This window comes from Wolffia australiana, chromosome 12, assembly GCF_029677425.1.
Source record: "Wolffia australiana isolate 7733 chromosome 12, ASM2967742v1".
Taxonomy (NCBI): domain Eukaryota; kingdom Viridiplantae; phylum Streptophyta; class Magnoliopsida; order Alismatales; family Araceae; genus Wolffia; species Wolffia australiana.
Window position 1 is genome coordinate 10,249,760 of NC_135846.1, and position 72,089 is coordinate 10,321,848.

General features: G+C 42.9%; 4 protein-coding genes and 1 non-coding gene across 5 annotated transcripts; 3 read left to right on the plus strand and 2 right to left on the minus strand.

The window, feature by feature from the left end:
* Positions 1 to 16,659: 16,659 nt before the first annotated feature.
* LOC144710758 (U6 spliceosomal RNA) lies at positions 16,660 to 16,759 on the plus strand. The gene has a single exon (XR_013583402.1). It is a non-coding gene; the product is annotated as a U6 spliceosomal RNA (small nuclear RNA).
* Positions 16,760 to 17,109: 350 nt separating this feature from the next.
* On the minus strand, positions 17,110 to 20,848 carry LOC144710289 (alpha/beta-Hydrolases superfamily protein). Its single transcript, XM_078584015.1, has 9 exons — positions 20,542 to 20,848; positions 19,986 to 20,222; positions 19,500 to 19,546; positions 19,204 to 19,322; positions 18,976 to 19,133; positions 18,641 to 18,750; positions 18,266 to 18,365; positions 18,043 to 18,166; positions 17,110 to 17,294 (listed from the first exon to the last, which is right to left on the minus strand). The coding sequence occupies exons 1-9, from the start codon at positions 20,775 to 20,777 to the stop codon at positions 17,169 to 17,171; spliced, it is 1,257 nt and encodes a 418-aa protein (XP_078440141.1). The 5' UTR covers positions 20,778 to 20,848; the 3' UTR covers positions 17,110 to 17,168.
* A 120-nt stretch (positions 20,849 to 20,968) lies between these two features.
* LOC144710080 (arginine decarboxylase-like) lies at positions 20,969 to 23,615 on the minus strand. The gene is given in 2 exon segments (XM_078583742.1): positions 20,969 to 22,724; positions 22,726 to 23,615. Coding segments are annotated over 2 exon segments (2,019 nt in total). The 5' UTR covers positions 22,989 to 23,615.
* Positions 23,616 to 52,549: 28,934 nt separating this feature from the next.
* On the plus strand, positions 52,550 to 55,545 carry LOC144710213 (arginine decarboxylase-like). Its single transcript, XM_078583917.1, has one exon. It carries the CDS (start codon positions 52,908 to 52,910, stop codon positions 54,930 to 54,932), a length of 2,025 nt encoding a protein of 674 aa, XP_078440043.1. The 5' UTR covers positions 52,550 to 52,907; the 3' UTR covers positions 54,933 to 55,545.
* On the plus strand, positions 55,218 to 59,300 carry LOC144710081 (uncharacterized). The gene is made up of 2 exons (XM_078583744.1): positions 55,218 to 55,359; positions 57,208 to 59,300. The coding sequence occupies exon 2, from the start codon at positions 57,687 to 57,689 to the stop codon at positions 59,298 to 59,300; it is 1,614 nt and encodes a 537-aa protein (XP_078439870.1). The 5' UTR covers positions 55,218 to 55,359; positions 57,208 to 57,686.
* The last annotated feature ends 12,789 nt before the right edge of the window (positions 59,301 to 72,089 follow it).

A 72,089-nucleotide genomic window follows, 5' to 3' on the forward strand; every position in this document is an offset into this window, starting at 1 on the left:
ATTTGAAATCTAGAGAGAGAAAAGAAGAGATCAAATCTAGAGAGAGAAATTAAAGAATTTTGTGCAAAAGGGAAATCCAAACCCAAATTAAAATTCTAAAAATGCAGAAATGTTTCAAATCTATTTAAAACGAAATATTTAAATTCAGATCTTGAATCAGACTCAAAATGCAATGCTAATTTCATTAAAAATAACTTCTAGGGCATGTACATTTTGCCCATGCCAAGGCGTTTTAGAATCTTTCAAGAGGAAGTGTAAAATACAAATAAAAAACTTACAAATTTGAGTGCAGAATCAAGAACTGTCGACTTCCAAAGCAACTCCTGTGTCCTTCCTGGCCAAATCCTTGGAGAGAGCTTCGAAAAGTGAATTTCACCCTTTTCCAGACCTCTATTTAAAGATCCAACTTCTATAGAGAATGTAGAGGGGGAAAAGACAAACATGCCCTCAAAATTTCAGCCCAATCGGACGTCTAGATCTCAAGATATCAAGGTTTTACTGAGGATTAATCAAGGCCTTTGGATCTCTTTTATCTTTCTTAAAAATGGGATTTTTCTATTGGCTGGCATTGTTTTTCTCGTTCTCCCCATCCTCAGATCGTGATCTGACACGTTGTTGTCCGCGTCCGCAGGCCCAATCATTGACGAATGATTTTTTACTTTTAATGGCCCAGAAAATGCCACGTCGCCCTTTCGTATTATTTTTTTCTGTAAAATAAGCAGAAAATGACAACGTCAGCCGCAATGATTGACACACGCATTGTCGATTTACGGCTGCATTTAATGCACGTGGCAAATCGACGCCGCATGCACCTTGAATCACGTGTGTCGATTAGCGTGTTCATTAAATGCACGCGCTAACGAACTAAAAATAATAATCATACGTAGAAATGCACGTGTGTCAGTTGCCGCGTGCATTTAATGCACGTGGCTAACCGACCGCGGTACGAGGTATTTATTTTAATAAATGCATGCGAAAAAAAAGTGTACCTTTTCTCGCCGGCTCCACGTCGATGCCTTTTAAGACAATCATTTGCTCATTTGGCATCACGATTCGCGATGCCATAATGTGCCAATAATGCTCTTTTTTATCTCTCTTAATCTTATTAAATAATATGCATCAACTTATTCGCCCAAATTTCAGGCGAATGACGTGGATGCCACTTGATATATATATATTAATATATTATAAATGCTTTCTAAAATGCAATATAAATAATATATGTATTATTTAAATTTGTAAAAATCATTTCTTCACTAAATATTGGTCAGAAAATTATATAAAAATATAAAAAAATTCCAGAAAAATTAGGAAAGTTCTTACCAACCTTTAGCCAAGTATTTAAGGCCCTGTAAAAAATATTTCTTCAATGAAATGAGGTTAAATACCATGTAAAAAATGATAAAAGTTAGAAATAATAGTAAAATCAAAGTGTAAGTCATTTATCTTCATTTTTATATGATGATATGCAAATATGGTCATTAAAACACATAAATATAATTTAAAATTCATCAATTAATCATGTTAATTTGCAAGTTATCAGTTCTCTCTTTCCACTTTATAGTAAGGTGTTTTATTTTTTCAGTATTTCTACTGTGATTGGAGTTAGATTAACAAAACTCCCGAGACCAAAATTTATCAAAATACCGATCCCCACTAATCATTGAATCTAGGAATTACACCATTGAGCTTACAATAGTCCTCCTATACTTGATTGAGGAAAGGGGATATTCCATTCATAATACCCTAGATCCAAAAACCCATTGTGATCGGTAGCTTGTCTTTAGTCAGCCCTGGGTCATTATTAGTTGGCCTTCATGTGTCCAATGTATATTTCTTCCATCTGAGAAAGTGAGTAGGAAAGAAAGATCTAGGTTATTATGAATGGAATACCCCCTTTCCAACTAATAATGAACATATACATTGGACACAGGAAGGCCAACTAATAATGACCCAAGGCTGACTAAAGACAAGCTACTGATCACAATGGGTTTTTTGTTATCTAGATCTAGGGTATTATGAATGGAATATCCCCGTTCCTCAATAAAGGATAGGAGGACTATTGTAAGCTCCATGGTGTAACCCCTAGATTGTTAGAGATAGAGATACAGATAGAATGTTTAATACCCATGTGACAATGGCCTTTTGAACTCTCTCCTCCGAGGCGATTTGCTCATAACTTTTGCTACAAGCATCGGATTGTGCTGATTCTTGTCCCATTGGATGCAGAAGGCTTGAAACTATTGGAAACGACCCCAAGAATGCATCCAAAAAATTATCCTAGGTCATTTTAGAGAGGATTGAAGATCCAAGGTAAGCTTTTAGTTTTGAATTTTTTTTTCTAAAATACAAACGTTCTATAAGCCCAATCGTTGTCAAATCTGGGCTTGAATTGCTCGTCAGGGGGAGCTGAACAACAAGGTAAAATTTATATTAAATTATTTATTTTTGCCACAATTTAAATGTTTTAAAAGCATTCGCCGAAAAAAAAAATATATTGCAAAAACTGGCGGCCCGCAATCCAATGCGGGCTGCTGAGTCAACTGAGCCACCTAGCTGGCCGTCTTACGTGTCAAACACGTCAGACGGGCAGCAGGCTGGCAACAGCGATCTGGCACCGCCAGGTCATCATTTATCTGACGTGTTTACCACGTCCCACAACGATTGGCTATGTGCATTAGCTGTACGATCCATCCTGACCGTCGAATCCGACAGCCTAGATGGATCCAATGGACTACAAAAAACAAAATAAAAAAGGAAATTTAAAAAAAACCCAAAAAAATTTACCTTTGATGTCACCACCAGCATTAAATGCTACGGGGGACGAGCTAATCTATCCATCTATCCGGACCGTTGCCATTGACATGTGTCACAACGGCAACGGTCCAGATGATGGTCCTTCAGTGGACCATACGACGGTTCAAAAAATAGAGCCATTGGCATTAAATGCCGACTGTCTATTTAATGAACCTTTTGGTCTCGATAACACACAAATGACCACGTCAGATCCGACGACTGCGATTGGATCTGGCGCCCAGATTGATCCAATCGCAGTCGTTCGATTGTCCACATCACCCAACGGAGATGAGGAATTTAATAGCACCGACAATGCATTAAATGCGTTGCCGGTAAGTTCACCCCCTATAGAGCCCAAAAAAGTTGACCATTCCATGTTATCTCTGCCGTCGAATTCTTCTGGGGACTACAACACAGAAGGCCCTGATCGGCCATCGTCGATGCCACCTCACTGGTCAGCAAGCTTCGCTGACGTGGCCATGACGGGCCGAGCTAACTCGGCTCTTCTGAGCCGAGTTGACTCAGGCCTAGTAGACTCAAACCGAGTCGACTCGGTCGAGCACGACCGAGTCGATGCAATCGACTCGGCTGACTCATCCCGAGCCGAATAGGCCGAGATCGGCCGAGACGACCCGATCGACTCGGCCAACACAGACCAAGTCGATCGGGTTGAGAGAGGCCGAGTCGACCTGATCGACTTGGCCGATTTTGATAGAGTCGACCCGGTCAACTCTAACCGAGTCAGTCAGGTTGATTCGGTCAATTTTGACTGGGTTGAGCTGGTTGACTTGGTCAACCCTGACAGAATGGACATGGTTGACTCAGTCACCCTGGTCTCAGTTGACCAGGTTGACTCAGTCAACGCTGACTGAGTCAACCAGGTTGACCGAGTCATCCCTGACCAAGTTATCCCTGACCGAGTCGACCCGGTTGACTAAGTCAACTCCGCTCGAGTCAAACCGTTCGAATTGGTCAAGCCCGACCGAGTCAAACCGGTGGACTCGATCACCCCTGCCTGAGTCAAACCGGTTGACTCAGTCAACCCTAACCGAATCAACCCAGTTAACTCAATCAATCCTGATTGAATCGAATCGATTGACTCGATCAACACTAACAGAGCCAAACTGGTCGATTCGATCAACCCCGACGGAGTTGAATCGGTCATCTCGGTCAACCTCAACCAAGTTGAATCAGTTGACTCGGTCAACCCTGATCGAGACGAGCTGGTTAACTTGGTCAACTCCGAGCGAGTTGAACCAACTATCGCAGCCATCATTGATCAACTGGTCGGATTGGTCAACCGGGACTGGGAACCCATCAGAATCGATCGAGGTGACTTGATTGTCTGTGATCGAGTCAGAGCGGATGACTCTATCCTCTGCAACCCAGTCGATCGAGCCGCCCCAGCCATCATCGGCGACTCCGTATGATTGACAAATACCAAGGAGGAGCAGGACGCACCGAAGAAGCAAGGACAGGCGCTTTAGGGGCAGCTAGCTGAATGATCACCACCGACGACCTGGGCGGCGAGAGTGGCAGGAACTACACACACGACTACTACTCAACCCCTCTGATAACATGCAAATTAATATACTTAATTACTGAATTATACATTCTATTTATGTGTTTTAATGGTCATATTTGCATGTTATCATGATAAAATACATTGAAATCAGTTAACATGTCGTTTTTCTATCATTTCATATTTTTTATCATTTTTTACATTGAATTTGACATTGTTTCAGTGAAGAAATATTTTTACATGATTTTATTTGCTTGGTTTAAGGTCAGTAAATCATCTCCTGATTTTTCTGAATTTTTCCCATATTTTTATGAATTTTTCTGAATTTTTCTGACCATTATTTAGGCAAGAAATGATTTTTATTTAATTAAATAATATATTGATTATTTATTTTGCATTTTAAATGCATTTAAAATGAATATACACGTCATTCGCTCAAATTGAGTGAATGAAGGGATATATTAATTAAATAAGAAAGGAGAGAAGAGAGGAGAGAGATAGGAAAAGTCAAATAGAGTGATTAAAAGAGAGAGAGAGAAAAGCGGAAGAGAGAGGAGAGAGAGTAGAGTGGCTAGAGAGGAGAGAGAAGAAAAGATATTTAATAGGAGGAGAGAGATTTGAAAAGTCAGAAAGAGCGGCTAGAGAGGAGAGAGAAAACAAAGGCGGAAATCGACGCCGATCATTGGCGTTTATTTAAAACAATGATTTTTTTTCTTTTTCTCTCTCTCTCTCTCTCTTCTAACCAAGCGAAAAAAACACTATTTTGTCCTTTTCTGTTTTCTTAAAAAGCAGCGAAAAAGTGCGGCCGACGCGGACAACGAGGGTGCACGTGTCCCGAAACACGAAAAGCGAGAAAATCAAGCCCAACCAATAGGAAATTCCGATTTTTTAGAGAAAATAAAAGAGATCCAACGGCCCACATTTGATCTCACTAAAACTACGATATCTTGAGATCTACAACTCCGATTGGGCTGAAATTTTGAGGGCAGGTTCGTCTTTTCCTCCTCTACAATCTGGACGGTTGGATCTTTAAATAGAGGTCAGAAAAAAAAGGTGAAATTCACTTTTGAAGGCTCTCCCCAAGCAATTGGCCAGGAAGGACACAGGAGGCATTCTGGAAGTCGTCAGATCTGGATCTCTTTATCAAATTTGTAAGTTTCTGAATTGTATTTGATCATTTTCTAGAACGATTCGAAAACGCCTTGGCATGGGCGAAATGTACATGCCCTAGATTCATGTTTTGAATGCATCAGCACTTCTTTTTGATTTGGATTCGAGATCTGACTTTTGATAATTAATTCTTAATCATTTTAGGACATTTCTGCTTCATTACATTTTTAATTTAGGGTCGAAATTGGGGCTTTCCCCAATTTCTTCACTTTCTCTCTCTAGGTTAATTGGATTTGTTTATCTCTCTAGATTTCGGTTTTTATTGTTTAGGAATTTAATTTAATATATAAAAAACCCAAAAATAAAATTTGAACCGAAAATTCATCCATTTTGAACTCCAATTCAAAAATCACTTTCTTGATTATTAATTTCCCAATTTTAATTCTGAAAATTATTATAAATTTTATTAAATTGGGAAATTAATAATTTATATTTTTATGAGCTTAAAATAATAATAATATTCTTATCTGGAATTATCTGACCGAAATCAAAATTAAGTTTTACTTAATTTTGATTATTTTAAAGATATTATTTAATATTAATTGAATTAAATATTGCAAAATTCAAAATTACTTGACTTGATTCATAAAAATTGTTTGAAAATTCTGAATTGTTGCCTCCTTGCGGATCGACCCCTTGCTTGCTCTATATTCTTATTTAGTAATTAAGGGAATTATAAATTTATTGCATAAGTCTAAAAAGCGCAACGACCACGTAATTTTACGTGATTTTTCGGCTTATCACCCTCCCCAAGATTACACTTCCCCCTCTTTATGATGACACGACCCCAAAGCGGGGTTATACTGACTCGGAAGGAGTGAGAGTCGTTGCCTTCTCTAAAGAGGAGGTCTTGCGAATGACTGCACCATTTGCATACACATTGATCGGGCGATTTGCTACGAAGCACCCACTTATCGGCGACATCATGCAGGTATATTTAGCGCCAGGACACTTCATTGGACAGGTGGTTATTGGAGCACATAACCATCGGAGTATATTTATTCTCTTCCAACTAGAAGCTGACTTTAGGCAGGCATGGAGCCATACCACGTGGACAATTAGTGGTTCTGTGATGCACACTTATCGCTGGACTGCTGAGCAGACGAGCAGCTCACGAGAACATTGCCCCCACACTGTAGTGGTATGGATAGGCTTCCCAGGGTTTCGACCACTTCTCTTCACGCCCACTGCTCTAGAGTCCCTAGCCAGCGCTGTCGGAACATTTATATGTCTTGACGAAGACGTACATCTGTTCAACCGTCCTGGATATGCAAGGGACTGTGTAGAGATAGACCTATTAGAGCCCATCCATCGCATGATCCTCATTCGCAATGGGGATGAGCTGATTCGACAACCTATTGTGTACGAGAATCTTTCGCAATTTTGTACACATTGTACCCTTCTGGGTCACACTCTTCATACGTGTCACCAAAGAGCGTCGCATGATACCTTGACCCCCCTCACAGGAATACCTCCCACCTTTGCCTTATAACGACTACATAATAGAGGCAAAGTCTACTACCCAAGGGCATTGTCCCACCGAGAGACCGACTCTAAGAACACATCTCATCCCTGCACCGCAGGGTGTGCCTACTACCACCCCTCTCCTACCTAGGGACTCTATACTGGCCAAGCTTTTCTCGGCCAAGCCTACATCTTCAGCTTCACAATTGGTGAAGAAGGAGGCTGACAAGTGCCCGTCCTCAGGATGTCCCTCCCAACAGCATTTGATCGGGTAAGGGTAAGGATGTAGCACTGACAACCGATACCTTTGCCCTCTTGGATGTACTCGAAAGCCATGATGGAGACTGCGTGGAGGTTGGGCAGAGTTGCCTAGGTATCCCTAGCACTTCCAGGTATACACCTACCCGTCCCTCACCAACCCCGTCCCTTATCATCCCCCTGTTCTACATCCTCTCGTCCCTCCTCAGTCCACCGGCCTCTGACTTCATCATCCCCACCACCTCGCTCTCCTCCATCTACATCTTCCCATCCTACCTCACCTTCCCCTACATCCCCCACCCTAGCGCCCCGTTCCTCTCCACCGGCTTCACTTCCCTGCCCTCCCCCCTCCAGCGCCTCCCACTTGGACCCACTCCTCCCTCTACCTTCCTCTCCCCCCTTGCCTTGCTCTCCACCCATCCCCATCCCTAGCTTACCGCCACACCCTAACCACAATCCTCCCCCCCGATATACTCACCTCCCTATCTGACCTTCACCCATCACATATCCCTTTTGAACGGGAGGTTGGCTTGACTAACCGTCAAGCCTCACTCCCTCGTTCTGAGGGCACTTATGGGGACACTAGCATCCACACTTCTATAGGAGAGGAGGACGATGATACCTCCATATCCGACGAGTCAGACATCGACACCCCATCTCCTTTAGGACATCTCTCAGATGCTCCTCTTACACGTCGCATCTATAACACCCAATCGGGGGTGCATCATGTGAGCCGATAGTTTTATGATTCCAAGTCTTGTTTGGAATTGTAGAGGGATCAGCAACCCTCTAAACCAGTCACATCTCATTTCCCTAATCAATAAGCACAACTTAGGGATAGTTGGGCTTATTGAGCCGATGACTACATCAGATCACTCCCATTCCATTGCGAGGAAACTCGAAATGGACCATGTTTACTATCATTCCTTGAAAAAGCTCTGGCTTTTTTGGAAGCGAGATTATTCGTTAGAACTACTGGAAGAAGGGACCCAGTACGCCACTTTTGACATACCGCACTCCGCGAAGCCATACATGCTTATAGTAGTCTACGCATCATATAGACACCTAGTGCGGGAGGCCCTTTGGGAGGAGCTCACCTTACATATCCATGCCCATTCACGGCTTGTTGACCTACCTTGGTTTATCGCTCGGGATTTCAACAACATTCGGGCAGTCCGAGAATGCTAGGGAGGCTGCCCACCTTGGTCACAATCTATGGAAGCATTTAACGACTTTATCCATCAGCCATCACTCGTGGAGCCACCAACCATCAGTGAGAAGTGGACATAGTGTAATGAGCGTAAAGCAGATGCGCGTATGTACGAACGGCTCGATCATTGTTTTACTAATATCACTGCGCTGATGCATTGCACCATCACAATTGAGATCCTATCGAGATATTACTCAGATCACCCACTGATCCTCCTTCTCCCGGACTCGAGTAATCGAGTCCACCATCCTCCATTTCAATTCCAAGCCATGTGGTTAGAGCATAAAGACTTCCATCGTTTTATACACAGCCATTGGCATGGAACAATCTCTACGTGGCCTATGGAGAACTTTAGTTTTAGGTTGAGGAATCTCAAGTGCCGCCGAAAATGGTGGAATCGACATGTCTTTGGAGACGTACGCGCACCGGTCGAAGCACTCAAGAAGGAAATAGCTGTTGTCAAGCGACAGATGCAAGATGGTTGAGAGTGTTAGCTTCAAGGAGCTTGAGGATGCTATGCGGCGTCAGGAGATTTTTTACCTCCAGAAATTACGGGTCCAATGGCTGTGAGAAGGTGATAGAAACACATGTTTCTTTCACGCCTCGATCCATCACAAAGCCCATCCTAATTATACGACCCTATTAGAGACATACAGTCAGGACCCCGCCCAACTAACAATTGCAGGAGTAGAGTTTTATCACTCGCTCCTATCCTCACAACCAATTGTTGTGAGTGAGGAGCTTCTCGCCTCTATCCCTCACTTGGTTACTGACCAAGAAAGCACAATTCTCATAGCCCTACCTACTCGAGCAGAGATCAAGGAGGTAGTCTTTTCAATGGGTAGGAACAAGGCCCCAGGACCGGATGGATTTTCAACAGAATTCCACACTGCATATTGGGATATCGTAGGCACTGACTTGGTGCTTGCTATCAAGGTGTTTACCCACAATGTCTTCCCTCGAAGTTGGAAATCCACTTTTCTGGTGTTCATTCCAAAAGTGGACACTCCAACTTCCTTCGGAGACTTCCGCCCCATCAGTCTTTGTAATGTATGCTACAAAGTTGCATCTACGATCATTAAAAATAGACTAGGAAACTTTTCTTGATGAACTTATCTCACCTGAACAGTGTGGTTTTGTCAGGGGTCGACAGGTCCATGACAATATCATGCTAGCTCACGAGCTAGCACAATCATTAAACGCTCTTTTTCGGGGCTCAAATGTCATCATGAAACTGGATATGGAGAAGGCCTTTGATCAAGTCGAACGGAATTTCCTTACCCAAATGTTACGTCGCTTTGGGTTCACCGATGCGTTCATTAATCTTGTCGATGCCTGCATTAGAGAGAATCATTTCTCTCTCTTGATGGATGGAAATTCCACTGGCTTCTTCACGGCCACGAGAGGTCTACGACAAGGTGATCCTATCTCACCCACCCTTTTTATATTGATGGAGGAGGTCTTCGGGTGATCGCTCACACGTGCGATTGACCACGGCCTCATTCAACCTTATTTTACAAAAAGGGGTTACCCGATCCTCTCGCACTCTCTATTTGCAGATGATGCCATCCTTTTCCTCAATGGATCTAAAAAATCCATTGAGTAATTTATGAGTATCCTCACAGCAATGGAGCAAGCTTTGGGCCAGCTCGTCAATGCCTCAAAGATTAGATTTATAGTTGGTCCTTCCACCACTATAAAGCGCTCTCAGATACTCCAGCAGTATACCCGCTACTCATGAGGACGCCTTCCTTTCGACTATCTTGGATGCCCTATCTTTCTAGGACGTGCTAGGCTTCATTACTTTGATGCACTGCTGGTTAAACTGAGAAAGAAACTAGAGGGATGGAAACTTTGTTTTCTATCCCCTAGAGGACGTATCCAACTTATTCGACACGTCCTCATGAGTATCCCACTGCATACCCTTGCAGTCCACTCACTATCTCTCAGTCCTCTGCTAAATGGAACGATTATTCAAAAGTTTCCTATGGTCTGGTCACCGTGAGGGAGAGTGTCACCATCATTGGGTCTCTTGGGCGAAAGCTTGTAGGTCGATGACCGAGGGGGGTTTAGGTATCAGACATCTCCCGAACATCCAAGACATGCTTCAAAAGAAACTCGTATGGCGTATGCGCACCACACACTCCCCATTGGGAAGTTTTGTTTCTGCCAAGTATGGAAAGTGGGCCCATCGAGAGATGGATATCCAAGGCCCTTGGCGATGGCAGACTTGGCAGAAACACTGGCTTGAGATAGCCCATGTCATACGTTGGCAAGTTGGTCGAGGTGCGATTAGCGCCTGGTTTGACACTTGGCATGGTGACGAACCCTTAGCTCACCATCCACACTTTGTATCTTATCGACTAAGACAAACACTGCCCAACTGCTTATGGACATTACGGGACACCTATGGGAGCAGCATGGCCTCCCTTCAGACAACTCTCCAAAGTACAGAGTACCCCTATAGGGACCACTCCCGACCGTGCAATTTGGACGTTCACACTTGATGGAACCTTCTCCTGTAGATCTTATTGGGAGCATTTCCGTGATAAATCCCCCCACTAGCACTGGGGTCGCCGCATCTGGCATCAGACGATCCTCACACGTGTTCCTTTTTCCTCTAGAGACTCTTACATCGTGGCCTTCCGACTAATGATCGGGTGATCCATATAGGTCACTCCCTCAGTTCGCGTTGTCAATGCTGCCCCGCATCACCACAGGCTGAGACTATGGAACATCTATTCTTCCATAGTGAGACAGCCCTAGATTGTTGGCGTCACATCACACACCCTTGGTGTTCACTCCTTCCCATCCCACTGACCCCGTTTGAGTGTTTTGGCAAGATGTTTCTCTCGCCAACACGCTCTAAACGGAGTCCCATCCTACACATCACCATAGCTTACTTACTATGGGAGATATGGAAAGGGCAAAATTCTTCTCCTTATGCAAGGACTCCCATGTGTACCGCAGATATCATGCATCGAGTCAAGCTGTGGATATGGGAACCACCATCTCATCTCAGCTGGTGACTGCATCTCAGCCCTCACGTGTGGCTTCCTTCGCTCTTGGGACATTTCGGTGACCCTTACCCCTGTCCGCATTCAGCTACAGGTCATCCGTTGGCTTCCACCGCCACTCGGCATCCTCAAACTGAATCTAGATGGTGCGGCCAAAGGGAACCCGGGGCCAACTGAGGGAGGAGGTATCCTTCGTGATCATACATGGAGTATTCTCTTTGCTTTTTCCACTTTCTATGGCATAAAAACTAATACAGTAGCCGAAGCTATGGCGATATGTGATGGTTTACTCCTTTGCGAGGAACAAACCTTCACCATATCGTCGTAGAATCGGACTCACAGGTGCTGGTTGACATGCTTCATGCAGGTACATGCTCCCAATGGCGCCTACATCGCGTATGGCAGGACATTATGCGGTGCCGCCCTTGCACAACTAGTATACGTCACCAGCTGCAAGAAGGCAATCAGACAGAAGATGCCCTGGCCAACCATGCGATACATACACGACACCCCTCCTCTCTTTTTCTTTCTTGGCAAGCCATCCCTCCCTTAGCTCGGGGATGCTATCGCGTGGAACGCCTCGGCTTGCTGACTCTTCGTACGCGTCGGATACTATCGAAGGAGGGCCCGCGGGAGTGGCGGATTGTGTGGAACACTCGAGGTGGGCGCGCCCAACCTCTTGCTTGATCGGACGACTATTACAACGGTGAGTTGGACTGCGCACACTTCCACCATCGTAGCTGCTCCGCGGCCAGCGCACTCTCTGCCCCCACTTTCACTCAGAGGGAGCACGGACGGGTGTGTTCGGCACACGCGAACTTCTCCGAGCTCCTACTAGGTATCATTTATATATCTTTTCCTTTCCTGCACATTGGCATGGACGAGTGGGATCCGAGTGTAATTGGGATATTTATGCTTGCTCCACGCCTATAAATAATGATAAAAACTCCACTTCATATATAAAATCCCCTTGGGTGGCATCCAGGGCACGCCTGGATCGGACTACGGGCACAACCACAAGGTTGGCCGTACCTAGCACCATGTTTTTTGCTTTAAAAAACCCCTAAATTCAATGATTGGTGGGTATCGATATTTTGAGAAATTTTGGTATCTAGAGTTTTGCTAATCCAACTCCAATCACAGTAGCAAAAGAACATGCTGAAATACTGAAACAATAAAACACCTTAGTAGAAAGCGGAAAGAGAGTAATTAATTGTTTGACAACTTTTGGTTGTGACTTATGATATCCGTTCACCAGTCTTTTTCTTGGACAAGGCCACTAGATCTAAGTAATCTGCTTTTCACGTGGCAACCAAATCCAAGTAATCTGGCTCTAAGCGGGCCATAAAAACCCAGTGTTTTGCCCTTCAGAAGGCAACCAAATGCTAGCTTTCTGCTCTTAGCAAGGCAACTAGATCGTAGTGTTCTACTTCTGACAAGGCAACCAAATCCGAGCGTTTTGGTTGTCACACGACACCAATATTTTAGTTTTCTAGATTTTACATGGTAAGCAAAAGCCCATGTTGTAGTTTCCAAGCGGCCACCAGATTCCAGTGTTTTGGCTTTCACAAGGCAACCAAATGCCATCGTTCTGCATTTTTTTAGAAGAAAGTAGATCTTAGTGTTTTGCTGTTGACAAGTCCACCAGGTCCTAGTGTTCTACGTTTAACGTGGCAACCAAATTCCAGTGGTCTCGCTCTAACAGGGTAACAAAATCCCAGTGTTCTGCTCCTCTCAAGGCAACCAAATGCTAATGTTCTGCTCTTAACAAGGCGACTAGATCACAATGTTGTGTTTCTCACAAGAAACTAGGTCCTAGTGTTTTGGCTGTCATAAGCCAGCCATATTCTAGTGTTTTGGCTTTCACAAGGCACCAATATTCCCATTTTTTGTCTTTTACGAGGCAAAAAAATGCCACCATTCCGTATTTTTTTGGAGGCAAGTAGATCATAGTGTTCTGTTGTTTACATCAACAAAATCCCAGTGTTCTACTTTTAACAACACAACCAATTCCCAAGAATTGGCCTTATAACAACGCAACAAAATCCGAGTGTTATGCTCTTCCAAAGGCAACTAAATGCAAGCATTTTTCTCTTAACAAGTTAACTAGATCACAATGATGTACTTCTAACAAGGCAACCAAATGCCAGCATTTTGCTCTTAACAAGTTAACTAGATCACAATGTTGTGCATCTAACAAGGCAACTCGATCCTCGTGTTTGGGGTGTCATAAGGCAACCATAGTCCTATTTTCTGCATTTCACAAACCAACCAAATGCCACTGTGCTGCATTTTTTTGGAGGCAAGTAGATCTCATTGTTCTGTTGTTTACAAGGCCACGAAAACCTAGTGTTCTGGTTTTGACGTGGGAATCAAATCCCAGTGATATGGCTCTAACAAGGCAACAAAATCCCAGTATTCTGCTCTTTAGAAGGCAACCAAATGCCATCATTCTGCTCTTAACAAGTTAACTAGATCACGGTGTTGTGCTTTTAACAAGGCAACCAAATCCCAGTGTTTTGGCTGTCATAAGACAACCATATTTTAGTATTCGGGCTTTTACAAGGCACCCAAATGCCATAGTTGTGCATTTTTTGGAGGCAAGTAGATCTTAATGTTCTGCTGTTTACAAGGCCACCAGATCCTAGTGTTTTGCTTTTAACGTGGCAACCAAATCCCAGTATTTTGGCTCTAACAAGGCAACAAAATCCCAGTGTTTGGCTCTTCAGAAGGCAACCAAATGCCAACGTTCTGCTCTTAGAAAGGCAACTACTAGATCACAGTTTTGTGCTTCTGATAAAGCAACCAAATCCCACTGTTTTGGCTATCATAACACACCCATATTCCAGTTTTCTGGCTTTCACAAGACAAACAAATGTCCACTTAATTCCAATATCTCAATAATATGATTTAATTACAAATTAACTAAAAATGTGTCTTTCCTTTTAGACCTCTCAAGATGGGTTCTTTAACTAGTGTCATATTGGTATGCATAAATCTAGATTCCCGTTTTTTAATGTTAAAGGCATTACTGATGTTGGGATTTTTCTAGGCTTGATTGATGATTTAAAATCAATATATGCAGCTGAATCGCTGTAAAATAAATCAATTTTAACTAGAAAAATAAAGGTGATACCGTGAGCTTGGGTGGATCTGGTTCTGCTATCATTTTGATTCATATCAGAGTCCCTTCAAGCAGTTAACATGCACAACCTCTCGACGTATCCATATGATTGATGCGACAATGATTGTCTTTCTGAACTTCTTTAACTCTCTTAAGAGATCTTGCAGATCTTCTAACCATCAAGTCACACTAAATGGTGGAGCATCTAGGGGCATGGGAGAAGACAAAGGGAGTGGCCATAGCTGGCTGGGATGGGCACCTACAATGATTGACCCCTTTTGTTTATACTTATTTTTCAAAAAAATCCTTACAACTCTAAGACTATCCACCAACATCAGTAGATCTTTTACTTTACGTGCAATTTTTCCTCCACTACACATTTGTACCTCGTTCGGTTGCTGGTAGCACATTGCTGCATGCATATTGCATCGCAAGAAGATTTTCTTTAACCTTAAATTTTATTTCTTGACCTAAAAAGTCTTGAAAATTCCTAAAAATCACATTGAATTATTAGAACTTGTAAAAAAAAAGATAAAATTTCATTTCATTTATTTAAAATAATTTTGACCAGTTTTCCCTTCACTTCATTAATTTTCCCTTTTAGAAAGTAGCAAAAAATCCATAAAATATAAAATTAACTAAAATAATTATTTTAAAATATATTTGAATTGCAATTTACTCTCTCATTACCTGCTCTTTGTGAAATCTACCGTTATTCCAAGGATTAAATTTTTTGATAAATCAGAGCATTAAAACAACTAATTTAACACAAATTCTGATTTATCAACACCATAACATATCAAGTTATCCTAAGAGTTGTATCTAGTTAGCTCTAGGTAGGCAATAAAATTCAGGTGATTATCCATATTATTTCATGCATTTTTTGCATGTAGTTTATCATTTTCTACTTTATCATAGTTTACATAAGTTCACATTTTAGTATCTTTTGAAAGGAAACCTAACATAAAAAATCATTCTCTAATTTTACACAGAAAAAAATATTTCTATCACATGCAAATTGCAAGTGGTAAATCTTTCTCAACCGTGCTCTTGAATCCACATACTTTTAACTATCGAATCATTTTACTCAATTATTCATAGCCTATAACTCTAAAAAGAACACCTGAAACGAACAATATAACACATGCACACAATAAAGGCGATGAAAGGCCATGTTTTGTAGATTTGGTTTTTTCTAAGATCCTAGTTATCAGTCCTTCGCCAACCAAAAAAAATAACGATAAAAATCAACTTCCCCATTTTGAAATTTATGTTTTGATGCAGTATACATTTCATTGCCTACTGCATCAAAGCATATATTGGAACCTTGAAGAGCAATAAAATGCTCGGATGTTTGAGAGTTCTGATCCGAGTTTCTACACATTTTTACTCTGAGATGATATCTGGTAGACGTCTGATACAATCATTTTCCGTGGAAAGGCTGATGATAATGTTCCTCACTTAAAAATACTGGGGGGAGACATAATGTGATACTATCTAACGCATGAAGGTTTTTCATGAAGCATTGAACACATCTCCTTAGTACCTTCGAAGTCTTTTGTGGAACGTAAGTGGGCTTGACTCATTTGCTTAAAGAATCATGTAGTGACTCCAACGAGATAAAATTATGACGGGAGGTCGTGGCGGGAGAGGCATAAGCCATTATAAATTGGTCAATGCAACCTGATTATACTAGCTAGGTTGAAATGAAGCCGGCATTTCTCCTCCCACTATTAAATCAATATGAGGTTTTGAAGGTAACTCTGACATCCTCCTCTTATATGTACTGTGGACAAGCAAGATGACATTGATAGGGTTTCCCCTCAAATCAGTTGTCTTTGGAAAAAAAACAATAAAAAAATTTAAATGATCGCATCGTAGTGGAGCATTTATTAACCCTAGAGTTGCCAAAGGCAGTGACAGAATTCAGAGCATCCAAGGGAAACAATGTGAAATAAAGAGAAATGCCCTGTTCCTTAAATAGATTGAAGGTTAGGGAATACGTACATGTCCTAACATTAATACACAGAAATCCCAAAAGGAGAATTTTGAGGATTACATTCTAAAGGAGACTGTAATATTTAGAAGCACATACCTTGATCTTTTCGGGAATATCTGATGCCATTGGAAAAATACAGAGATGATTAACATGGCCCTCGCAGGATGACATGCAGTAATCACAATATAGCAAACTACTTGAAGGACCACACACAACTCAACCCTGGGAGGAATAGCAGGACTGCCTCAACAGACAACTTATCTTTTAAGAAATACCGGTCGTTTTCATTTTTTCTCCGAGAACTTCATTTCCTTTTATTTGGGGATAGGAATGTATACTGTACCGGATTGCTCCTGCCTGAATTAAGCTTAATGCAGGAGTGCTCTTCGATGGCTTGAGACGATCTCTTTACAGCAAAATCGACTTTCAATTTCATCCCACATCTAAGTTCCTGGTCTGGTTGTCTGGGTCCAATGTTCCCCAATTTTGAAGCAAGCAATCCGGGGGCAGCTTTATGCACACATACCCGACCTGGATGTGGATATAATGTTCAAATAATAAGCTTTATGCACGCGATATATATATAATGGACTATCAATGAGAGACAGTCAAGCAGAGATAAGTCCGGGGGGGAAAGGTTGCTCATCCGAGTCTGGGGAGAGCAGCCGCCGGCAGGCGTAGAGCATAGCAGAGTGGAAGCCAGAGGGGTTGTCGATGAAGACAAAGTGTCCCCCCTGCAAAATAGTTGCACCTATCCTTTAGATAAATACGAAAGAGAAATGAGGAGGATAAGGGGGGAGAGAGAGAGAGAATAAAAAAAGAAAGAGGATGAGGGATAGGGAGAAGGAAAGAAAAGATGACGGAGAGTGAAAGAGAGAAAGAGAGAGAGTGAGAGAGAGAAAGAGAGAGAGAGAGAGTGAGAGAGAACGAGAAAGAGAGAGAGAGAGAGAGAGAGAGAGAGAGAGAGAGAAAGAGAAAGAAAGAGAGAGAGAACCAGAAAGAGAAAGAGAGAGAGAGAAAGGGAAAGAAATAGTGAGAGAACGAGAAAGAGAGAGAGAGAAAGAGAAAAAAAAGAGTGAGAGAGAGAGAAAGAGAAAGAGAGAGAGAGAGAGAGAGAGAGAGAGAAAGAGAGAGAGAGAGTGAGAGAGAGAGAGAGAGAGAAAGAGAAAGAGAAAGAGAGTGAGAGAGAGAGAGAGAAAAGAGAGAGTGAGAGTGAGAGAGAAAGAGAAAGAGAAAGAAAGAGTGAGAGAGAGAGATAGAGTGAGAGAGAAAGAGTGAAAGAGAGAGTGAGAAAGAAAGAGACAGAAAAAGAGAAAGAGTGATAGAGATAGAGTGAGAGAGAAAGAGAGAGAGAGAGAGAGACTAAGAGTGAGAGAGAAAGAGAAAGAGTGAAAGAGAAAGATAAAGAGAGAGTAAGAGAGAAAGAGAGAGTGAGAGAGAAAGAGAAAGAAAGAGAGAGAAAGACAAAGACAAAGGGATGACCTGGGGAACACGGATGATCTCGCAGGGAACTTTCATCTCTTCTCTGGCCCGCTGCGCTCCTCTGTAGTCCATCCAGTCATCACATCCATAAATCATTGTCGTGGGGACCTTCCATTCTGACGCCCTGCAATAAACCACCAATCACGTCTTCCCTTCACCAAAACTAGACACCTACATTACATTGGCTCCTGTATAACGTTTCGACTGCACAACTCTCGCCTACCTCTGCAGAAGTGGCTGACGAGCAAACGCCCCGAAGGAGAAGATATGCTTGAGACAGAGCTCTCCACTAGCCTTGGCCGCCAGGGTGTGGTACACATAATCTTAGTGTGCAGAGAGCCGCAGTCAGAAGAGAAAAAAAAACATCGAGAATGTAGTAAATGTTTACTGGTGTCAACCCTGAGACATTTGAGAACTAGGAAAAGAATATATGAAACAATTTTAAAGTGCAACTCTCAACGATTTCCAAGGAATTTGGGCAGAAAGATTAGTGCATTAGAGATTAATTCAGACAATGCACTTTTATTTCAGGAAGACAACATTTTCGTTTTAGTTTTCAGAATAACACACGGCTCGGAAATGAAGCGACCAAACTAACCTGTTAACAGCTTAGATTCTTCCTCGTTCAACACCTGGCCGGTTGAATACGAGCCAAATCTCGCACTAGTGTACTTCCGCACCAGGCCGGGTCCCCATGGCCCAAGCCCACTGAGAAATTTGAAAGAGTTCAATTAAATATGAAAGACCGGAAGATGAGCATGTTTGAAATTAGAGAATCTTTGATTCCATTTCATCATGGCAGAAATGCTTTTATTCCGAAAGAAAGAAATGGAAATTTGAAATAGTTTGGTTTTATGCGAAACTGAGAGGGGAAATCTTTAGGGTAAGAAATAATTAAAACTTCATTTGAAAGCCGTGAGGGATTTTCGTTACCGTAGAACCTTCTGAGGAGTGAAGTTGGACTCCCAAAGATGGTTGAAGATGGCTCCCTTCCATGTTGCCCGGAACTTTGTGAGCCTCTCCGAACTGGATTCTTCAGAAGTGAATCCAGCGGGACCAACTAACACCAAGTGTTGCACGTGTTCAGGGTGCTACAAGTATAAATCAGATGTCAGACCGAAAGAATAAGTGCCCGGTTGCAGCTGTTGAAAGATTAAATACCTTGAGGGCATATTTGGCTGCGACGTAGCCACCAAAGGAATGACCCAGCAAGATAAAATTACTCAATTTTTTTGCTTTGCGCCATTCTTCAAAGGAGTCGATGAACCAGGCTTCAGTTTCTGCAGTAAATTTTTCATGTTAGAAAAAGGGTAGGAGTGACAGCGAATTTCAGCATTAGACATAAATTTGGGAGAAAATAACGAAGAAAGCGAGTAAGAGGAAGAGTGAGAGAGAGACAGGCGTATTGCATGCGTACTCCTACCATCGAAAAGAAATAAGTTGTATAAACCACAAACCTTCTGTGCTCGTACAAGTGAAATCAGGTCGACTTGATCCACCCCAACTGCAGGAGATGATAACAACCTCTGTTAGCAAAAGGCAGGACATAGAAGGATTTCTATCGAAAAATTAAAAAGATAGAAGCATCAGAGCAAATGCACGTCTTTAAAGAAATGATCAAATTTACGTTGTTATGCCTGATTCAGCATGTAAACACATTTCGGAAGGAAAAGGACATTCAATTCTGATCCGCCAGAATTACATCCTCGTCGAAGGAAAAGAGACTTTTTTGGTAAATGCCACTTGATCATCATTTTTGTAATAAAGAATAGAAGTATGAAAGATGAAACTAGAATTCATACATGCGCACGGATGAACGAGATAAAAAACAAGAAAGGTACTATATTTCCTAAAGTTCAAAAAAAAAAAAACAGAAGAGGAAGAAATGAGATCTATAATGACATGTGAGCTGAAAGAATCAGTTTCAAGGATAAAATGCCGACCCAAGTTGATCAATGGCAACAACTTTGAAGTGCCTGGCCAGAGCGTCAAAATTACGGAAGAAGAAACCTTGTGAGGCACCATAGCCGTGAACCATGACAAGAGTTGGAGACCCAGCTTCGCTATCAAACGTGACGGTATTAATAAATCTCGGCTCGTTGCTCGACGAGCGAAACCACCTGGATTTCGACCCCTCGGGCCCAGAACCAATATTCACCTGCTCCTGAACGTACGGCGTCCTGAAATGCACAAGGCCAAATAGATAAGAACACTTCACTTCTGTCCATCTTTAAACAGGATAAAAAATCCCCAAAAGTTATGAGGCAATTCAGTATCCAGTAGAAGAAAGCAATGACAGTAGCGCGGGTCACAAGGAAGAACAATCATCCCGTGCGACGGTTGAATAGCTTAACGTACCAGGATAATTCTCAAAATGCTCGTGAAAAAGCGTCAATAAGGCAGCTTTCCGAGCGGACGAAAGAGCAACAAGAGGATCGCCGATCTACGGCGCCAATTTCGGGGGTTTTCATTTCAGGATGGAAAGGAAGAAAGACATACTTGACAATAGACAGGAGACGCTTCTCGGAGGCGATTATATGATCAGTGGAGGAGGGGATCCAGCGCAAAACAGACGGCCAAATCCGCCAAGCCGACGAGCTAACGCGCACAGCAGGCGCCTCTCCCGCCGTCGATTGCCCGGTGCCCTCCGCCATTCCTCCCGGAAACACAGACGACGTCGACGCCGATCTTCCCCTCCACAACCTTCCTCCTCTCCCCCGCCAGACCACGAACATTCGCCTCCCTCTCTCCTCTCTTCTTTCTTCTCCAAGTGAGAATATGAGATGGGCCCCGACTTGCGTCGCAAGAAAGTCTACGCTATTTAGAAATATAGAAAGGGTTATAAAAGAGAGTAGCTCCGAGCTCTCCACGTGTCGTCTCAAGAGAGAGAAAAGAAGGGGGAAATGAATAGAAGAACAAAAGGTCGTCAGGCCGAGAAGGGGTCCCACCACTCGTCGTCGGAGGCGACGTGGAGGTGGTGGGGCCCGGCAGAGGAGGAGACGAGGTAAGGCATGGCTTGGAGGGCCCGAGCCAGGTCGCGGGCGACGGCGTCGCGGCCCGCGGGGGCTCGCTCGTCGGCCCGCCGCTCGAGCGCCCTGAACATGAGCTCCGGCTCGTGCTGCATCATCCTCAGCACCTCCGCGCAGGACGGCCCGGGGGCGGCGCGCGTCACCGCGAACCCGTGCGGCCCGTCGACCTGCGCCACGCGGACCACGCTCGGGCCGCCGAAGAGGTTGTGCAGCCCGCCCAACGCCTCCTGGTACGCGCCCCCCAGGAACATGCCCAGATAGTACCCCCCCCCGCCGTGGCCCATCTCGTGCAGCGGCAGGCTCCTCCTCCCGCCGATGAACGCGTCCAGCTTGCCGTCGCTGTCGCAGGTCAGGTCCGACAGCACGCCGCGCGCCGCCGGCCGCTGCTCGAGCCGGTGGATCGGCACGACCGGGAACCGCTGGCCGATGGCCCACGAGTCGGGCACGGAGGTGAACACGGAGAGGTTCACGTGGTAGGTCCGCGGCGCGGGCTCCCCCGGGGTCAGCGCCTCGCACACGCCCTCCGCCGCGGCGAGCTGCTCGAGCCCGAGCGCGCCCGCCTTGAAAAGCTCGGCGCACCGCCGCTTCAGCCGCTCGGCCGCCGCGGCGAAGGGCTCCTCCTCCTCCTCGTTGGCCAAGGCGGCGGCGAGGAGGTCCCCGTGCAGGAAGCGGGCCTCGTCGCCGAGCTCCTCGGCCAGGGGGCCGAGCTCGAGGGCCGGCGGGCCGGTGGAGGAGAGCGCCTCGAAAACCAGGACCGAGTGGTGCGAGACGAGGGCGCGCCCGCTCTCGCTGCAGATGACCGGGTGGCGGATACCCTTCCGGTCGCAGGCCTTCTGGATGGCGCCCACGACGGCGGCCGCGTACTCCTCGAGAGAGTAGCAGACGGACATGTCCGACGCGCCGGAGCGGGAGCCGTCGTAGTCGATGCCGAGCCCGCCGCCGACGTCGATGACGCGCATGTCCGCGCCCAAGCGCGCCAGCTCGCAGAAGATGTGCGCGGCCTCGCCCACGCCGTCGGCCAGGAGGTCGGTGCAGGGGATCTGCGAGCCGATGTGGAAGTGGAGGAGCTGCAGGCAGTCGAGCATGTCCAGCTGCCGCAGCTTCCTCGCCACGGAGAGGACCTGCCGCGCGTTGAGCCCGAACTTGCCCTTCTCCCCCGAGGTAGACCCGAAGTGGCCCGCGTGCTTGGTCCGGAGCTTGGCCCGGAGCCCGACCACGGGCCGGACCCCCAGCGCCTTGCTCGCCGCCAGGACCGTGTCCAGCTCCTCCTCCTGCTCGAGGACGATCACCGCGTTGAGGTCGAGCCGGCGCGCGGTCAGCGCCAGGGAGACGTACTCCGCGTCCTTGTAGCCGTTGCAGATGAGCAGCCCGTCGGGGCTGCCCTTGGTCAGGCAGCTCATGGCCAGGAGCAGCTCCGGCTTGGACCCGGCCTCAAGCCCGAACCCGAACGGCGCCCCGAACTCCACGATGTCCTCCACCACGAACCGGTCCTGGTTGCACTTGACCGGGTACACGCCCTGGTAGCGCGAGCCGTAGCCGTTGGACCGGATCGCGGCGTCGAAAGCGGACTGCAGGGACCGGAGGCGGTTGCGGAGGAGGTCCGGGAAGCGGACGATGAGGGGGAGCTGGAGGCCGAGCCCGCCGCCGGGCTTCGCCGGAGGCCTTCTGGACGACCTTCATCAGATCGATCTCCTGGTGCGGCAGCGTCTCGTCCCCGTGCGGGCGGACGGAAATGTGGCCGGACTTGTTGACGGAGAAGTAGGGGGCGCCCCAGTCGTGGATGTTGTACAGATCGGCGGATTGCTCCGGCGACCAGCGGGCGGCGGGCGGCGAGTCGAAGGCGGATTGCCCTGAGAATACGAACGCCGGGGGAGCGGCAGCGGCGGCGGCGACATCCACGCACGCCATGGCCGGCATCTCGGGCGATGCAAAGAAGAATCTAGGGAATAAGAAGGAATGTGCTAGAACGGGGTTGTCTGACGGATGCTTGAGGTGGGGGCTTTCAACGCCGCCGAGGCCGGAGCCCCGGCTACCCCCCAAAAGAAGCAGACGGCGGCGGAATTTATCGAGGAAATGCGCCCACCGCCACTTCCAGAGGCCCTAGTATCTCCACCCTCGGCCGTCAGGAGATCTCCGCGAGCGGGAAGCGGCGGCGAGCGGCGGCGACGAGCGGCGGAGGAGAAGCAAGCGCAACTGAATAGCCCGAGATACGTGGATGGAGCGGGGCGACCCCCCCCCCTCCATTTTATAGCCCTCCGGCACCGGTAAATAAGAGTAAAACCACCCGTGGGTCCCACCCCGATTACGCGGTCCAGGAGGCCCGCTGTCCCCCGCCGTCTCACCCGACCGACGGCCCAGGAACGGCCACGTCTTCCGCTTGGCGAGATCTCCGCCGTCCGCGGAAAACACAGGTTAGGTCTAACCGTCCCCCGCGCGACATGCGGAGAATCTTTGCGTCGACGCTTGGTGACGTTCTGGACGCCTTTCGCTTGACGCCGCCCGCCTGCTTCCTCTTGACGAGGTGTCAAGATCCGACGGTCAAACACGGCGTGCCGCGTCGCCTGGCTAAACTTCCCCGGGGTCTGAATTTGTAGTTTAGTATTTATACTTACACTGAGGGCCTCACTTTTGGCTCGGGCCAGATCGCCCCGGGCCAGTCCTGAGGTCCATGGTAGCAGTTCAGATTCCGCGGCCATTCAGTGTGAAGCCCATTAGTGGCCCACAATATCCGCGGGTCATGCTTCCTCTTGAGGGTCAAACATGACATGCTGCGGGCGGTTTCCCAGAAAAAGATTGGGGGCCTCACACACGGGCCCCGGCCGGAGCGCCCCCCGCCAGTTGTGGTGTCACGGGGAGCTATGGTGGCCAAAGCTCGGCCACTCCGTCAGTGTCCCACAATATCCGCAGAAAGATTTTTTTATTTGCTTGGATGTTATATTTTTGGTTTTAGTTAGGACATTGTGTGGAGTAGACCCAAGGTAATCTCTCATGAGAAATGGTTCATTTTTATTATATTTTTTATCATTTGGAATTATCACTGTTTGATGAATGATGGCTAGGTGGCTACTGCTTTGTCAGTACGCTATCATCATCCAATGATTAAATAACGATGGGAAACTAAGTGAAAATGATGTTCTTCACTTTTATTAAATCGGGAATGATAATATTCATTGCGATGACGTCATCTAAACTCGGAGAAAAAAGGGGTAAATGCCGAACATCTCATTTCGCAGGTCTATTTAAGCCAAACATCTCATTTCGTATTGCATAAAATGGGCAAGACAACGGCAAAGATCAACGAATGGTAATAATTTCCGTCCTATGCTGAATACGTTAAAACTAAAAAGATGTCACCTGTTTTTCTAGGAATAAATAATGACCTTTTATTTGCGGTGGATGTTATACTGGTCTAAGCAGGCACGTGGACTGGATGTAACACACCCTTTCATGACAAAGGAGTCACTTTTTCATTTATATATTTCCAGTATTCTGACAGTTCAAATACGTCTGAAAGAGAAGTTTTGTTCGTAGCGTTGGATCATTAGGAGTGATTTCTCTTTTCGCGTCACCCGGCCATTGCATACTGCAATGAGAATAATAATGGGAACTGAGCCTTAGGTTCTTCAATGGTTCTTCCCACATTTTTTTGGAATCAAGGATTTGCAAGGTTTATGCGGCAACTTTTTTCTCTTTACACTAATTGGTAGTACTCTTTACCTATGTTTTTATATAACATCCCTTAGCCTTTTTCACATTGCCATTTTTTACTTTTATATGACTGCATGCAAGTCAATCAGAAATTGCACATTTATATGAGTTCAACATTCAATAATACATTAGTATTTAATTTTACAAATATTCTTGTAATGATATGTGAATTATGATGAGATCATAATAAAGTGCATATCCTAAACACTCATGTTAATAATATATTGTGGAAGGACATAAAAAAATCCTGATAGAATACCATTGTCAACTCTTACTCATATGACCAATCATGTAGCCATTAGTGTGAAGTCACTAATCATGTAGCCATTAGTGTGAAGTCACCAGTCTCTGACAGCTGAGTACTCCTTAGAGAAAGAGGCTGCTAAATTGATATGTGTGTCTTTGAGCGGTATTATAATTGACTATAGATAGGTTAATTCATGTCACCATTATGTAAGTGTTCCTTAGACTAGAGACAATGAATACGTCTTGATCTACAAGTCTTTAATGAAGGGACTCCAAGTGGTCAGCTCAAATCCAGAAATAGGTTACTGGAGGTGATTTAATGGTCAAGATGAGATTATCTACCCTCAATGCAAAAGGATACAACTCAAGGAAGATGATGCGATAATGTCATAGTCTTAGGAAATGGAAATATTAAGAGTTTTCATATTATTTACTAAACACACAAGTAATATTTAGAATGATCAATAAAGGTTTGATCATCGATCATATCCTAACTCTGTATTGAATTTTCATATAGATTAAAAATTATCTGCATAGGTTAACCAATGACAGAAAAAGTTTTCGTGAAAGAGTTGATGAATTTGTTCGTGCCTTCTAGAGCATGTGTTATAGCGTGATACCTCAAGTGATAGAGACTTGACTTATCAGTAAAATTAAACTGATATGTTATTTATGTGTCCATACATTGGATATAGTTAATTAATTGTGTTGGTGGATAAGCATTAATATGGAGTCATTAATTACACCAGTACATAGGCCTAGAGGGTCACACAACTAATGTATATTGGATGTTGGAGAATATAATAATGATATAGGTATTTTTATATAAAAAATCATATTTAGCGTAATGTATAGGAATCCTTAGATGAGATACTCTCATGATAGTGTTTCTTTGTATGCTCTTCTTTCTCCCTCTCTCCCCCCACTACTAGTGCAACTAAAACAAAGAGAATATCATCTTGGAGCAGCGGTGCCACTTATCGAGTTAAAGAGTATTTTTGACATGATGAGTATCACATGGATACATCTTGAGGCTAGACACTTGTGCGGTTCTTAATGATTCATTTGATGAACCAAAATGTCAGCATATTTGATTCCACAATAGGTGATTAGATCCTCGTGTTTTAATCTCATTTTAAATGTGTGTTCTGATTCTGTTTTATTACTTCCACCACACAATAGCCTTTGAATCATATGTAACCGCCAATTAACATGAGAAATCTTGAATGTTGAAAGGGGATAATGTGTCGTTTGAGTTTAGTTTTTCAATAATGGAGAGAGAAAATACATTGTCATGTAAAAATGTTTTTTAAATAACCTACATAACTGGTGACATATTGGCGAATTAAAATGCACATCATATTTTACTGAATTGTGTAAAATTTTTAAAAAATTATAATAAAATGAAAAATAATTTTAAATTTTAAAATATCAATTGTATTTCTTATTTTATATTTTTACCAAAATAGAAATTCCTCATATTTTTCTATGATAATTAATATAGGATTTTAATTTAATTCAATTTTAATTTTTTTGATTTGTAATGAATTATAAATCATTTTAATCATCAATTTAATTCACATTTCAATACTTATTTTTGTTGATGACTTCATTATATCTAGATCCGATCTGATGGAGATTTAATTGGAACAATATTGATTGAATACCAGGTTAAAGCTTGGAGACCTTAGACCACTTAAATCATTACAGAATCTTATGAGATTTTTGCCCACAAGAGCATTATATGTGATAAGATATATCATGTAAGTTACAGTCCAAATGTTTTTTTTATTAAGAAACTGAAAACTACGACTCCAAGATCAATATGATGCTGATTGGACATCATGCCCAAAACACAGATATTTTACAGAAATGTGCATCTACAATATAATTATGTGACATATAATCCAATTTCACTTAATGCAAGTAGTGGGAATGCACAAAAATTGAACTATGTTCTTTCATTTTTATTTCAACTCAACTTTTTTTATCAGTTGTCTGAGCCCAAAAAATATTATCTCAATATTTTATTAACTTTTTTATGAAATTAATTTATCATTTTGAATCTTTAATCTATGTATTCATACATCTTAAATACTCGTAATTTAAGTTATTGTAAATTAAAATTCCCCAAAAAATATCTAAAATTTGATCTCCTAAAAATATTCCTTTTAATCATCAATTTAATGCACGTTTCAATATTTATTTCCCTTCACTTATTATGTATCTTCTGTTCTTCTCTAATATATTCAATTTTGGGATTTAGTTACCAGTGTGAAACCCAAATCAAAATATTTTTTATTATCATAACATTTTTATATTTTATTGACGTTCCTGAAACAAATTTTACTTTGATTCATTATGCCCTTATTTTAGTGTTATGAAAGTTTAAAAATATTGCTTATTATCTTAACATTTTTATATTTTATTGATGTTCATCCAACGAATTTAACTTTGGATGCATTACACCCCCCCTTTAGTGGTCTAATTTTCAATCAAGGAAATACATAATTCAATCATTTCAAGCTTTAAAAGTGTGAGATGGTATATAATATCAAACTATAACATGGTAAATAAAAAATTAATTACTGCCCTATTACATTTTGAGGACTATGTGTATTTCTTTTGCTTTGAGCATCAGAAAGAAGGTAACATAAAAATATTACTGAATGTTATGTCTGATGATGTAGATTGATCCATTGATAATAAATGACCTGAATACCATTTTTAACTATTTCTGACCACACATTCCATTGTGGTGTGTAATATTTAGATGGTATATAATACCAAGATATAACATGGTATATAATATCAATATATATAATAGAATATTTTAAATGGTATATAATAACCTGATATAACATAGTTATGGTTAAATATGGCTTTTTAAAATGTGCTATCTCTGTATCTCGTTTGAAGGAAAATCTGTATATGTTTTGCCTTCTGCATGAGAAATAAACAAACATCAAAATATTACTGAATATTATTTCTAATGACTTAGAGTGATCCCATTGATAAAATAATAACCAAAGTACCATTTATAAATATTTCTGTCCACACATTCCATTGTGCTGCCTCATATTTAAATGACCGGGTGAATGAAATATATGATGCCATCCTGCTGGTTCCTTTTTTTATTTTACATAATTATCATATTAATGGAATATCAAAAAATTATAAATTAATCAAAATGGAAACAATAAATTCCCAAAAAATTATGTTAACCGATTATTACTACACTACTTACATATTAACAAATATAAGTCCTCTCAATGTTTTTCCACTTGAATATAACTATTAATTATCTATGTATGGAATCATCTATACACTTTGATTAAGATTATACATTTTATTGGTAAAATGAGCTCACATTAAACTTCAGTATTTAAATGAGATAACCCTTGCTGAAATGTACATATCAGAAATTGTGGAAACAAAATCATAGGGTTGACCATTGAAATTGTTGAAGGAAAAGTTTTTTACGAAACATTAGTATACAATCTACTCACTCATTACTGTTTACTCAAAAGCTAAATTATTTATTAAGCGTATGATATAATGGGATTTTGTAATGATATATGCCGTGGTTAAACATTGTTCAGATATTTTTTAATTCATAATGAATTAGAGGATTTGTTAAACAATACATTAAGAATTTACTAGAAAGTTTATAAAATTTAGACATTCTAATTCATTACCCTATTATTGAAACTTCATTAAAATATGTGTACTTTATCTGAAACAAGTCCCATTTATTTTGGATAATATTTATGGGTCACAATTGTCCTAATGGACAATGCCATTACCTGTTTTATTAATTTTCAGTATTTTGAACGTCTTTATGGATCTCACATTTTCCCAATAATAACCTTAGTTTGTGATAAATTGCAAAGTACAAGTCCAGTGTAGTCTTCTTCTCGACACACCTAGTTGACTAATCAATAAAATAAAGGTTCCCAACTTTAGATGTTTACTTAAATAATTAAATAAAAGGCTCATTAAAATGTCAAGTCTCCCCCTCTTTTATCAATTTTATATTATAAACTTTTTTCCCAATACTCAGTCGTACTCATTGATGAATCATATAGCCAAAGTGATCCAAATTAGATGGAAAATCATGAAAGCTAATAATTAAAATTTTAGCTTTATTTATGTCTGGTGATGTTCAATGTAAATGAACATCCAGAGAACCTCGATTGAGAGGGGATTATGTTTGGTTGGATGCCTTGGTTCATCAATAGAAAACACGTTTACATGGATGCGGAAATGTGGTGATCGATTCATAAATGATCTTTAAATCAAACATTGAATGTTCCTTTTGGGGAACTCATTCCACCTTTGATTTTTCCGCTTCGAGATCATTTTGAAGCCATTCACGCGCCTAACCTCTAGAAGTATCCATGCAATCACTTGACGCTTCGATCTCCACTCAATCATTTCCATGACCACTCAATCATTTCTGTGAGCTTCTTATTACATTTGAGCTATGACTTGTTTGAATCCCATGATTAGGGGCTAGGGTTAGGATTAGGGGCTAGGGTTAGGGTTAGGGTAAGGGTTAGGGATAGGGTTAGGGTTAGGGTAAGAGGTAGGGTTGAGGTTAGGGTTAGGGTTAGGGCTAAGGTTAGTGTTAGGCTTAACGTTAGGGTTAGGGTTAGGTGTAGGGTAAGGGTTATGGTTAGGATTAGGGTTATACAACCATTACATGAATCAACCTGATTGACGTTAGTTATAATACCATTCAGGGATTTTTACGGATCAATTCAGTGAACTCTTTCTCGAAAGAGCACCCACTATCTGTCCTTCGTGTCGCTATACTAATAGCCACATGATCACCTGTACTTATTGTATAACTAGGATCAGCTAGTGCTGTTCTCTTTAGATAATTCAATGTCCAACTCGACTATCCATCGAACAAGAATATTTAGAATACATGTTTAAAGACTAGTGATCACTGTATTATGATATCATCATAATTCACTATGTCATTGCATGTATTCGTGGACTTCATTATAAACATCACATGGAATAATAATGAACTTAAGTAAACATGGTGGTGTGATTGGCTTGATAGCCAATAATATCCATCAGATTATTGGGATGAGAGCAGGTTTAATATATGTACCATATGCTTGGGCATGAGAGGGTAAAATGAAAGGCTAATATGATGGAGATTTTGGCACCCTAATACTAAATGCAAAGACAACATGGCAGAAATGGCAAGAATCCAGAGTTCGACACTGGTTTTTGTACTATTTGCCATCTGAGTGTTTTCTCCCATGTGACTTTTATTCTCTCATTGTTTTATAAATTTCACCACAATTTTGAGCGTGCTATGAGAAGTGTATCCTTTTGGGAATTGAACACAATTATTTAAGAATATTGTGCATTATTGTGTGTTGATTTCCAAATTATTTATGGCCATATTTCTTGGTTTTCAATTTGACTTATTAATTTGAGATATATATATAAACTTTTATTCAGTTAAAAAATTGCTAAATTAAACAGATTTTTATAGAGAAAATTGATGATTTCAAGTTTACCTTATTAGTTCCCACCTAAAAATTTAATTAAAAATCAATATTCATATCGTTTGCTTCATTTGTGCATGTATGTTGCTCTGGCAGAAGTATAAGGTCCAGAATCATGCATGCATGATGCTTTAGGCTTATAGCCAAGTTGATGAGAAACATTCAAGTCACTGGGTAATGCACCAATGTTGTTAGTTTGATTGATTCTATAAAATAAGACTCTCTTTCTCTCTGTCTCTCGTACTACATCATTTTATTACATTAAAATGTCGATTTCTCCAAGTTCAATTGATTTAGTGTGAATGCAAACATCATGCTTTGCATGGCCTTAGGTCATGAAGGGGCAGCAATCCTGGATGCAAGTAAAAATCTAGTGGGTGGCAGCAAGTCTCCAAAGGTCCCTAGTGGTTGTAGTTTTTGCATCAAAGACTGTCGTTAAACATTGCTATAACTTTTTGCATGCATTTTCGACCGATGTCAACCATTCTTCCAGTAATCTATTTACAACTAGATATATTTGCTCCATAGATGAGTGTATTTTAATTATTTTAGAGTCAAGTAATTTTTTTCTTCTTGATTTGAATTATGTTCACTACCAATTAAAAATTTAATGTTCAAAGAAGTATTTCATAATGAAAATTAAAATTAAGAATGACAGTAATAGAATGATGGGAAACAACCTAGAAGCATTCATGCACATTTATCTGGTTTCCTATCATTTTTTTGGATATTTTCCTATATTCTCATTTCTTTTCCGAAAACAAAACTGTCATGGAAAAGGCTCTTTAATGTTTTCTTTTAATATACATAGGAAGGAAAAGATTTTTTAAGAAGTAAATTGAATTTCATGAAAGGTGTCTTTGGATTGTTGTGGGAGTCACCTATAGCCGATGTGGCCACACCAAGTCACCTTACTACAATGCCACTCACTAGTGTCATCGTTATCTTCACCCACCTATTGTAGCATGTAGCTAGTGTGCCTCATTCCATCATTACCATCTTCGTCATCCTTGTCTTCATTGCCAATGCTATAGCTTGCTTCCCCCATCTTGAATCACAAAAATTGTTCAAAAATGTCTGATGTGTAAGCTAGAAATAGCTTAATCGATACATAATTGATATATTTATTTTGTTCTCTAGAAATAGCTTTCATATGGTAGCACTATCCTGGGAACGATCAAAACTTGTAAGCCTATCTGTCCACACAGTTGTACATGTATCAGTATAAGAGTATCCAGCTATTGAAATTACTGCTTCTTCAAGTGGAATGCCAGGTTGAGGAGTTACTTGGCGTGCTTCCAAGATACTAGTATCTTTTGCCTCATACATAAGAGTATAAGTCAAATTTTAATGTTTAACCAGATTTGAATCCATCACATGATGTAGTATTTGTTTGTGGTGACTCCCTTAAGTCTCTCCCAACAACTCGTGAATAAAAATTATCACAATGACATAGTCTACTTGTCATGTATTGGGCATGAATCAAGCATTTTGATATTATGGGTAGGAGTACTATCATTGTGGAAATGAGTGATGAGTGAACTAATTGGATCCCAATCTTTGGTCAAGGATATGCATCATAAAGAATTTCATCTGGAAGGAGAGATAGTCATTCCTCCTATTCTTAAGCACATAATCACCTACACTTGAACCACCTAAAGCCAATTTGAAAACCATGTGTACTACCCTACTTCATCACCCACCACCCATCTTTCCCCACCTATGTATTTGTGAACTTATATTTTATCCTTTTAGCTATCTTCCATGTTACTGAGAAGATGCCCAACTCCCAATTTTTTCTTTTCCTCTTCCCCTTTGTGATAGCATCTATTGATGATATAGTTTCATTGTTATCTTCCTCTTTCTTTCTTCTACATCTTCTCATCTTATTTTGTATCATTCTCACTAGCATGGGTTGACTTGCTTTCCTTTCAATTTCAAGAGATTCATCCTGTGTGTTTGCATTGTTTCACTTCCTCTCTTGTGTGGAGAATAAAATTATCAAGGGAAGGATAATTTAAGGTTCCAAATACTATACAATTATTGCACATGCCCCCTACATATAAAGAGCATTTAGCTAGACCAATATTTCATTTATTGTTTTGTTATTGTATTGTTCTTGGCCGTTCACCCCTTAAAAAAATAAAATAAAATAAAAAAGAAGAAAAAATAAAAAATCTATGAAGCGGTTTTGTTTTTTTACCTCTTCATTCCCATTACTCTTTTCCCATTATCTGTTGGTCATTGTCATTACCTTTGGTTATGTGGATACCTGCCTATCTCATCCACACCCTTGATGAGCCTCCACATCCTCATTTTTGTTCACATTCCTCATCTGTATTCTTTTCATTCGTCTATCATTGGGAGTGGGCTATTTTAAGTAACATTTACCCATATTTCATTGATGATTTTCCTTTAACCCAAAACTCCTTGATGCCACTCGCCTTTCTCTTCTTTTCCCGACATATAGGTACCTACATTTGAATTTAACCTCACCACATTTTATTTCTTTGGTACACTCTTGATATTCTGTGCTAGAATTTAAACGTGAAGAATGACTGATTTTAAATTTCAGGTTGAAGAGAGGTATTGTGAGGGTGAGATGAGGGCCACTTCTGTTGAGTGATGAGGGCCACCATGGTTCTTGAGAGGGTAAGAGCTTTTCATAGTGATAGTACCATATCTAGAGAAAAGTAAGCTTTCCTCCTCATGACCACTAGCTCTTTCCATCACCACAAAGGAACTGATCATTAGTGCTTTAGTATTTTATAGGCTATTTATATTTTGTGCTATTTTATGGGCAGATGCGATTGATACTCATAACACTTCATACATGAGTCTTTTGTTTCAAGTGATGGATGCACTTCTCAAGGAATGGATGGAATTCCAACTTTTGCACATTATGGTTATTTTTCACTAACTTCATTAAATTATATATATTCAAGCAGAAAAATTCTGAAATTATATTTCTGCTTCTCTATGGATCGACCCCTTATTGCCCTATATTTATTATAGAGTATTTAAGTGGAAAATCTTTATAATGTGCAAAATTTGGAATTTCTAGATAATGCATAAATATTTGGTTAATTAAAATAATAATATGATAAATTATAAATTAATAATACCAACAAATATAAAATGTATGGAAATATATATGCATTTAGTATGTTATCACACTCCGCAACAAAAATGAAGCTGCTCTTGTTGAACGAGACTATTAGCTTGGTCATCTTAGATGCTTCCCACAAAGAAGAAAGATCAAAGACCCCTATGATCAGTACAGAGATTGGAGGCATGATGTTCACCCGATATCTATTAGATAGTGGTATAAGTGTAAATATCCTCCCTAAGGTAATATTTGATCAGTTCCAAGTCGGAGAGCTGCATGAAGACGAGTGCAATATTTAGTAAAATAAGAATATGTATTTATACTTGTTAAAGGGAAATGGATTGATAGGATTAAATATAGGATTAAATCTAGTTGTTAGGAATAAATGTAGATAGGATTAAATTCAGTGGTTAGGATTAAATCTGATGGGAGAAACAAACCGTTAGACAAACTAACGGTTATGCTTTATTTAAAATAGACAGTTACGGATCTCCATTTATAACTGTCTATAACTATCCGTTACAGAAATATCTATAAATACCAACTTATTTGTAAAAGATTTTAATAAGAAGGATCAACGATCTTTAATCCTTGTTCTTGTCTCTTCTGCTCATCTATCTCTATTCTCATTCTTCTCCTTCTACCTTCTCTCGGCGATTTTACACTACAGCCCCTATTTATAGGATTACTGATGGAGCGCGACAACCCACTCCATCATACAAGTCTTCGGAGCTGCCATCATCGCCGTTGACGGGCAGCTGGTTTGCATCCAGGTGAAGGCATCCCGTTTCAATACCCTGGATGAAAGCACGTCCGTGCATTCAAACATCTTGATTTTCATTGGCATGTGTTCTTCTATCTGTTGTTTTACCAAGTTCGTGTGTTCAGTTTCATCATGTCTGTATCCATCATGTTGTGTTCGTGTCGTCGCATGTCGTGTCATTTTGTGTCGGTGAACACATGTCAGACCCTATGTTTGTTTTATGTTCAAGGGGATCATATGTATAAGACCCCCCCACTTGGTAAGGGCTCATCTGCCCTTAGTAAGGGCCATCATGCTTCCTTTATAAAGGGGCACGATGGAGCCCTAGATTTCTTACACCGGAATTATTTCCTTTGAAATTTGAGTTTACAGATTGCTCTCTGGTCTCTTCAAGAAAGAGGAGGAAGAGGAGAAAGAAGAAGAGAGAAGAGAGGAGAAATAAGAAGGATAACAGTGCCGCCGCGCCACCTTGGCCCATCTAGCATCGCCCCTAACCTTCTGAGCTTCAAAATCTCTGAACGACAGCTTGAACGACAGCTCCGCGCCCTGCATCGACTTGTAGGGATTCCACACGTCGGTGTCACCTTCGGACTCCATGACAGCTTTCCTGAAGACATCGCTGATAACTTACAATTTATAATGTTAAATTGATGTATTTTACATTACATTTATGCGTTTTAATGGCCATATTTGCATGTTATCATACATAAATGGACATAAAGGACTTGCACTTTGATTTTTCATTGTTTCTAGTTTTTTTAGTATTTTTACATGGTATTTAACCTCAGTGCATTGAAGAAATATTTTTTAGAGGGCATAAAATACTAGGCTAGAGGTTTATAAGGGTTTTAATAATTTTCTTAAAATTTTCCATATTTGTATAATTTTATGACCATTATTTTGCCAAGAAATGAATTTTAGAAGTGAAATAATATTTTTTACGATTTATCTAAGATTTTTAAAATGATTTTTTATTGAATTTTGTGGCATCCACGTCATTCGCCCAAAAATGTGGGTGAATGATTGGATGCCTTTAATTAGCGCTTTATTGGCTTATATGGCATCACAAAGCGCGATGCCATAACGGGAAAATCATTGTTTTAGAAAGAACAACCGGCACAGGTGATGAGAAAAAGTAGGTTTTGTTTTTTTTTCTTTTTAACTTTTTTGTGTAATAAATCCACTCATAGAATCAATCTTTGTGTGCATTTATGACGTACGATTATTCCTCGTTAGCGCTGGTGGGTAGCTGCGTGCATTTATTGCAAGCAAATACCGACACCACGTTCTTTGTGTTTAATACATGTTGTATTCGATTCGCCGTGTGCATTAAATAGATGCGGCAATCAAAAATGAAGTTTAATAATGTCTAATGAAAAGGCATTTTTGTCTTTTTTTTTATTTTTTTTAGTACAGGGGCGACCTGGAGCATTCTCATCCGCAAAAATGCAGCATCATTTCGCGATGATTGCAGCCTGTAGAAGTGCTCAAATGCGTGTCAGAACGAGATCTGAGGACGGAAAAAACAAGGAAAAAAGGTTTCAGCTAATAAGAAAAAGCCAGTTTTTCTTAAATAATCAAATGATTCAACGGTTGACATTAAACGCCAGTAAAATGGCGGTATCTTGAGATCTAGCCGTCTGATTGAGCTGAAATTTTGAGGGCATGTTTTTCTTTTCCACCTCTACAACGCATACGTTGGATTTTTAAATAGAGGTTGGGAAAGAAGGAGAAATTCACTTTTTGAAGCTCTCCCCAAGGATTTGGCCAGGAAGGACACATGAGTTGCTTTGGAAGTCGACAAATCCTGATTCACCATTGAAAGATGTAAGTTTTAAATTTGCTTTTTAAACTTCTTCTTGAAAGATTCTGAAATAACATGGCATGGGTGAAATGTACATGCCCTTGAAGTTGATTTGAATGATGATTAGCATTGCATTTTGATTTTGGTTCAGGATCTGGTTTGTAATACTTACTTCTACATTGATTGTCATCCAATTTGGCATCTTAGATCTTTAGATTAGGGTTGAATTTCATCTTTAATCCATTTTCCCCCAAATTCTTCTGCTTTCTCTCTCTAGCTTAATTCTCTCTGTAGATTTCAAACTGGATTGTTTAAAATTCAAAATACATAAAAAACCTAAGTCCAAAATTTCATCAAAAAATTCATCCATCTTCAAGTCCAATTTCAAAAATCCCTTTATTGATTATTACTTCCAAATTTTAATGCATCAAAATTGTCTTAAAAAATTATATTGATTGGGACATTGGTACTTCGAATTAATCGGATATTATAATCAAAATTATCCTATCTTGTTTGTCTTGACCAAAAACATTAAGATTAAAATTAAGTTTTTACTGAATTTTGATTAATTATAAGCAGAATTAAACATAATTAAGGTCTATTAAGTGCAAAATTAATTCATTCCTGAATTAAGTGATTTGAACTAGGACATAAATTATTGCTTAGTGCCTTCCTGTGGTTTGACTCCTTGCTTACTCTACACGTAGTATTTAGTGATAAAGGGATATTATAAATTTTATTACATAAGTCTAAAAGCTCAAACAATGACGTATTTACACACCAATTTTAGGCTTATCAGTCGCCTGAAAGACGGCTGGATGATGGCTCGCCTGAAGACGTCGCCTGAACGATGTCCTAACTAACGAATGGATGACGCCTCCCCCGAACAATGGCTCGCCTTGCACTTGTGGCATGGACGATGGCTGCCACCCTAGGACTGCACACGTCAGCACCTCCAAATCAGCATCGCATGATGACACAGTGTGCTATTTGTTTGTGCCGCCCTAAGCTCGACGCGTCGTGCTCGCCACTGCCGTGCCCTTCTAACCACCGGCTTGTGGGAGTTTACATTCTAGGATGTAGCTCTGAAAGTGCGAAACATCCTCACCATCTGAGGGACAACCAGAATTGTAGTTGACTTGTGGTAATCGCCTGCAGAATCGACATTGCAGCGCCATGCCCCTTGCGCCACTCATAAGCCACCAACGCTGCACCATATCCAAGTGCCGTCGCGCTAGTCTCTAGCCTGTGTCATTTTTTTTGCGTTGTCAATGCCGCTTGGGCCCTGAGTTAATGGTGACGCCGCGCACGCCCCACTTTGACAAGCCCAACCGATGTAATTCACATTATGATTGTGCTCGCCGAGTCTGGCCGTTTGTTCGAGCTGCCTCGCCCCCGGCCCTCTCTCGTCTCCTCGCCTCCGAACTCCCATATCATGCTCCGTCGCATCTCTGCCATCTGTCGAGCAACGCCGGGCCTATCTCCAGCACAATTAAACCACCTCTGCCCGTATCAATTCACACCGACATATACACCGAAGAAGATCGACATCGTCGACGAGGTACGTCGCTCCTCTGTTTGTCAGTTATATTATCTCTTTCAGTATATCTTCCGCTACACTTCACCGTGCTCGGGTTAGATTAGGCGAGAGATTATATCTTGAAAACTACGACATGAGTGAATTCTTAGGTATAGGCCGAGCCTATCCGTTACGTGCAAGTGTCAATAGAAATTATTCCGTTCGACGTCGTAGTCATCGTCATCCCTCCGACGAGGGTCAGAAGGTCACCATCACCATCACCGGGCACCCACCCGGAGCTCAGAGTTTGGCAAATCCCCACGAATTGAGTCCTGCACATACATCCGCCTAGGTTCACCACCTCACGTAGTTACATTCCCGGTAGGGAGTTACCCATCGAATGACATCATTGACAACATCCGACATCATCTTGGTATCAGAGCTTTGTCTTGGTACCCCTCTAGACGACGTCCTTGATGACGTCTGGGTCAGTGAGACGACCTCATGGGATCATAGAGGATGTGATTGTACAGGTAGAGAACTGTTATTTCTCAGTAGATTTTATTGTCACTGATATGAAAAGGACTAAGGAGCTTAGCCAAGGTTCGATCACTTAATGATGTCCCTTTGTGGCCACTGCACGAGCAGTTACTGATTGGGGAAAAGGTGAAGTTGAATTGAGAGTAGGGGAGCAAATAATACGGGTCAACATGAACAAGCTAATGAGACACCCCTCACATGCATCAAAAAATATAGGAGCAATCTATTTGTATGATAATGAGGATATAGAGTTGTGTGTGGAGGAGGTGATGGTCATGCATGATGAGTTAATAGATGAGCAGATATTAGAGTCACTTTCATCAGCAGATATGAATTTAGACCTAAAACCCTTACCATCCTCTCTTAAATAGGCATATTTGGATAAGTAGAGTGTGTGCTGGTCATCATTTCATCTCATTAGATCGAGGATCAGGAGAGTCGGCTATTGGATGCTCTTCAGATGCATAAAGAAGCCATAGGCTGGACAATCATGGATTTACGAGGATTAGAACCCACCATGTGCTTACATCAAATTTTCCTCGAGGAAAATTCTAGACCAGTAAGAGAGGCTCAACTTAGGCTGAATCCGAAAGTATGGGCAGTAGTGAAGGACGAGATCTTGAAATGGCTCAACACTGATATTATATATCCTATTTCAGACAATCAATGTGTTAGTCCAGTTTATGTAGTACCAAAGAAAGCCGGGGTCACTGTGACAACCAATGATAAAGGAGAAGAAATTCAGACACGTTTGCCATCTAAACGGCGAGTCTACATCAGCTATCGCCGACTTAATGCATCAATGAAGAAGGATCACTTTCCTATCCCTTTCATTAATCAGATACTAGATAAGCTCTTTGGGCAAAAGTATTTTTGTTTCCTAGATGGATCTTCAGGATATAACCAAATCACTATACATCATGATGATAAGTAAAAAGGCTACATTGACCTGCCCTTTTGGTACATTTGCCTTTAGGCGCATGCCATTTGAGTTGTGTAATGCTCATGCTACCTTCCAGCAATGTATGATGTCCATCTTCTCTGACTTCATTGGAGACTGTCTGGAGGTTTTTATGGACGATTTCTCCATCTTTAGACAAACATTTAATTATTGTCTTGACCATTTGACTAAAATTTTTCAAATTTGTGGGAACAAGCGATTAGTCTTGAGCTAGGAGAAATCACATTTCATGGTGTGAAAGGGCGTAGTTCTTGGGCATGTGGTCTCTGAGAAGAGCTTAAAGGTAGGTAAGGTTAAGATTGAGGTTATTCAAAACCTCAAGGTACCAAGTTCACTACGAGAGCTGCACGGATTCCTTGGTCATGTCAATTTTTATCAAAGATTCATCCTAAACTTTGCCAAAATCTCCAAACCCTTAACATCTCTTCTGTGTAAGAATTCTGAATTCCATGTTGACCAGGAAGGCGAGAAAGCCTTTCACTAGCTGAAGCAATCGCTAATAGAGGTGCCTATCTTACAATGCCCTAACTGAGAACCTACCATTTAAGATCGTGTGTGATGCTTCGGACTATGCCGTTGGAGTAGTTTTAGGCCAAAGGGTGGATAAGAAGCCGACAACCATAACTTATGCTAGCAAGACCCTCATTGATGCTCAGTTGAATTATATGACAACTGAGAAAGAGCTTCTGGCTGTGGTATTTTCCTTGGAGAAAATTTTCTCATATGTCCTTGGGAGCAAGATAATAGTATACACTGATCATGCTGCCCTTAAGTAGTTGTTCACCAAGAAGGAGGCAAAATTGAGACTCATTCAATGGGTGTTATTGCTTCAAGAATTTGACCTTGAAATCTATGATAGTTAAGGAAGCAAGCACTCAGTATCTGACCATTTATCGCGCCTTCATAGTGGCACTAGGGGAAAGATCAGTGATTCATTCCCAAATGAGTATCTTTTCACTATTTCTGGCAACGCACCATGGTTCACACATATCGTGAAATATTTGGTGATCTGGGCAACTCCAAATGAGATTAAAATGGGTTGTTATCACATATTTACATGAATTTAATGTTTTCAAGTGATTTCGGATTTTCAGTTTACTAGTCCAATCCCTGCCATCGGATCTAATGATCTTCTTCAGAACACGCTTTATCTCATGATTGCTCACTTCAACTTTTCTATTTTCTAGGGGATGGTAAGGGGTTGTGATGTGATGATGCACACCATATCATTTTAGGAGGGAGAGGAAATTGGCATGTGTGAAGTGTGATCCACCATTGCTGACGATTGCCCAAGGACATCCGAATCTAGAAAAAATCTGTTGGCATTGCCAAAACCACTTTTTGGTCATTCGTCCTTGTCGGCATTGCTTCTACCCACTCGAACACATAGTCAACCGCCATCAATATGTATTTGTGGCCTTAAGATGGTGGAAAGGGTCCCATGAAGTCTACTCCCCACAAGTCAAATATTTCAACCTCTACGATGGGTTGCATTGGCATCTCATCATGTTTAAAAATATTAGTTGTTGATTGGCATTTCAAACATTCGGTACAGAAGAGATTCACATCCTTAAAGAGAGTGGTCCACAACAAACCACTTTGGAGCACCTTGTGTCTAGTTTTCCTTGCTGCAACATGTCCCTGGCAAGTAGAGGAATGACACATCTCTAGAACAGCCTTATGCTCTTCTTCAGACACGCATCATCTGTTAACATGATCACCTCCTACGTTGAACAAGTATGGATCATCCTAGAAATAATACTTCACATCGTGAAGAAATTTATGTTTTTGATGGCCAATAGGAATGTCACCCAACCACCTTGTGTTTGGGAAAGCTTGCCATCTGCCGATCAAGCTCAAGCATCATGCATATTGGGCGATCAAAAAGCATAATCTTGCTTTGGATGCTGCATGCCAAAAAGGACTCATCCAGCTCCAAGAGCTCCAAGAGCTGTGTAATGAGGCCTATGAGAGTGTTGAAATCTACAAAACCAATAATAAGGCTTATCATGACAAACACATTTATAAAAAAACCTTCAATGTCAATGATAAGGTCTGCCTATATAACTCACACCTCAAACTCTTTTCAGGCAAATCGCACTACCTCACATTTAGTCACTCTAGATTCACTGAAACCACAAGGAAGGAAGAGATGTTCCTTTCTATGCCAGATCTGACAGAATGATGCGAGAAAGCTCCATCTGGCTGAAGACATAAAACTTAGCGCTTTTTGGGAGGCAACCCAAATTACATCTCTGTCTTGCTTTTGGTTTAGGGGGGTTAATAAGAGGAACTGAGAGATAGAGACACACTGCGAGCCCGCAGACGCCACCTGATGAAGAAGGAATGTTCCATTTTTAGTATTCCCATGAACTTTTTTGAAACACATCCATCATAAATTTTCAACCCTCATCCTGACATGAATCCATCATTTCATGATCTATGTGCATGAAGGTTTTATTGAGGACAAAAAATGATCAAGTTGGGGGGTGTGGGTTTGGAAAACTCTTCAGAAATCTTTGAAGGTTGAATATCACAATCTAGGTTGAAATTTGACCAAAAATTTAAAATTTTCACTCTTTTCACTAAATTTCAACCTTAATTGCATTCTTCTTTATATGCTCACGAAATGGAAAAGGCCATAACACTAATGTCTCTAAAGGCATAAATGATTAAAGGCACAGGGTATATATTAGCTATTACTTACGTCCATGAGTGGACCTACTGAGAAGCAACCTCTGGTATGGCACCGAGTTAGAGGGATCAGATTTAGAAACTAGGGTTTTGTAGGGTGTTCCTCTAGGGTGAGCCTTTATCTTAGTAAACCAAAACCCTGGGATCTCAACGCTTTAAGATATTTCAAAAATATCTGCTTTACCTACTCGTTTGACTCCTATTGGTTTGGGTCAGCTAAGCCTTGGGTAAATGTCGTTTAAGTGGGAGCAGGCAAAAGTGTCATCTGTCTTTCATCTACTTCTTCCTATCCCTTCAGACCATATCATCTGAATTCCTTGAATTTTTCAGTTTTTTGGAATAATATAGCAAGTCTTGTATATTCGTGTTGAAACACATACAAATATACGAAGGAAAAACTCTTGTGTATTTATCATGGGAAATCCATATTCAAAGAAGCGGGAGCCAAAACTGCACCCAAAAGCTGCAAAGCTAAATAAATAAATTAAAAAATGCCAAAAATTTCAAAGGCAACATATGTTCATCCTATTGTCTTTCTGCAATAAGCTCCTTATCTACACTATGTAAATACTTGTCCTTCTTCTTCCTTGCTTGTGTGGTGGATGACACAACGCCTGGTCTCCTGCATAGACGTAATAGCCCCGGGCTGCGGTGCTCTGACCTAGGAGGAGGCAAGTTATTTTCAAAACTCTATTTTTGCATTGAAGGTGAGCAATGAGATCTTAGGGAATTTGGACCTTAAGGCTAAGATCCCTGAGGGAATGCCTCGACCCTAAATGCATTGACTCGGGCCAAGGGTGATGTCTCACCCCACCGCTTCCAGGTAGAATGGGTGACTGGCCCCTTAGATTCCTGAAGTGGGGGATCTTTGCTTCTAATAATTTCAGGATGGCCAGCCATCTTTCTATTAAATTGCATTATTGGTGTATGTGCAGGTGGATTTGAGCAGTTCGAGTATATATGCTGTCTTCTTCCCTTGCTAAGGGACTAGAAATGACTTAAGTTGGGAAGGTGTGATAACATGCTATCATGGTATGCATTAATGACATTTATAACCAATATTAACTCATTATTTATACAAATTTGATATGCACATTATCCGATAATTTTATCATCGTAGCATTTGTTCCATTTCATCACCTGTTTGTCATTTTCTTGAATTTATCACGACTATGATGTGATTTACTGGTCTGACTTTTCCAAGGCCAAACCTTTGTGAATTAAACATTCTCTTTGGATTTTTATGGTTTCGGGAAGCATGTCAGAAATTTGATGGCTCTTCATCGTTGAACACTGAGCGTGGCACCATTTCAAGACTAGTGTGCCAAGTTTGGCACTGAATATGAATGGTTGAATTTCTTAAATTTGAAATGCAGGATGAATGGGTGCAAAGCCTTTCAAGGATAGAAAAATTGGGTGAATATTTCAGCCAATTTGGATGACCAATAGAGGGATATGCCCGAGCAAACTCTTTTATTTTAGACAAGTTTTAATATCCTTGAGTCATTTTATGCCAATGTGGGCATGCGTCACGTGCCCGCGTGCTTCATTAGTAATGGGTAGTATAAGCCATTAATCCCTACTCATATGGTTTAATAACTTAGAACAGAGAGTGAAGTGATAAAGGAAACCCCTAATTAGGGTCTCTTCATCATATCCATTCATTTTTCTCATCCCGTACTCACTCCACAATTTTAATACTATCCTAATCTCTGTTATAAGTTCATAATTTTTATGAGTAAGAATTAAGAACTTATACATATAAATTAATTTCATTCAAATCACAATATATATCAAATATCTCTTCTTTCCACGCTATCTCATCTTAACCACTTTATTAATCATTACTTTGTTCTAAATATCAATGTTAATCACAAAGCCTTCTCCGTGGTTCGACTCCTTACCAATTTACATCAGTAATAGGTGAATTAGGGTTAATTTTAAATATTATTGCACAAGTCTTGAAATTACACATCGACTAGGTTAACCACCTAAATTTTGACTTATCAAATAACATTCACTAATATTTTGATGTTTCTTTCTTTCTAATGCACAAGACAAAAGAAATACAAATTTTCCTCCGGACAGGATATCATGATAAAAAATTTTAGAATGTTATATTTTACCGTAAATATGTTATATCTTTATATTATACACCATTTTAAAATATTATATTATATATCTTGGTATTATAAACCATGTTATATCTTGATATTATATACCATCTAAATATGACAAATTTCAATGGAATGTGAGATCACAAATAATTAAAAATGGTTTTGTGGTAATTTCATTATCAGTGGGATCAATCTAAATCATCAGAAATAACATCCAGTAATATTTTTATGTTTTCGTCTTTATGATGCACATTCCAAAATAAATACACATGTCCTCAAATGAAATACAACAATAATTTTTTTAAAAAATAGCAAGTTACATCTTGATACTATATACTATATCAACGTTTATATGTTTAACATGACTTAGTTAAGTATTTCCGCAAATGAAAATTTTTATAGCACCAAAAGGGGGTGTAATGTATCCAAAGTTAAATCTTTTGCATGAACATCACTAAAAATATACAAAATTGAGAGATAATAAAAATTATTTTTAAATTTTCATAACACTAAAATAACGGTATAATGCATCAAAGTTAAATTCGTTTCAGGAACAATAGTACAAAATATAAAAATACTAAGGTTTCACACTGGTAAATAGATCCTAAAATTTAATGCATTAGGGAACAAGAAAATAGAATAATAAGTGATATTAAGATTTAGGAGATTGAAATTTTAATTTTACACTAACTTCAATTACGAGTATTTAAGATATATGAATACATGGATTAAAAATTCAAAGTAAGATAAATTATTTTCATTAAAAATTAAGAAAATTTAGAGATAATACATTTTGGACTGAGAAAACTGATAAAAACATTTGATTTGGAATGAAAAATAAAAGAACATAATCTAATTCTCTTGCATGCTCAATACTTACATCAAGTGAAATCCGCTTATGTGTCCCAAAATTATATTTGAAATACGCATTTCTGTATAAGATCTTTGTGTTTTGGTCCTGATTCCCAATCAGCATCATAATGAACTTGGATTTTTATATTTGAGTTTCTTAATAAAAACAATATTTGGCCTTTAGCTTACTCTATACATATTTTCAGGATATAATGTTCTTTTAAACAAGAATCACTTTGTTTACTATGTATCTACTAAGATTGTATATTAATTAAGTGATGTTTGGATGATAAACATGAAATATATTATCCCCAAAAGTATAAAATTGTATAATGATGGATTGTCCAATAGATATCCCCCCGACCATTGTGGTGTGTTGGTTTGGATCCACTGGAATCCCACCATGCTCCATAAGTATGAGAACTATACTATGAAGTGTTTATAAGGCATAATTTCATAACCCAAAAAGTGTTTAACTGGCCCAGCTGATGGATAGTATGTGGCTGTAAAGCAAATAACACTACCACGTTTATTTCAGTTGATTGAATAAAATATTTACGTTCATTATTATTCTGTGTGATGTTTATAATGAAGTCCATGAATATGTGTGATGACTTAGTGAATTATGATGAGATCATAATACAGTGATCACTAGTCCTTAAACATGTATTCTAAATATTCATATTCGATGGATAGTCTAGACGGACATCAAATTATCCGGATAGAATAGCACTAGCTGATCCTACTTATATAATAAGTATAGCTGATCATGTGGCTATTAGTGTGGCAACACTAAGGACAGATAGTGGGTGGTCTTTAGAGAAAGAGTTCACTAAATTGATCCATACGAATCGCTGAATGGTATTATACCTAAACGTCAATCAAGTTGATTCAAGTCAGGGTTGTATTAGTGATCCATTCACCTGAGACACCAAGCACATCTCTTGAGTGGACGACTACGTTTTGACTCTGACTTACTGATAACTTACAAATTATCATGTTTAATTGATGAATATTACATTATATTTATGAGTTTTAATGGCCATATTTGCATGTTATCATATATAAATGGAGATAATTAATTTAGACCTTGATTTTATTATTGTTTCTAAATTTTTAGTATTTTTTACATGATATTTGACCTATTTGCATTGAATAAATATTTTTTTACAGGGCTTAGAATACTTGGCTAATGGTTGGTAAGGATTTTACTAATTTTCTGGAAATTTTCCATATTTTTTTATAATTTTCTGACCATTCTATAGCCACGAAATGATCTTTTCATATTTAAATAATACATATTTTATTTATTTGGCATTTAGAATGCATTTATAATATATTTATACATATATGATGTGGCATCCACGTCATTCGCCCGAAATTTGAGCTAATAAGTGGATGCATTTTTTAAATTAATAAGATATAAAGAAATGAGAGCATTATTAGCTACTAATTATGGCATCGCAATGCGGGATGCCATAATGAGCAATCATTGGCTAGAAAAGAAATAATGCGGCGTGGTTGGCGAGAAAAAAAGGTAAATTTTGTCATTTTTTTTATTGATTCGTTTTCGTGTAATGATGAGATGAGGAGAATCAATGCACGTGAATCGGTTAGCCGAATGCATTTAATGCACACACAAATCGACACCACGTGCATTTATATAAATAAAAAAATCGATTTGTTACCTTTTTTCAAAAAGGATCTACCAAGAAAAAGGGGGTTTTCTTTGATTTTCCTTCAAGGATCACAAAATCAGATCTGAATCGAAACCTCTCTATATCAATGCAAATATTGGAGATTTTTTCTTCAGAAGCTATCTGGACTCCATCATCAAAACAAACAACATCAGAAGAGGGAATTACCTTTCCTATAGGGTGTCTTGCAAACATAGAAGAAGGTATGATATTCAGATTGGAACCAAGATCTATAATGGCATTTTTGAATTTTGTTCATCCAATTTCGCATGTAATTTTGTACTCTCTTTGTTCCAATGACTTCTTATATAAGTTCCTTCTCCTAGGAGGTTTTCCTACAGGTTTTTCTAATGTGATTTGAGGGTTGTGGAGTTTTTTCTCCTCTATTTCATTTCCTAATTTTATTAATCCTCCATTATTTTCTTTGCTTACCATGTCACCTATAGGTCCTTGACATCTATCATTCTCTATTTTGGTAATTCTTTCATTGAACTCCATCATATGATCCTTCATTTGAGACATCATGGATATCATAGTTTGGACAGCCGGAACTATGATCTAATAGGGATATTAGCAGTGGTAGGAGCACTAATAGGTGAGTCATTGGTTGTTGGAGAACTTGATCTAATAGGGATATTAGCAGTGGTGGTATTAATTTGGGAGCTACTACTTACATCCATAATATTAGTAGAAGATCTTATACCTGGAGTTATGGCAATAGGAGATGGTGGCTTCTGATATCTAGGATAGTTTAGAGGATACTGAAACTCAAAATTAGGGTTTTCCCTAGGATCATCTCTATGATTCCTATAAGAATTTTCCTAAAGTGCACGGTATTCTTCAAAACTTGGTGGCTCATAAAGTTCTCTAAGTTTCCTACGAGCAGTATTTTCATTTGAATCTAAAGGATATGTAGGAAATTCCATCATTTCCCTAATCGTCTTACGATGCATACCTTATCCAAGGATTGTATTGCTTGTTGGACTTCTATGATGTTCCATTTTCTCCTTTGAGAGGATCTTCCCTTTCTCTGATATCAGAGTGTGAGAATAAAAATTAAAATTAAAAACTTACCTCAATTGATGTGTAGAAGTCCCAATCGTGGTAGCCACCTTCTTTTGTAACTCAAGCACTCAAGAAAAAGATTTATGCTCGTTAATTCAATCAAAAAAATAAATAAAAAAATATCTGATAGTTTGCTTTAAAATTTAAATCTCTGATAGTTTGTTTTGAGAACGAGTCAGATGATCTCAATCAAGAAAACCAAAACAAAGAAAAAAAACTTAACAAATTTTGGATTTCCACGATGTGTTTTGATAAAATTCAAAATTCTGAATTTAAAATAATATTTGACTACAAATTCAGAATGTATCAAGACAATTATGATCAAAAATTTTTTATCTCTTAATCTAATTTCAGATACTCACCGTGCCTCCCCGGCAACGGCGCCAATCGATAAACCTAAAAATAATGTGTAAATATGCCGTTGGTTGGGCTTTTAGACTTATGCAATAAAATTTATAAATACCCTTAATCACTAAATACAGTGTAAAGATAAAGCAAGGGGTCGAACCACATGGAGGCAACAAGCAAGAATTTTTATCCAATTTTAAATAAATTAATTAGAGAATGAATTAATTTTGTAATTAATAAACCTTAATAATATTAAATTATGTTTTTAATTAATCAAAATTAAGTAAAAACTTAATTTTGATTTTAAATATCTTCGGTCAAAACACTCAAGATAGGATAATTTTCATTATAAGATCAGATTAATTCAGATTACTAATTTCCCTATTATTATAAAATTTTTAGACCTTTTTTATGAATTAAAATTGGGAATTAATAATCAAGAAGGGGGTTTTGAAATTGAACTTCAAGATGGACAATTTTTTGGATGAAATTTTATATCTAGGTTTTTTGTATATTGAATTAAATTTCCAAAAAATAAACTTTGAAATCTAGAGAGAGAAAGTAGAAGAATTAACCTAGATAGAGAAAGTGAAGAATTTGGGGCAAAAGTGAAATCCGACCCTAATTTAAAAATCTAAAAATGCAGAATTGTTCCAAATCTATTTAAAACTAAAGATTAAAATCCAGATCTCAAATCAAAATCAAATTGCAATGCTAATTTCATTTCAAACAACTTCAAGGGCATGTACATTTCGCCCATGCCTTGGCGTTTTAGAATCGTTCAAGAAGTTCAAAACACAACTTAGAAACTTACACTTTTCAATGATGAATCCAGATCTGTCGACTTCCAAAGCAACTCCTGTGTCCTTCCTGGCCAAATCCTTGGGGAGAGCTTCAAAAAGAGAATTTCACCTTTTTTCCATACCTCTATTTAAAGATCCAGCCATATGGATTGTATATGGATAAAATAAAAACATACCCTCAAAATTTCAGCTCAATCGGACGTCTAGATCTCAAAATATCATCGTTTTACTGAGGATTAATCTATGTCGTTGGATCATTTGATTATTTTTAAAAAATGGATTTTTTGATTGGTTGACGTCTTTTTTTCTTTGTTTTCACCACCCTCAGATCGCATCCTGACACGTGTTTGTGTGCTTCCACAGTGCGCAATCATTGCTGCAAGATCGAGACAAAACTGCACTTTTTGTATGATTAAAAATCATACCACGTCGCCCTCGTCAGCCTTTTTTTTTAAATAAAGAAAAGAATAAAATAATAACAAAGGTAAGCTTACCTCAGATTTCACGCACGCAGTGTCGGTTGCCGCGTGCAATTACTGTGCGTACGAGGTAAGCTTATCCAAGACTATATTCTCAATGCACTAGTAACAAAGGCTCTCAAGGATATAAGGAGAATGAAGAGCAAACAAAAAACATTGTCATGAGAGTATCTCATTTGCGGATACCAAATATGATTTTTTGTGTAAAAATCCTTGTCTTTAATATATTCTCCAACATCCAATAAACATTAATTATGTGACCCTCCAGGCATGTGTATTGGTGTGATTTACGTTGCACATTTAAGACCAAGGACTGGTTTGACCGGACTGAACTGGGACCGTAGGTCTTCCATTTAGGTCCAAGGGTTAAATCGGACCGGAATTGAAAGTTTATTATTTACTATTAATTTAATTTTTTTATAAATTCTAAAAATATCAAATTTATTGGACGGAGAGGTTTCAATTGAGCTCAACCTATACGCCATATATTTGACCATCTGAGGATACCCCTGATGTAGAGGATATTTAACATTACTATGAACATAAATTTTCTACTTTGACTGTGACATTGACAAGTCAATCTGACCATACAAGGACCAGTGTGGACCGGACCGGGACCAAACAAGAATGGACCAGAACCAGACCAAAGTATAGGTAAGGTTAAGGCCTTTGCTAGAACCCTTGACCTGACCAAGACCGTCAAACCCTATGTGTGATTGATGATTCCATATTCCCAATTGCTGCTTATCAACTAACACAATTAATTAATTATCCAACTTTTGGATTCATTAATCACAAATTAGTTTAATTGAATTGATGTCAAGTCACTATCACTTGAGGTATCATGCTATATCACACGCTCTAGAAGGCTCGAATCCATCATTTCTTTCATGAAAACTTTTTGATCATTGGTTACCCCATGCAAATAAATTTTAATCAATGTGACAATTCAAGAAATAGTTAGGTCAACGATGAAACCTTTAATTAGTCATCATAAATAGTACCTATGTATTTGGTAAATTGTATGAAAACTCTTGATATTACCATTTCCTAAGAAAAGGACATTATCGCATCATCTTCCTTGAGTTGTATCCTTTTACATTGAGGGTAGATAATCTGATAGTGACCATTAAATAACCTCTAGGGATTTGTTGTTGGATTTGAGCTGACTACTTGGAATCCATTCATTAAAAACCTGAAGGTCAAGATGAATGTTCATCCACAATACTTATTCATTGTCACTGGACAAAGGGACCATGTACATAATGGTGACAAGAATTATCCTACTTTATAGTCAATTATAATGCAATTCAAAGACTCATACATATCAATTTAGTGGCCTATTTCTCAAAAGGGAACCCAGCTACCAGTGACTAGTGACTTCACTGTAATGGCTACAAGATTGGTCCTACTCATCATATCTGCTTAGGATGTGTACTATATCATAGCTGAATTGAAAAATGTCACGACATTTTTCAATTTGGAATAGATTCCCAATACATCATTTCCAGATCTCCAACAGACAATGACTTATTTTTAGTTGGGTTTTCATAAAAAAAAAGCATCATGCATAACATGCATATTTTTTGTTCTTACCTAGCAGTCTGACAAGAAAATTGGGATGCATTATTTCATCCATTATTTGATGTTTGACTGTAATCTTTAGTTGCGCCCATGGCATATGCCGTTTTCTTGCCCATTTCATTCTTTAGGCCAAACATGTGTAGGCCTAAACAGACCTGATGATTATGCTTCTGTATTTTTTCTCCTTTTTCTCTAAGTTTGGATAATGCCAGTGTCAATTGCTATGTTCGTGGCGCAAAGCCATGTGCGGTAATAATATTACCAATTAAAACTCATTTGGCGTAAAGAAGAAAAAGTTGGCGTACAAAACTTCCAAATCTTTGGTTTCATAAAAAATGTGAACAATACTGATGAACAGCATCAGTTAAACTCAATTCCCACATTATTATTCTCATTGCAATATGCAATAGCGGGGTAACGCGAAAAGAGAAATCACACCTTACGATCAAACGCTAGGAACAAAACTTCCCTTTAAGACGTATTTGGACTGTCAGAATACTGGAAATATATAAATGAAAAAGTGATCCCTTTGTCATGAAAGGTTGTGTTACATCCAGTCCACACGCCTGCATAGATAGGATATTGTTTCCAGAATTGTGATGTTTTAATTCGTCCATTCGATTATCTTTGGCGTTGTCTTGCCCATTTCATTCAATACGTGTAATGTGTGTTTATCACAAAGTGAAATGTTTTGGAATTTACCCTTTTTTCTCCGAGTTTCGGATAACGTCATCTCAATATATATTACAAAATTGTCATCGCAGTAACTCTTCCGAATTCCAAATTTTAATAAAAAACGAAGGTCATTTTCACTTAGTTTCCCATCGTTATTTAATCATTGGATGATGATAGCGTACTGACAAAGCAGTAGCCACCTAGCCATCATTCATCAAACAGTGATAATTCCAAATGATAAAAAATATAATAAAAATGAACCATTTCTCATGAGAGATTACCTTGGGTCTACTCCACACAATGTCCTAACTAAAACCAAAAATATAACATCCAAGCAAATAAAAAAATCTTTCTGCGGATATTGTGGGACACTGACGGAGTGGCCGAGCTTTGGCCACCATAGCTCCCCGTGACACCACAACTGGCGGGGGGCGCTCCGGCCGGGGCCCGTGTGTGAGGCCCCCAATCTTTTTCTGGGAAACCGCCCGCAGCATGTCATGTTTGACCCTCAAGAGGAAGCATGACCCGCGGATATTGTGGGCCACTAATGGGCTTCACACTGAATGGCCGCGGAATCTGAACTGCTACCATGGACCTCAGGACTGGCCCGGGGCGATCTGGCCCGAGCCAAAAGTGAGGCCCTCAGTGTAAGTATAAATACTAAACTACAAATTCAGACCCCGGGGAAGTTTAGCCAGGCGACGCGGCACGCCGTGTTTGACCGTCGGATCTTGACACCTCGTCAAGAGGAAGCAGGCGGGCGGCGTCAAGCGAAAGGCGTCCAGAACGTCACCAAGCGTCGACGCAAAGATTCTCCGCATGTCGCGCGGGGGACGGTTAGACCTAACCTGTGTTTTCCGCGGACGGCGGAGATCTCGCCAAGCGGAAGACGTGGCCGTTCCTGGGCCGTCGGTCGGTGAGACGGCGGGGGACAGCGGGCCTCCTGGACCGCGTAATCGGGGTGGGACCCACGGGTGGTTTTACTCTTATTTACCGGTGCCGGAGGGCTATAAAATGGAGGGGGGGGGCTCGCCCCGCTCCATCCACGTATCTCGGGCTATTCAGTTGCGCTTGCTTCTCCTCCGCCGCTCGTCGCCGCCGCTCGCCGCCGCTTCCCGCTCGCGGAGATCTCCTGACGGCCGAGGGTGGAGATATTAGGGCCTCTGGAAGTGGCGGTGGGCGCATTTCCTCGATAAATTCCGCCGCCGTCTGCTTCTTTTGGGGGGTAGCCGGGGCTCCGGCCTCGGCGGCGTTGAAAGCCCCCACCTCAAGCATCCGTCAGACAACCCCGTTCTAGCACATTCCTTCTTATTCCCTAGATTCTTCTTTGCATCGCCCGAGATGCCGGCCATGGCGTGCGTGGATGTCGCCGCCGCCGCTGCCGCTCCCCCGGCGTTCGTATTCTCAGGGCAATCCGCCTTCGACTCGCCGCCCGCCGCCCGCTGGTCGCCGGAGCAATCCGCCGATCTGTACAACATCCACGACTGGGGCGCCCCCTACTTCTCCGTCAACAAGTCCGGCCACATTTCCGTCCGCCCGCACGGGGACGAGACGCTGCCGCACCAGGAGATCGATCTGATGAAGGTCGTCCAGAAGGCCTCCGGCGGGAAGCCCGGCGGCGGGCTCGGCCTCCAGCTCCCCCTCATCGTCCGCTTCCCGGACCTCCTCCGCAACCGCCTCCGGTCCCTGCAGTCCGCTTTCGACGCCGCGATCCGGTCCAACGGCTACGGCTCGCGCTACCAGGGCGTGTACCCGGTCAAGTGCAACCAGGACCGGTTCGTGGTGGAGGACATCGTGGAGTTCGGGGCGCCGTTCGGGTTCGGGCTTGAGGCCGGGTCCAAGCCGGAGCTGCTCCTGGCCATGAGCTGCCTGACCAAGGGCAGCCCCGACGGGCTGCTCATCTGCAACGGCTACAAGGACGCGGAGTACGTCTCCCTGGCGCTGACCGCGCGCCGGCTCGACCTCAACGCGGTGATCGTCCTCGAGCAGGAGGAGGAGCTGGACACGGTCCTGGCGGCGAGCAAGGCGCTGGGGGTCCGGCCCGTGGTCGGGCTCCGGGCCAAGCTCCGGACCAAGCACGCGGGCCACTTCGGGTCTACCTCGGGGGAGAAGGGCAAGTTCGGGCTCAACGCGCGGCAGGTCCTCTCCGTGGCGAGGAAGCTGCGGCAGCTGGACATGCTCGACTGCCTGCAGCTCCTCCACTTCCACATCGGCTCGCAGATCCCCTGCACCGACCTCCTGGCCGACGGCGTGGGCGAGGCCGCGCACATCTTCTGCGAGCTGGCGCGCTTGGGCGCGGACATGCGCGTCATCGACGTCGGCGGCGGGCTCGGCATCGACTACGACGGCTCCCGCTCCGGCGCGTCGGACATGTCCGTCTGCTACTCTCTCGAGGAGTACGCGGCCGCCGTCGTGGGCGCCATCCAGAAGGCCTGCGACCGGAAGGGTATCCGCCACCCGGTCATCTGCAGCGAGAGCGGGCGCGCCCTCGTCTCGCACCACTCGGTCCTGGTTTTCGAGGCGCTCTCCTCCACCGGCCCGCCGGCCCTCGAGCTCGGCCCCCTGGCCGAGGAGCTCGGCGACGAGGCCCGCTTCCTGCACGGGGACCTCCTCGCCGCCGCCTTGGCCAACGAGGAGGAGGAGGAGCCCTTCGCCGCGGCGGCCGAGCGGCTGAAGCGGCGGTGCGCCGAGCTTTTCAAGGCGGGCGCGCTCGGGCTCGAGCAGCTCGCCGCGGCGGAGGGCGTGTGCGAGGCGCTGACCCCGGGGGAGCCCGCGCCGCGGACCTACCACGTGAACCTCTCCGTGTTCACCTCCGTGCCCGACTCGTGGGCCATCGGCCAGCGGTTCCCGGTCGTGCCGATCCACCGGCTCGAGCAGCGGCCGGCGGCGCGCGGCGTGCTGTCGGACCTGACCTGCGACAGCGACGGCAAGCTGGACGCGTTCATCGGCGGGAGGAGGAGCCTGCCGCTGCACGAGATGGGCCACGGCGGGGGGGGGTACTATCTGGGCATGTTCCTGGGGGGCGCGTACCAGGAGGCGTTGGGCGGGCTGCACAACCTCTTCGGCGGCCCGAGCGTGGTCCGCGTGGCGCAGGTCGACGGGCCGCACGGGTTCGCGGTGACGCGCGCCGCCCCCGGGCCGTCCTGCGCGGAGGTGCTGAGGATGATGCAGCACGAGCCGGAGCTCATGTTCAGGGCGCTCGAGCGGCGGGCCGACGAGCGAGCCCCCGCGGGCCGCGACGCCGTCGCCCGCGACCTGGCTCGGGCCCTCCAAGCCATGCCTTACCTCGTCTCCTCCTCTGCCGGGCCCCACCACCTCCACGTCGCCTCCGACGACGAGTGGTGGGACCCCTTCTTCTCGGCCTGACGACCTTTTGTTCTTCTATTCATTTCCCCCTTCTTTTTTCTCTCTTGAGACGACACGTGGAGAGCTCGGAGCTACTCTCTTTTATAAACCTTTCTATATTTCTAAATAGCGTAGACTTTCTTGCGACGCAAGTCGGGGCCCATCTCATATTCTCACTTGGAGAAGAAAGAAGAGAGGAGAGAGGGAGGCGAATGTTCGTGGTCTGGCGGGGGAGAGGAGGAAGGTTGTGGAGGGGAAGATCGGCGTCGACGTCGTCTGTGTTTCCGGGAGGAATGGCGGAGGGCACCGGGCAATCGACGGCGGGAGAGGCGCCTGCTGTGCGCGTTAGCTCGTCGGCTTGGCGGATTTGGCCGTCTGTTTTGCGCTGGATCCCCTCCTCCACTGATCATATAATCGCCTCCGAGAAGCGTCTCCTGTCTATTGTCAAGTATGTCTTTCTTCCTTTCCATCCTGAAATGAAAACCCCCGAAATTGGCGCCGTAGATCGGCGATCCTCTTGTTGCTCTTTCGTCCGCTCGGAAAGCTGCCTTATTGACGCTTTTTCACGAGCATTTTGAGAATTATCCTGGTACGTTAAGCTATTCAACCGTCGCACGGGATGATTGTTCTTCCTTGTGACCCGCGCTACTGTCATTGCTTTCTTCTACTGGATACTGAATTGCCTCATAACTTTTGTAGAACACCAATGGGGAGACAGGAGGGAGATATAGAGAGGAAGAGAGCGAGAGTGACTAAGACGGGAAGAGAGATAGAGTGAAAGAGGGAGAGGAAGTGGGAGTGATCGAGAGAGACTGAGGGAGGGAGAAGGAGAGGGTGATCGAGAGAAAGAGAGAGAGGGAGAAGGAGAGGGAACGATCGAGAGAAAGAGGGAGAAGGAGAGGGAACGATCTAAAGAGAGGAAGAGGGGTGATCAAGAGAAAGAGAGAGAGTGAGATGGAGAGGAATGATCGAAAGAGAGAGGAAGAGGGTGTGATAGAGGGAGGGAGAGAGAGAGAGAGAGAGAGAGAGAGAGAGAGAGAGAGAGAGAGAGAGAGAGAGAGAGAGAGAGAGAGAGAGAGAGAGAGAGAGAGAGAGAGAGAGAGAGAGAGAAGGAGAGGGAGTGATCGAGAGAGAGAGAGGAGGAAGGGAGAAGGAGAGGGTGATCGAGAGAAAGAGAGAGGGAGAAGGAGAGGGAACAATCGAGAGAGAGAGAGAGAGGGAGGGAGAAGGAGAGGGAGTGATTGAGAGAGAGAGAGAGGAGGGAGGGAGAAGGAGAGGGTGATCGAGAGAAAGAGAGAAGGAGAACGAGAGGGAACATTCGAGAGAGAGGAAGAGGGAGTGTCAAGAGAGAGAGGGAGAAGGAAAGGGAACGATCAAGAGAGAGGTGATAGAGGAGTTGAAAAACTCGGCGCCCTGACAGCACTGGGCGCCGCATCAAGGTCCAGCTGAAGCAGTTACATAGGACTTAAATAGGATTAGTTAGTAAGAAGAGGATATACATATACTCCTTATGAGATCTCAGCTGATAGGATTCAATATACGGAAAATCTAGTGTTTAGGATCAAAGATAGATAGGACACATCTACCGGCTAGGATTCAACATGGTTAGGATACATCTAACAGCTATATTAAACTTAATTCTGACCTGTAGATGTATCCTAACTATGTTGAATCCTAGGCGGTAGATGTGTCCTATCTATCTTTGATCCAAAACACAATATTTTCCTTATATTGAATCCTATCATATAAGATATCATAACGAGTATATGTATATCCTCTTCTTACTAACTAATCCTATTTAAGTCCTATGTAACTGCTTCAGCTGGAGCTTGATGTGGCGTCCAATGCTGTCAGGGCGCCGAGTTTTTCAACTCCACTATCAAGAGGAAGAGGGAGTGTCGAGAGGGAGAAGGAGAGGGAGCGATCGAGAGAGAGGAAGAGCAAGTGTCGAGAGAAAGAGGGAGAAGGAGAGGGAGAGATCGAGAGAAAGAGGCAGCGATCGAGAGAGAGAGGGAGAAGGAGAGGGAACGACGGAGAGAGAGAGAAAGAGGGAGTGGTTGAGAGAGAGAGAGAGGGAAAGTCATCTGTCTGTTCTGTCATCCGTTCGTCATTTCTGTTGTCTATCATCCATTACAAATGACGGATGACTAAAAGCTCTCCGCTCAGTCATCCATCCGTCGCTCTGGACGATGACGGATGACGTTTTGTGAAAGGACGGATGATGAAACATCATCCGTCCTCCAGCTCTAATGGACTAAGTGAATTGTTCTTATCTATTTGGCCTTGTGCATTTCAGGACGCCGTACTCTCTATTCAGCTTCCGCACTAGAGAACGACAAGAATATTCCCTCACGTGAATATGCCACTTCGATTTCCAGAAAGTATCTTAATTTTCCCAAGTTCTTGATGTCAAATTTTTTGGCCAAATTCTGACTCAAGGTACGAATTCCATCTTCATCATCTCCAGTAATAATGTCGTCCAAATAGACAATCAAGATTGTCCGTCGACCATCAGAACTAAATTGAAAAAGCACTAGTGATGAGCAAGGGTCATCTCCATCCGTCGCTCTGGACCATCAGAACTCCTCACGGTGCGTGTTGTCGGACCAGGTCGACTCGGTCCAGACCAACTGAGTCAACTCGGTCAAGCCTGACCGAGCTGACGCGGTCAACATTGACCTTACTGACCGGGCTGACTCGGTCAACGTCGACCTAGTCAACCGGTCCACCGACGACAATTCGGTCCATGCCGACCTCCCGGTCAACACGGACCACATGGTCCACGTTGACCAAGTGGTCAACGTTGACCATGCGGCTAACGTTGTCCAAACGGTCAATGTTGACCAAACGGTCAGCATTGACCACATGGTCAACGTCGACCATACGGTCAACGGAGCCCAAAAGGTCAACGTTGACCATACAGTCAACGTCGGCCAGCCGGTCAACGTCGACCAGATGGTCAATATTGACCGAGCCGACTCGGTCAATATTGACCAAGTAGACCATGCTGACTCCGACAACACGCACCTTGAGGACTTGGTTGCCCCTATGCTCAACCGTGCCCACGTGACTCCCTTGACCGACAATGACCAAGGTGACCCCCTAGTCAAATTTGACCAAGTTGACCAATTGGTCAACTCTAGACCAGAGCTGACCAATGTCCCCAAGGACAAGTCCCACTCCTCCCAGACTACCCCTGGCGTCAACCTTGTGCATATTGACCACTTGGTCAACACTGCACAGATTGACCCGTTGGAGTCAACTAGAGTCACTTTGACTGACTTGGTCAACTCTGAACAAGTCAAAAAAAGTGACTCGAAAGAAATGAACCGACATAACATAGGATCTCGTGACCACCCCACCCCCACTAATGGGGTCCCCCACACGCAGGTCGTAACAACCTCAACGATGACGTGGGCATCGAGAGTGGCGGGCGCCACTACTACACAACCTACTACACTTCCCAAGCCCACCCTCCCCCCTCTTTATGACGATACGATCCCCCCGAGAGGCTACATTGACTCTGATGGTGTACGCTTAGTTACCTTCTTTAAGGAGGAGGTAACGCCAATGGCCGCACCATTCGCTTATACATTGATCGGGCGGTTCACTACGAAACGCCCACTCATAGATGATATCATGCGAGTCTATTTAGCACCAGGGCAATTTCAGGGACAGGAGGTCATTGGAGCACGGAACCACAAGAGCGTCTTTATTCGGTTCCAGCTTGAGGCGGAATTTAGGAAGGCATGGAGCCGCACTACGTGGACAGTCAACGACTCCACGATGCACACCTACAGATGGAAAGCAGAGCAGACAGGGCGCTCACGTGAACATTTCCCCCACTCAGTCCCAGTATGGATCGGATTTCCTGGCCTACGTCCTCACTTATTCACACCCTCTGGCTTGGAGTCTCTCGCTAGTGCGGTAGGCACTTTTATACGAGTGGACAAGGACGTCCACCTCTTCAGTCGTCCGGGCTATGCGAGAGTATGCGTTGAGATCGACTTTCTCTCCCCCATACATCGCATGATACTCATCCGTAATGGGGACGAAATGATCAGTCAACCTACTGTCTACGAAAACCTCCCGCGATTTTGTTCACACTGCAGCGTATTAGGCCATACTCTTCAGACATGTCGCAAGAAGGCGACGCAGGCTCCTTCGGCCACAGAGGAGGAATACCTCCCACCTATGGATTATAACGACTACATTGTCGCCACTAGCCCTACCAACCAAGGGCGACGTTCTTACGGGAGACCACCATTAGCCCCACACCCTGTAGTGACATCGGCGCATCCCTCCGTAGTATCTCCTCCCCCCCCTCGAGCTACTGCGATAGCTCAGCCCCAAGTGGCTAAAGCTGCCGCTCCTACTTCCCGATGGTGAAGAAGGCGCTGAAGCACCCAAAACCCCACAATGGGCCAGAGATGTCCCTTCTCGTAAGGGAAAAGAGGTCAGTTCCACACCACTGACCTCAAACACTTTTGCCCTTCTGGATGTACTCGAGGAGCCTCATACTGGGGACCTTCTGACGGATGGACGTACCTCTCCCCTTGCCCATCCTACCACTTTTCCTAGATCTACCACTGACCTTTCCACGTCCCTCCCTAGTATATCCTCCCAGGTTTCTCCTACCGCTTTACCTCGCCACTCTTCCCCTCGGCCTACCTCTTCGTGTCCCTTGCCCCCTTCTCCACGTCACTCACTCCCCCACGCCACACCCCTCGTCCACTCTACATCTCCCCCCTCTCAGTCCTCTCCACTCGCCCCATCACCTTCTCCACCTCCTCCCTCTCTCCCACCCCCCGATTCACCCCCTCCTTCCCCCCCACCCCCCCATGCTCCCTCTTCACTACCCCCTGATCCACCCCCCCATGATCCTTCAGCACGACCAGATGACCAACCTCCCCCCACTCCCACCCACTCACCCCATCCCCCCGCTCACACACACCCACCTCTTGATTCCATACCCATCCCCATCTCCTCCCACATACCCCCCTCGCATCACCCATCTTTACCCTCAGAACAGATGGAGAGCTTGACAAATTGTCAAGCCACTCTCACTAGTTCGGAGGACAAGTACAGCGAGACTAGTGGTCGGGATTCCACCGATGAGGAGGACGGGGAATCCCTCTCGGAGGAATCGGATATGGGTTCACCTCCCTACCCGGCACATCGCTCGGATGCATCATCTCCTTCACGTCGTACGTACAACACCCGCTCTCGGGTGCGTCACGCGAGCCGATAGACTTATGATACCCAGCCTCGTTTGGAATTGTAGAGGGATTGGTAACCCTCTCACCCAAACTCACTTACTCTCTCTTATTCATAGGCACAGCTTAGGCATAGTGGGGCTGCTCGAGCCGATGATTACATCGGACCAGTCCCAATTCATCGCGAGGAAGCTCGGGATGGATCATGTCTATTGCCATCCATCGAATAAGCTTTGGCTCTTCTGGAAGCAAGGCTATTCGATTGCATTCTTGGCTGAAAGGACACAGTATGTCACCTTTGACGTGCTGCATCCCCCAAAGCCCTACCTATTTACCATTGTGTATGCTCCGCATAGACACACCGAGCAGGAGGCCCTCTGGGAGGAACTCGCTCACCATATCCACTCTCACTCGCATCTAGTTGATCTACCTTGGCTTATAGCCGAAGATTTCAACTGCATACGGGACGCTAGTGAGCGCCAAGGGGGCTGCCCTCCACGGCTACGCTCTATGCATGCTTTCAATGACTTTATACACGACACTTCCTTAGTGGAACCGCCGACCATAGGAGAGAAGTGGACGTGGTGCAATGAACGTCAAGCGGATGCGCATATATACGAACGGCTTGACCGCTGTTTTACTAATAGTTCCGCATTGATGCATTGCAACCTCACGGTGGAGATCCTCCCGAGACTTTATTCGGACCATATACCGATCCTCCTTCTTCCAGACTCGAGTCATCGAGTCCGTAGACCACCATTTCGATTCCAGACTATGTGGTTGGAACATAGTGATTTCCAGAGCTACGTACGTAGTCACTAGCACGGATCGATATCTACATCTCCTATGGAGAACTTTAGTTATCGGCTCAGGAACCTCAAGCTCCACCTCAAATGGTGGAACCGTCATGTCTTTGGAGACGTCCACTCACCCGTTGAGGAACTTAAAAAAAAACTGGTCTATGTCGACCGACACCTATAGAGTGCTGGACAAATGACATGGGAGAGTATCAGCTCCGTCTCAGAGAGCAGCTAGAGGATGCCACGCGATGTCAGGAGATTTTTTATCTCCAGAAATCGCGTATCCAATGGCTGCGAGAGGGTGATAGGAATACACGTTTCTTTCACGCCTCGATCCGACACAGAGCGTGCTCAAACTATACGATCCTCCTAGAGACGCACGGACAGGACCTTGCCCAGCTAGTAGGCGTAGGAGTGGAGTATTATCACTCCCTCCTCTCCTCGCAGCCCATTGTTATGAGCGAGGCCATTCTGTCCTCCATCCCCTCCTTGGTGACCGACCAAGAGAATGCACTTTTGCTAGCCCCCCCGACGCGACCAGAGATCAAAGAGATAGTCTTTTCCTTGGGCTGTAACAAAGCCCCAGGACCGGATGGATTCACGGCCGAATTCTATATAGCATGCTGGGATGTTGTCGGCACTGACTTGGTACTAGCTACTAAGGAGGCGTTCCAACGAAAAGTCTTTGCAAGGAGTTGGAAATCCACTTTTTTGGCGCTCATTCCAAAAGTGGATACCCCAACTTCCTTTCGTGATTTTCGTCCGATCAGTCTTTGTAATGTGTGCTATAAAGTCGCATCAAAGATCATTACAAACCGACTTGGATGCTTCCTTGATAGACTTATCTCACCAGAACAATGTGGCTTTGTCAAGGGTCGACAGATCCATGACAGCATCACACTAGTACACGAGCTATCCCAATCGATAGACACTCGTATTCCAGGCTCCAATGTCATCATCAAGCTTGATATGGAGAAGGCCTTTGATCGAGTTGAGTGGAAATTCCTCCTCGAAGTGTTACGGCGCTTCGGATTCACGGATGCATTCATCGCACTTGTTGATGCTTGCATTAGGGAGAATCACTTCTCCCTCTTGATGGATGGAAATTCTACTAGCTTTTTCACGGCTACGCGGGGACTCCGACAGGGTGACCCCATTTCACCTACCCTCTTTGTATTGATGGAGGAGGCCTTTAGCCGATTGCTCACACGGGCAATCAATCAAGGCCTCATCCAACAGTACTTCATGAAGAGGGGCTGCCCGATTCTTTCGCACTCCTTATTTGCTGATGATGCCATCTTATTTCTTAATGGATCTAAAAAGTCCATTAAGGAATTTATGAGTATCCTTACAGTGTACGAGCAAGCATCCGACCAGCTCGTCAAGGCTTCGAAGAGCAGCTTCATTGTGGGCCCCTCCACCACTATGAGGCGCTCGGAGATCATCCGGCATTTCACACAATACTCACGAGGACTGCTTCCGTTTGACTACCTTGGATGTCCTATCTTTCTCGGCCCTACTCGACATCATTACTTTGATGTCGTGCTAGGCAAACTGAGAAAGAAATTGGAGGGATGGAAACTTCGTTTCCTATCCCCAGGAGGGCGCATCCAACTCATCCGGCATGTCCTAATGAGTATCCCACTACATACCTTGGCGGTACATTCCCTGTCTCTTACGGTTCTCCGCTCTGTGGAACGCCTATGCGCGCGCTTCTTATGGTCTGGCCACCTTGAGGGAGAGAGGCGTCATCATTGGGTTTCTTGGGAGAAAGTGTGTCGGCCGACGGATGAGGGGGGTCTAGGGATCAGACGCCTCTCGGATGTCCAAAACATGCTTCAAAAGAAACTTGTTTGGCGCATGCGAACCACTCACTCCCCATTGGGGACTTTTATTCTAGCCAAATATGGCGAATGGGCCCGGCGCGAGTCTGATATTAAGGGCTCCAAGCGGTGGCGGACGTGGCAGCGTCACTGGCTCGAGATGATTCATGTGACCCGTTGGCAAATCGGGCGAGGAGACATTAGCGCGTGGTATGATATTTGGCACGCCGACGCGCCACTTGCTTCCCATCCTCAGTTTGTACCACACCACGTGCGCCTCACTGTAGCCCAGTTTCTTAGAAGCAACACACCCCACCTCTGGGAGCAGCACGGTCTCCCCTTGGACACCTTCCTCGAGGTCCAGACAACGCCCCTCGACTCTCATTCTGATGATGCTATCTGGACTCTCACACCCCATGGCACCTACACGTGTCGCTCCTCTTGGGAGCATTACCGCGAGAAGTTCCCCCCACAGGCCTGGGGTCCGCGCATCCGGCATCCAGCGATTCACACGCGAGTCTCCTTTTTCTTTTGGAGACTCATACACCGAGGCCTCCCGACGGATGATCGCGTGACTTGCATAGGCTATTCCCTTAGTTCACAGTGCCATTGCTGTCCCACCCACCCTCACACGGAGACGACTGACCACCTCTTCTTCCACAGTGAGACAGCAGTGGCATGCTGGCGTCTCATTACCGATCGCCTTCGACCTCTTACCCCGTCTGAGTGTTTTGGCAAGTTTATCCTCTCGCCAACTCGCTCTGTACGGAGCCCCATCCTCCCCATCACCATAGCTTACCTGCTATGGGAGATTTGGAAAGGGCGAAATTCCTCTCGTTTTGCAGGTACACCCATGCGTGCACCGGACATCATGAGACGAGTTCAGTTGTGGCTTCGGAGGATTCATCCTCTTCTGCCCCCCCGAGTCGGCCGATCAGAGTTCGCGTGTAGGCTCCTCCGCTCCATTGGGATCTCGGTGACCCCCGTTGTGACCCGCATCCAGTATCGAGTTATCCATTGGCGTCCACCGTCCATAGGCTACCTCAAACTAAATGTAGATGGTGCGGCGAAAGGGAACCCGAGGCCTGCCGGAGGCGGAGGCATCCTCCGAGATCACTCAGGGAGTTTCCTTTTTGCCTTCTCTTCCTTTTATGGTGTACAAACTAATATGGTAGCCGAGGCTATGTCGATACGTGACGGTCTCCTCCTCTGTGAGGAACGGAACCTTCATAATATCGTCGTGGAATCGGACTCACAGCTATTAGTTGATATGTTTCGTACAGGCACATGCTCTCAGTGGCGACTACATCGAGCGTGGAGAGACATCACGCGGTGCCGCTCGCGTATCGCGTGCTTTCGTCATCAGTTGAGAGAGGGCAACCAAACAGCTGATGCCCTCGCCAACCATGCGGTACAAGCTTGCACCCCCACTTCACTTTTCTATTCTTGGCAGGAGCTTCCACCCATGGCCCGAGGATGCCATCGGCTCGATCGTCTTGGCCTGCCCTCCCTCCGCACACGCCGCCTCTACGTGAGGACAGGCCCGCGAGATTGGAGGATTGCTTGGAGCGCTGGCGTACGAGGCGTGGATCGCGCCTGCCCCAACTAGAGCGTCACTGCGCACTACTTCCAGCACACATGACGACGGCAAAGACCCACCCCCACTAGATCGCCGCCAAGCGCTACAACGACCTCGTGCAGCCGCCCTAGAGAGACTCCGACGTACACTCTTCCCCGAGCGTCCGTGAGGTACCACCTATGTATCTTTTCTTTTCCCTAACTATGGGCGTGGACGTGTGGGATCCGCGTGTAATTGGGATATATATACTCGATCCACGCCCACAAACATTGAAAAACACTACACTTTATAAAAAAATCTCCCTGGGTGGCATCCAGGGCACGGCTGGATCGGACTACGGGCACAACCCTAGGGTTGGCCGTACCCGGCACCGTGATTTTTGCTAAAAATTAAAAAAAAAAAATTGAAAAAGCATTGTATGATCTCCATTGCTTTGTATGTAACCAAAGTACCTTCATCGCCCAAGCACATTTCTGAAACAAGGTTCTATGAGACTGCTTGAGCCCATACAATGCCTTCCTTAGCTTGCATACAACGTTCACTTGGTTAGTTAATTTATAGCCAGTGGAATGGACATATATACATCCTATTCTAAGGCATTTCTGAAATCATATTGATATATATTCCAACCTAGCTTAGATGCCAAAGCAATAAATATTCGCACAGTATTGAGCTTTGCCACAGAGCAGATGTCTCAAAGTAGTCAATTCCTTGGGACTGAGTGTAACCTTTGGCCACCAGTCTAGCCTTATATATGTCAAGTGTTCCATCTGCCTTGTACTTTGTAGGGTACACTGATCGACACCCCAATGGTCTCTTACTTGGCGATAGTTCCACTAATTCCTAAGTTTGATTGTCTTAGAGCTTCCATTTCTGCATCCATCGCCATTTTCCACTCAACACTTTGGAAGGCTTCTTCTACAGTCTCTGGCACCTGTGTACCTACTAACAAATTCACAAAACTTTGTATCTTGGGCTCAATTTTTTCATAAGAAATGTAATTTGTGAATGGGTACCTGCCATCAGTCCTGAAACTTCTTATTCCCTTGCGTAAAGCAATTGGCCATCCCAAATCATCTTCACCTCTCTCTAATGCTAGCTCCCTTTCCACAGTTATCAACTCATCCTCCACAGCTGGCGACATATCTTCCTGATGTATAGAGACACTTTGTTCTCCTGGGCTCTCTTGTGAATTCTGCTCTTCCTCACCAGATGGTTCCTCTTCACCCCTTGGTTGACCTTGATGATCTCGCTGTAATGGTTCTGTGTCCAGATGTTTGTCTCTAGGTATCACAAGAAATTGAAGACTAGATTCTAACCTTCCAGAATGTTCAGACTCCATTTCTTCTTATTTTGAATAGAACATATCTCCTTCACAGAATGTGACATCAGCAGAAACATAAAACCTCCAAGTTACGGGATGATAGCAGATATACCCCCTTTGAGTACTGGAATACCCCACAAACACACACTTCCGTGATCTAGGGTCGAGCTTGCATGTTGACGTACCATGGACATGTACATATGATGTACACCCAAAGAGCCTCAATGGAAGACCTGTGTCCAGTCTAGCACTTGGGAAGAATGGGTCAACAATGCTCTCGAACTACGAAGACCAGTAGTCTTGGCTGGAATTCAATTTATGAGATAGACTGCAGTCCGAACTGCTCTGTCTCTCTCTCTCCCTCTTTCTCTTTCTCCCTATTTCTTTTTGTCCATCTTTTTTTCTCTCTCTTTATCTCTTACACTATCTCTTTCTCTTTAACTCTCCCTCTTTGTCTCTCTCTCTCTCCCTCATTCTCTCCCTCTTTCTCTCCCTCCCTCTCTCTCTCTTAGATACTAATTTTGTTCTTACTGATCTCTCGGATCTCTCGGAGTATCAATCAGGTAATTTCATTTCAAATTTGCATGTCCGATTATGCGGGAATGATTGATCGTCTGGGTTTTTTGCTTTTTTTTTTGTTTGTTCAATTGTGCTTTAGAATCTAGATTAAAGTAAAGATTCTATCATCGCGCGGCATTTCATGCTTGACATTTTCTTCCTAATAAGTGTCATTTCAAAGGGGTGTTCTTAGATTATTCTTGAGACCTCATCAACACCTTTTTCTCTTTTCTCATCCAATGCCTATCTACAAGCATTCAGTCGACAAACTTCAACTTTTCTTGGCCCCTATTGGCCTGAAAATGCTGAGAAACAGAAGTCAACAACCGTTCAGTCGACAACATTCAAATTTTCTTGGGCCCTATTGACTTGAAAACTCTCAGAAACAGAATTTTGGAGGGACGGATTTTGTATCCATATGATCATGGTAAAAGAGAGCATCTCAACCTCGAATTTGACGACTGACAAAAAAATTCAAGGCCAATTATATTGTCATAGAAGAGTAGACCTACGCATGTAATCTTAATGGTTCTCCATTTTTAGCTCTTCTTTGGAAGGAAGATTGACAACCAAGCTTTAAGCAGATATAATGCGAGGTGCATGGATTTAGTTGAAGGGATGGCAACATGCGGCGATGGCCGCTGGCTTTGCCTTGGGCGCCCTTATGGACCCTCAGAGGACAGATCTCATAGCTTCTCTCGGTGAAACAACCAACAAATCTTCTTTCCAAAGAGTGCTGGAGCGCATGAAAAATAAACCAAAAGGAATGGTAGACTGCCAATTATCCCTCCCATTCTTACTATCTTATTTTAATTTTAAGTTTTTTTAAAGGGTTAATAGCACGGTACATCCCAAACCATGTCCAAAGTCTGCGAGTTAACCTTAGCTTTTTTTTTGGCACGGTATATCCCAAACTCACTAAGTCGTCTGCAATATATCCCGGTGATGACGTGGAGTCCATCGTGGCTGCCAGGTGGATCTCCAGCCAGATTTTTACCTAGCGGAACCCACCTGGCCGCCATGCTGGATTCCATGTCATCACCGTGATATGTCTACCTGCCAAGAGAGCGAGAGACAGAGAGAGTTCTAGAGAGAAGGAGAGAGAGAGAGGTTCTAGAGAGAGAAATAGAGGTGTTCTAGAGAGAGAGGCGTTGCTCTCTAGACACCTCTCTTTCTCTCTCTAGAACCTCTCTCTCCTTCTATCTCTCTCTCTAGCACGCCTCTCTCTCCCTCTCTCTCTAGAATGCCTCTCTCTCTTATGAGAAGACCCTTGGCAAGTTCTAGAGAGAGAAAGAGAGGTGTTCTAGAGAGAGAAAGAGAGGTGCTCTAGAGAATAATGCCTCTCTCTCTCTAGAACACCTCTCTTTATCTCTCTAGAACCTCTCTCTCCTTCTCTCTCTCTCTCTAGCACGCCTCTCTCTCTCTCTCTCCCTCTCTCTCTCTCTCTAGAATGCCTCTCTCTTTTTTTAAGTTAAACCCTTGGCAGGTAGACATATCACGGTGATGATGTGGAATCCAGCGTGGCGGCCATGTGGGTTCCGCCAGGTAAAAATCTGGCCAGAGATCCACTTGGCAGCCACGATGGACTCCATGTCATCACCGGGATATATCGCAGATGACTTAGTGAGTTTGGGATATACCATGTCAAAAAAAAAGCTAAGGTTAACTCGTAGACTTTGGACATGGTTTGGGATGTACCGTGCTATTAACCCTTTTTTAAACAAAGTGTTTTTGATGATTTTGGTTGGTTTGATTAGGAAGTTCTCAAGGATCGGCCCCGTGTGATGAGTGAAAGTGTGTCACACGCATGGGAGATGCTGGAGGGCACATTCGGGACAGCCTATGCACAGTTCTTGGGTGTCAGGAACTTCTCACCAGATGAGCGGCCTTTGGTCCGATTCATGGACTCAGACGAGCTAGCCTTCATCGCAGCACACGCCCGTGAAGTGCACGACTTCTGACATGTGCTATTTGGCCTCCCAATTAACCTTCTCGGTGAGTCGGGCCTTAAAGTGGTGGAGTTTGAGTAGATGTTGCTGCCCATGGCCGCACTTTCCGTCCTCAGCGGGTCAGCCTGGTTCAGCCCTTCCCAAAGGACGCTCTTCTTGGGCCACTACTTGCCATGGGATGCCAGTGAAGGTCTCTCTTGCACTGACCTCATGCCCATTTACTATGAGAAGCATTTCCACCACCCCCTTAATGAGATCCACCGTGCCTGGGCCATTTCCCCTTGCCTTGCCTTGCAGCTTCATCATAAATAATATCTCAAATAATCTTCAGTCCACGATTGCGGTGAAAAGCATGTAGCATGTTGCAGTGGTGGCAACACTGCTCAAGAGGCAGGACAAGTGATATGTAGTGCAATAGAAGAAGATGACCACATCACCATCTTGGCCGATGAGATGATCGAAGTAGAGAGCAGTGGGCATTGTCATTCTCCTCTTTTGTGTTGCCAATGTGATGACTATAATTATGTCATAAAATAATCAGGTAATTGATAATTCATATTTTGGGGTAATTAGTGATGAGCTAACTTCACTAATTATTATCATTGGTTTATCCGAATTAAAACAACAAAAATTTATAATAACCTTACTAGCGTAGGGAGAGTAAGGGTCGATCCACAGGGAGCAAGGGTTTTTCCTAAAGAATTTGTGCTTTAGTTATATATTTTTTAATAATTTTAGAAGTAGGTTTACTACATATGAAGATAAATAACTAATTAAATAAAAATATAAAACAAAGAAAGTTAAAATATTATTATAATATTATAATAATATTGGTAGGGAGAAAATAATTTTTTTTGGGATTTTTAGGAGTATTTTAAAGCCAAAACAAAATAGGAAATGAAACAGTCTAGCGCTCTAGACTTAGTCAAAATTTGGCTAAGTCCGGATGCCAAATGAGGAAAGTGGCTTCGTGGAGGAGAGAGAAACAATGGACTGCACTAAATTCACTCTAGAATGAGTTCTAGAATGAATTTTAGAGCATGGTTGGATGCATTGGAACCGTCTAGATATTGGCTAGCTGATTCAAGACTAATTAAAAGAAAAAAGACTAATAGAAAAGAGAGAAAAAGTAAAAATAAGAAGGTAACCTCTTTGTCACACCCTCCAAGGCCCAAGGGACTTCTTCTTCTCCTTTCCACCAGCTTCTTCAGCCCTGGATGCTTTCTGCTCAGCCTGGCACTCACTGAGGTGAATGGATCTATGACTCAATCGCACTTATGCCACCAAACATTACTTTGGATTGAATCACAAGATGAATATTACAATAGGGTGAAGGGGTTTATATAGGGAGAGAGAGCAAATGAGAGCCATTGGATTTTTAATACAATGGATGGCCAGATCTTCCTTTTCAGGGTCATGATCCACGTCCATTATGGTCCTCCAATCAGCATTGAAACCTTTGAAATACCCCATGGACGTTCAAGACTTCTTTCCTTAATTAGCATTAAAGGTGCTATCTTTAAGTCTCCACCCTTGGATGTTTTATGGATTGAATGGCTGGATCTTCTTCTCTGGCTTGGATCCACGTCCAAGGTTGTCCTCCAATCAGCATCCAAGCCCCTGAAATGTTCATAAATAATCATGACTGGACCTTCCCCTTGCCCTCCTTTCCTTGGCCCAACATGCCTCTCATAGTAGGCTTAGTGGAGTTTCTGTAGTGGGCCTTTAGACTGGAGCCAACTGTCTTGCTTTGGGCCTTCTTTCTTGGCCCAGGGTTGTGGCTGAGCTTGCTCCTTTGGTCCAAATAGCTTCCTCTTCATTTAATTATTCCCTTTATTCATGAAAGTTTCACCTAATTCCTGCATCTTCCACATAAACTAAGAAGAGAGTGAGACTAATTCCACTTAACTCATTGAGTTAAGTGGGGTTAGTCCCACAAATGACCATAATTAACTCCAAATTAGAAAAAAGTGAATTTATTTCATGATTTTTCACAACTTAACATAAATGTTGATAATATATCCAGATAAAGATAAAGAAGTAGATAAATTAGCTAGAATTGCACATATATATTACTATCATTTTGGATTTATCAGTAATTGCCATTAATCAAATCATTATTTGCATGCATTATTTCCATATTTACCATTCAAAATATGATTTTTACTAACCCAACTTGGTTCGGAGAATCAAGTGGATTGGATCTTATCTTTCATTTAAATGAGTACAGATGTAGATTGAATCCAACAAGAAGGCACCTGATTAAAAAACCATGACTTACAAGATTTACAAGATGAAGGCCAATTTCTCAAAAGACTGAAAGTCACTTACTTGGGCCAGCCCTAAAAGCCCAAAAAGTCCAAGAAATGTGCCCACGAGAGGAAACCTATAAACACTCCTTCAAAGAGTCATTTGGGGCTGTCTGGAATTTCTGCCAAAACAGGTTAAGGCTTGGAAGAGAAGAGTCTGCAGACCCTCCAAGTGTTACTCAGCATTGGAGTTGGGGAGGAGATGCAAGTTGATGAGTAGCTTGAGTACGATGATCACCACCTCACCACAAGGGTCGTGACACAAGGTTGGTGTGATTTTGCTTGAGTTTCAGCGATTGTGTAATTCCTCCCCTCTAAGACAATCAAGGTTGGGTTGGAAAACACAAGGAAGTGTTTTCCAACATCTCCAATCGAAATTGTTCATTGTTCTAGGTGAATTTCAAATTTGTTTGTTTGTTTAAATTGTGCTCTCGCCTCATCCACCTCTCAATTCGTCCATCCATCCAGTTTCATCCGGTTCTCAGTTCATCCACCATCACCAAGGAACCACAGCATCACACAGAACCCCTGCGTACAGGGCGCCGCACACAGCCAAGAGGTCGCGCACAGTTCCTGCACACAGTGTGCCGCGCACAGCAAAAAGGCCGCGCATAGCCTCTGCACACAGACGCCGCGCGTAGCCAAAAGGCCGCGCACAGCCTCTGCACACAGAGAGCGCGTGCAGCCAACAGGCCGCACAACCTTGTGTGCAGAGAACCACGCGCAGCCAAAGAGGCTGCGCGCCTGGTTACCTCTCGCCCAAAATTACAGGTTCAGGCATGTAACTGAGCAGTTACAGGCGTAGGCCTGTAACTGAACAGGAATTACGCTTCTAAATTTCTCCAAATTTCTCCAAATTGCACCTACTGAAGACTCATCTAAACTGATTTTACTAAGAGATATCTTAAAGTTAATCACTGAAGATTATTCTATAATCACTGAAGATTATTCTATAGAGTGTTACTGAAGATTATCTTATTCCCGTCTTCTTAATCATTCTTATATAAGTTGCTTAGTGAACTAAGTTGAGATTTTACAGACACTTTGCTGTAGAATCATAGTACTGAAGATCTTTGGATCGACTTTTTGGATAGATTATCGGAATTTGATAACTTAAAAATAAACTGAAAGAGGAATACTACCGGATTACCTGCTCCCTAAGGATCGACACCTTACTAGCCCTAAGGCTGTGAGGTTAATTTTATTGTTGACTATCTCAAATACTCACACGACTAATTAGTAAATAAATCAGTAAAAAACCCATAATTTGAGATTATCACAATGTAGCCTGTGCAACCCCCAATTAATTAATAAATAAATACCTCAAATAAAGTTAGCATGCGGCCATTGTGCAGAGATGCAATGAGTCGTGGCAGCAACACCACTTGTGAGGCAGGGCAAGTGGTCAAGGCAGAGGTAATGGTGGATGATGTTTTTCTCCCCTTCCATGCTGCCCATGTCGATGGGCATTCTACCATTCCTTTCGGCCAAGACAGTGGTGTTGCCTCTGCCTTGACCGTCTCTCCCTTGGGGTGCCAAGATATAGGTTGAGTTTAATTAATGTCGGGTTAATTAAACCCAATTGATAGGTTGAGTTTCCAACACGTGGTGTGCCAAGCT

Bases quoted from the DNA above. Each gene is read 5' to 3' on its own strand.
- LOC144710081 (XM_078583744.1), top strand. From the start codon at position 57,687: ATGGTCCACGTTGACCAAGTGGTCAACGTTGACCATGCGGCTAACGTT.
- LOC144710213 (XM_078583917.1), top strand. From the start codon at position 52,908: ATGCCGGCCATGGCGTGCGTGGATGTCGCCGCCGCCGCTGCCGCTCCC.
- LOC144710289 (XM_078584015.1), bottom strand. From the start codon at position 20,777: ATGTTCGTGGTCTGGCGGGGGAGAGGAGGAAGGTTGTGGAGGGGAAGA. The intron at 19,134-19,203 runs GTATTTAATCTT...TTATACTTGTAG, and splicing joins CAGCCAAATATGCCCTCAAG to CACCCTGAACACGTGCAACA. The intron at 18,366-18,640 runs GTTAGTTTGGTC...CTGCACACTAAG, and splicing joins AGAATCTAAGCTGTTAACAG to ATTATGTGTACCACACCCTG.